Source organism: Ictalurus furcatus, chromosome 19 (genome assembly GCF_023375685.1).
Source record: "Ictalurus furcatus strain D&B chromosome 19, Billie_1.0, whole genome shotgun sequence".
Lineage (NCBI taxonomy): Eukaryota > Metazoa > Chordata > Actinopteri > Siluriformes > Ictaluridae > Ictalurus > Ictalurus furcatus.
Genome location: NC_071273.1, coordinates 18357415 through 18429503, shown reverse-complemented (window position 1 = coordinate 18429503; position 72089 = coordinate 18357415). Strand labels below are relative to the sequence as shown.

At 41.2% G+C, this 72089-nt stretch overlaps 1 protein-coding gene across 2 annotated transcripts; it reads left to right on the top strand.

Moving 5' to 3' along the window:
* The first annotated feature begins 28617 nt into the window (after nucleotides 1–28617).
* On the top strand, nucleotides 28618–58094 carry net1 (neuroepithelial cell transforming 1). 2 transcript variants are annotated; one of them, XM_053649971.1, is made up of 11 exons: nucleotides 28618–28810; nucleotides 36352–36418; nucleotides 44554–44613; nucleotides 54066–54341; nucleotides 54770–54832; nucleotides 54993–55089; nucleotides 55185–55261; nucleotides 55357–55614; nucleotides 55715–55885; nucleotides 56058–56244; nucleotides 56349–58012. In XM_053649971.1, the coding sequence occupies exons 1-11, from the start codon at nucleotides 28665–28667 to the stop codon at nucleotides 56726–56728; spliced, it is 1782 nt and encodes a 593-aa protein (XP_053505946.1). In that variant the 5' UTR covers nucleotides 28618–28664; the 3' UTR covers nucleotides 56729–58012. The 2 variants fall into 2 exon arrangements, with proteins under 2 accessions (XP_053505946.1, XP_053505945.1); XM_053649970.1 differs by lacking the exons at nucleotides 28618–28810; nucleotides 36352–36418; nucleotides 44554–44613 and adding an exon at nucleotides 51186–51768 and having other exon boundaries at nucleotides 56349–58094.
* Nucleotides 58095–72089: the final 13995 nt, after the last annotated feature.

Below are 72089 nucleotides of genomic sequence, written 5' to 3'. Positions count from 1 at the left end.
AATGAGGGACATGAGGGATAATGAGGGACAATGAGGGATGCGTTCACATATAGAATAGCCCTGTTTAATGAAAATTCACTATATGTCCAAAAGTTTGTGGACACCTGACCATGTGCTTGTTGAACATCCCATTTCAGATTTATTCCCCCTTTGCAGTTATAATAACCTCCACTCTTCTGGGAAGGCTTTCCACTAGATTTTGGAGCGTGGCTGTGGGGATTTGTGTTCATTCTGCTACATGAGCATTACTGAGGTCAGGTATTAATGTTGGGGTGCAGTTGGTGTTAAAGTTCATCCCAAAGGTGTTCAGTGGGGTTGAGGTCAGGGCTCTGTGCAGGACACTCGAGTTCTTCTACTCCAACCTTGGGAAACCATGTCTTCATGGAGCTGGCTTTGTGCACGGGGGCGTACTTTTAACCCTTATAGAGCTGCGAGACGATTAAGAGCACATTGAACCCATCACATTTTGGCAAAGCAATTAGTGACACTCATCTCCAAAGTCTGCGGCCTGCTGTATTGTCCAAGTCTAGTTACTTATTGACCACAACGCCAGACGTGATCTTGGATCAGTGAGGGGAGAATAGATGGGTGGAAGCACTCAGTGGTTAAGGGATAAAAAGAACAGTGGAATGGACGAAAAGGAAGGAAGTGGGACTGGTGGCTGACTGGTGGCTGGTGGGCTGTGAATGATGAATGTGATTGAAAAAGAGGGAGGGTTGTGATTTGGAGGTGATAACTGGGTAAAGGGTCATTGGACAGAGAAGAAGAGTGTGTATAACACACACACACACACACACACACACACACACACACACTTTTAAGTTACTGACCATCACATTCCTGTGGGTTAAGTCACATGACCACAGCATGAGTCGTACCACTGCGGTCTCTGAGCTCCCCACTTAGTGGCGCCACTCTCAGATCCCAACTGCCTGTGTGTGTGTGTGTGAGAGTGAGAGGTCTACCACTGGATTCCTGTGCTGTGACTTGGAGAGGCACCTGTCACAGTAGTGATCCTTCCTATATTGGATCCATCTGGTGGTGAAGTGTGTGTGTGTATGTCAGTGTGTGTCTGTGATTAACATATTGTTCGGACCAAACAGCCTCATCATGTTGGAAACGTGTAACAGATCTGACAATTTCAGACATTTTGACCATGGTGAAGATGGTTCTATATTCAATATTTGCAGCATATTTAAATGTTATTAGCATTGGAGGTGCAAAAAAAATTTCAAATAATACACTGAAATACACTATATGGCCAAAAGTGTGTGGACCTGACCATCACCCCCATATGTGCTTTCTGAGCATGCCAGTCCAGATTTATTATAATAACCTCCACTCTTCTGGGAAGGCTTTCCACTAGATTTTGGAGCGTGGCTTTTGGGATTTGTATTCATTCAGATACAAGAGTATTAGTGAGGTCAAGCACTGATACTGGGGTGCAGTCAGTGTTCCAGTTCATCCCAAAGGTGCTCAGTGGGGTTGAGGTCAGGGCTCTGTGCAGGACACTCGAGTTCTTCTACTCCAACCTTGGCAAAGCCATGTCTTCATGGATCTCGCTTTGTGTACTTTGTGTTCTAGACAATTGTGTGCTTCCAACTTTGTGGCAACCGTTTGGAGAAGAACTAGATATGGGTGTGATGGTCAGGTGTCCACATACTTTTGGTATACATTCTGGTGTCTACAAATTTAATTATTTTGAGATTCTACGTCAGACAATTTCAAGCTAGAGGTGAGAATTTGGACAGAGATTTAGCGATAGTCAAAAAAGTTGCATGAATGGAGTTTTTACTCTCATACCGGCTGGAGTGGACAGTTTTTCTGATTATATTGAGACGTTGAGTTAAATTCTGTGGTTTTATCTTTTTCATTATTTTGATATGTAATTCAGAAATAATATTTAAATAATATTTCTGCAATCATTCTCATCAGTTTGAGAGGCTTTTTGTTATTAGGACTTAGGACTCGTGTCATTATTTGCATGTTCAACACTGTATTTTGCATGCTTAAGCAGAAATGCCCCAAATTGCAAAGTGATTAAGGTACCTGTGCCAAACTGAAGTGTTGTTTTGCTCATGAGAAAGACACACACCTTCCTCTATTATGGTAGCAATATGGTTATTGCACGTTTTTTATACAAACTTTTATTGAATCAGAAGTTCTCATTGTGTGTGTGTGGGACAAAAATGTCCTAGCGTGGTCAAAACTAGCCAAGGGATGACATACTCTCTCTTTCATTCTCGTTCTGTCAGTCACCATGTCTCCAGCCAATCCGAGTGTCTGTGAGCTCGTGTATGTGGAAGAGGGCGGATAGCACTTTACTCTGAGTGCCTTTTGACAAGTCCCCCCCCCCATTATATAGCACAGGTGGAGGCCTTTATGCCACAGCTGTATGGTACTCAGTGAACACTGTGTTTTTGTTGTATTTCCATTGTTTGTGTGAGTCAGCTGAGGTTTCACACGGACACATATTATTTGTATGCAATCATTTCCTCTTGTGTGTGTGTGTGTGTGTATAAGAGAGAGATGTGATCTGTGGCCAGTTTGATTTGAATGAAGCAAAGCGCACATGTTTATCTTACGCCTACTGTAGGCGCAAGGCACATTCTCCCTCATACTCGGCTGAATGGAAAAAATAATGTGCCGGGTTTTTTTTTTAATCTGGTGATTTGCTGCTTTCGATTTCGCTCGCTCTCTCTCGTAACTCGTCGGCTTCCACAACGTGTGTGCGTGACCACGGAGCAGCTACGTAAGAGAGCGCGAGGACGGTGAAACAGCACGACCTGCTGTTTGGAACAGCGCACTGCGACCGCTGATGACTCAGACGTGATGGATGAGCCGGTAAGCGTTTACAGAAAGAGAGGCGAAGAGGCGGAGGGAGGACTGGAAAGGCGTGAGGAAGAGCTTGCTTACGTGTTGACTCACTCGGTAGAAATTGGAGCTGTTGGATGTGTCATGTATGACTGTGAAGCTGACACGTTATGAGCGCATGCACTCTCTCTCTCTCTTGCTCTCTCTCTCTCTCCCTCTCTTTCTCGCTCACTCACACACACACCATCACAATAGCAGACTATGCACAGAGTGAGGATGACAATCCTAGAAGCTCAGTCATTCTGGAGCGCATGGGATAACTTTCTCTTTCGCTCTCCCTTCCATGTTCAGCCACTTTCCCTTTCCTTTTCGGTATTTCTCAGAAGGCAGCGAGGCAACGGGATAGAGAGACGCACGGGATAGACGGCATGAAACGTGAGTGAGTGTTCCACCAGTCACTTTGGAGATGTTTTTATACTGAATAGCTGTAATGTGGTGGCTTTGTGGGTGTGTCAGATTTTCAGTCAGAGAGTGCTTGTAGAAGTGAGAGTTGTGTGTGTGTGTGTGTGTGTGTCTGTGTGTGTGTGTGTGTCGCTGCCTCTGAATGATACCGAATATACAAGAAAATAGACAATAACGCTTATGGATTCACTTGTCAAGATTTCTATGGTGTGTGTTGTAATTATGTGCTATATACTAATCTTATACTGATCGCTCACTGTTTCCTCGCTCACTTTTCAACCCACACACTCACACACACACACACACACACACACACACACTCACCCTGACTGCTGCTAGCTTGTATTTTATGATAATGTCCATGCCAGAGCTTCAGTAATTACTGTTAATGTGTGACTGTATGAGGTTAAAGGGGCGGGGCATGATGGCTGTGCTATGCACCTTGCCCTGATCATCAACCAGTTCCTCTCATAAACCCTCACACACACACACACACACACACACACACACACACACACAGTTATCATGTCAGTGTGACCTGCACATGTGTTCGGATTTTCTGTTACAGCCCTGAGACGTGGATTTTCCGGGATGCTGTAAAAAAGGCGCACCCTTGTTGGTTTGCCACAATCAGAGCCAGCTCTAATGAGACTCTTGTCGATGAAGTTGTATCTGGTCCTGGAAGACTTCAGGTTCGGTTTTTCTAGGAACGGTTGTTTCACAGATTGTTTCTGGGAACGTTTACAAGCATCCCAACAACATTTCCTGTATGAGAGTTACATGCTGTCTAAGTGATGTCCTAGTGATGTAGATCTGTACTGTATAGACGATACTGACCACAGAGGCGATGTTGCTAAGACGTGTGTAGCTTCAGAAGTGGTATGCTTTGATGTAACGTGAGTCAGCCAACATCACACGGTCGTACGACGTGAAATAACGTCAAAGCTGGTCTGATCCCGACCCAGGATGAATACTGGTGCTTCTGTTCCTTACTGGAGTGCTCTTTAGAGCTTGTTCAATACATGACTTGAGCACTCTCTGTGTGTTCACGTTCTCTAGCTGGGACACCATTTATCTCGCTAGCACTTCTTCAGAGCGCTAAGAAATTACACTGCTGCCATCTGGCTTGGTGGAGACGAGAAATAAGAATAAAGAGAAAAGGAAGGGAGAAGGAGGGAGGGAGGGAGGGAGAGCGACTCTAATATAGGGAGGGAGGGAGAGTTAGAAGGGGAGTTCCATGTCACCCTAGCCTCTTTGCGTGTGTGTGTGTGTGTGTGTGTGTTCTCAGGATGAGGTCAACCAGGTGCAGGAGTGAGCTCCACTTCCTCTCTTCCCCATTCTCCAGGGCAACACGTCTGGTCACTGCAGTTACTGACCTATCAAGCTGCTGAGTGATGTGTTAGAGGGGTAGGAATGATGGCAGAGGATTTGGAGTAGTGTGTGTGTGTGTGTGTGTGTGTGTGTGTGTGTGTGTGTGTGTGCGAGTGTGCGTGTATGCATGTGCGAGTGTATGCGTGTGTGTGAGTGTGTGTGCGTGTGCGGGTGTGCGCGCGTGTGTGCGGTGAATGGTGACTCAGAAAGTAACAATGGGCGTCTCACAGCTTCAGGGTCGCTGGTTCAATCTTGAACTCAGGTTACTGTCTGTGTGGAGTTTTGATGGATCTTCTCCTGCGTGGGTTTATTCAGGGTTCTCCAGTTTCCTCCCAAAACCATGCAGGTAGGCGGATTGGCTAAGATCAATTGCCCCTAGGAGCGAATGAGTGTGTGAAGGTGTGTTTGTGGAGTCCTGTTTGGGGTGAATTCTCTTGTCTTGCACACAGTTTTCCTGGGACAGGCTCCGGATCCATGTAGACCCTGACCAGGATGAAGTGCTTACTATAGGTGTGTGTGTGTGTGTGTGCTTTTTTTGTGGAAAACGTCTTGAATTAGCGAAATTGCAGTTGCACAAAAATTGTTTCGCATCTCCATCTCTGAATTGGCTACATTACTCTCTCCTCTGCACTAATATCTGGTGTGTGGTGGGCGTTCTGGTGCACAATGGCTGCTGTTGCATCATCCAGCTGGATGCTACACACTAGTGTTGGTTGAGGAAATCTCTCCCCATACTATGTCTAAGAAAGCGCTATATAAATGTAACTAACTAACTAACTGTGTTATCAGTATGTATCGCATAGCCTACTTCACCTTCATCATCTTTGTATGTATTATGTATTGGGAAGGCAAGTCGGTCTGCACACACACTGTATTACATATTTATGCTTTATTTATTATGTGCAGTATAATATAGGTGTGGACTACTATATGCACTTCTGCAAGCTTATACACTCCTGGTGCTTGCTTATAAATGCGAACATTTCTGCAGCCATTAAATATCAGTTTAATATTAAAGCCCATAGACCGCATGTCAGGTATGTGATGTGGCACATCTGTCAGGACATCTGGAACAGTGATATGACAATAAAGAGGTGTGTTTACGCCGTGTTCGTTTCTGCTTCTGCTGCAGGTACTACAGGTAGGTCATGCTGCTCCTCCATGTTGTTCATATCGTCAGAAAGCTTCGAGTACTGAATGACCAAAAAAAAAAAGCAAGAATGTGATAGGTCAGGCGTACTCAGACGTCTGGAGGTCTAGTTTGTGAATCCACTTACAAATGTGGCTTGAGTCAGATTCATACGTGCAGTTTTGAGCTGTTCGGAGTGCGGAAAATGTTTGTTCTGCTCAAATCTGACGAGCCAAGAAATGGAGCGTCCATGCTGTGAGACGTGTGTGTGTGTAAGAAAAAGTGCCAAGGAAAAGGGTTGGACTTCAAATTACTCTCTCTCTCTCTCTCTCTCTCTCTCTCTCTCCATCGGTGCCATGTTTCTTTAATTCTCTTTCATGGGTGTGTGCTTCCTTTTCTTCTATTTTTTTATGACTATGTGTTTGTGAATGCTCATGAGGGCTTAGACACACCCTGTTTTAGAAAGGGATTCTCAAACACTCTCTCTCTCTCTCTCTCGCTCTCGCTCTCTCTCAGTAGAGCCTAATTGGTGGACTCGAAGCAGGTGCTCTGTTGGATCTGACAGAAAAGGATTCTGTGGCGGGACAGCCGACCCGCTGAGCTTCAGGAACACAACGAGAAGTCGATCTGCGTCTGAACTGAGGATTGGAACGCAGCCCTGAGCGGAGCGATTGATTCCTGCCGAGGTCATACTAGGTTTGTGACCGCTTAAACGAATGGTGTACTTAGTTTAGATCCAGATGCTTTGTAGTATTTCTTTGCATGAGTTGGAGCTTGTGAAGTGTTAACCAAGAATTGTGTGTGTGTGTGTGTGTGTGTTTGTGTGTGTGTGTGCGCGTGTGAATCTGTGTGAAACTGAGAGCTGAAAGTACGTCAAACAGAAGGTAACTGAAACTGGCCCATCCCACTACCTGCTCACACTCTGTGTGTGTGTGTGTGTGTGTGTGTGTGTGTGTGTGTGTGTGTGTTGTATAAGACAGAGATGGAGATAGTGATAACAATAGGAATAGTCCTGAAAGAGGGAATTGGATGAAAGATAAGAAAGGGGAATATAAAATCACAGAACAAAGGACAAATTGAGGCCACTCTATCTGATGTACATCCAGCGACTTAACCACACCCCCCTTTCTCCCATGTGCTCATGGGTAAACAGCAGTGTGTGTGTGTGTGTGTCTCTAAAAAAAACATGTTTTTTGTAGCTAGTTGGGCTATTGAGTAACGCTTGCTTGGTTTAATGGAGTGTTCTGACCTCAGGATGTGAGCATGACAACATTACTATGCAGTGGCACAGACAATGAGTTGGAACTCTGCGTCACAGGGTGGTGTGTGTGTGTTTTTCAGAGAGAGAGCGAGAGAGACAGAGGGAGAGACAGAGAGGGAGAGAGATGCTAGAGCCCATACACTGCAGTCTAAGCTCTCAAGAAGGACTAGAACAATATGTTATTTGGAAAATAATCAACGACAGCATGGTGTAATTCAGCCTGACCCGAAGCGAGATCCTGGTACCACCCTAAATCTGATTCATTTCCACTAACACATCACAAAGTTTTTTTTCTTCTTCTAACACCACAGCAATGTGCCAATGCCAGTACAACTTTATTGATCGAAAAGCGTCACATTGTGTGTTTTATAGTTACATTTATAGTTACATTTATAGTTACATGTAACAGTGTGGAATGCATTTAGTTCCTGGAACAGTTTTATCTCAGACTGATTCAAAGCACTGATACTGGAGACTCCTTACAAAAATGCTCAATATAATCAGTTTACATGGCTCATCCTCCATTGAAGTCCCTGTGTAAGTTGCTGATTTGCCTTGAAGATAAACACTACAGTCAGAGATGCCGCTACAGAACATGAATCATCACCTTCCGACAAAGATCAGAATCAAGAGTTGAACAGCGCTGTGGTATAAAATGTTTAACAGCATGATAACAGTCCAGTATCAAGATATTTAATTAACCATAGTATCAAAGAGGATATTGAACAGCCCTGCATTTGCAGGACAAGTAGATTAGCAAACCTGCATGGTGTTTACGTTTAAGTTTGACCAGATATGATTGTGCTTAAAGGTGTGCTGTGTAATTCTTAAAAAGTTTCTAGACTTCGTATATTCAACCATGTTATTTCAACGATACCTCAGAAACAACACTGTCATTCACGATATTGGTATGCAGCAGATCTTGCTAGTTTATTTCGCATTAGACGTAGAGTTTTACAGCCCTGAAATTAGCCCCACCTCCAGTTTTGGTACGTTTTACGACTAAGATTGGCCAGTGACTTTCACAGGAAGAGGTCATTTGATTGATGTTGCAAATAACCAGCCATGTTTACTCACCACTAACTGCTTGAAGCAAAATTACGCAATAATTTTTAAAGGTGTTGCGATTTGTTTTTCTGTCTGAAACTGAACGACGGCTGTACGGAAGGACAAATCTGATTCATTCAACCAGTCATTCGGTCAGTTGAGTGTGTGGCGGAGAGAGCTTTGACCTTTTTTTCCTTAAAAGGAAAACCATCAGCCAAAGTGGGTGGGGTCTGTTAAGGAGAAAGGAAAGGATTGGAATAATTACAGACTTCTTTAAAAAAAACATTATTTTTAAAAAAATGCTACTGTATATGATTATGTATCATAATGTGTAATAGCTATTTCACACACAGTAACACAAGTGTGTATTTATCTGACCTGTATTGCCGCTGATCAAATCCTCATGTTTGCTGTAGTTAGGTCTGAAACGGGTTTGCCTAGTTGGGCGTTCGTATTAGGACTGGCGCAGTAACGCCAAGCTCAATGACGTCAAAGAACATACATCAGGACACCGACACACTCGTCACAGCAGGAACACTACATCCTCGTTGTTGGTGTTATTACTGTTAAACGTCCCTGCAGGGTTGTGGATTTTAGGCCTGTTGGTGTTATAGAGCCAATATGTGTCACTCTTGGGAAAAAAAAAAAAAAACCCTCTGGTTTGTGATTATAAAAATGGCATATGTTAGTCATGCTGCCACGGCTATAGATGGGCTTGTACTCATGCATAGCATGTATATATTGTCTTATATCATGGTGTCTAGTTACCCTGTAACGTTTTCCTAATTTGCACTCTCTAAATGAAAGCTTTAATTCCAGTAGACGATAGATAGAGTCTCTCTTTCTCTGGTGAACGACGTGGGTGGTTTGATTGTGCATGGCTAGAATCATTCATACATGACCTTGTAGGTGTAAATGTAGAAGAACATATGGAGCAGCAGATCTGCTAAAATGAGAAATCAAATATTATTTATGTAATTTCAATCACCGGTAACTTTAATATTAAGTCTTGGAAAACACTTGGAAAACTTGGCCTGGTCTTTCACCCATCTTTACCCATCCAGTTTGGGTGAGTCTGTGCTCACAGTAGACTCAGATTCCTTCTATTCCTGTGATCTTCTGCTGCCGTAGCCCTCAAGGTTGGACGTGTGTGCGTTCTGAGGTGCTTTCCAGCTCACCACTGTGGAAAAGAGTGTTTATTTGACTTACTGTATTAGGTCAGTTCAAACCAGTCGGCCCGTTCTCCTCCGAGCGTTTTTATCAACAAGGCAACAACACGCAGATCTGAAGTTCACCGCATGTGCTTTTTTGTTTTTGTTAGTTCAATTAAATAACACAATAAAATGGCTCTTAATAATTCATTGGGGGGCAGGGTGGCTTAGTGGCTAGTACGTTTGCTTCACACCTCCAGGATTGGAGGCTTGAATCCCACGTCCACCCTGTGTGGGCGGGGCATGCATGCTCACCACATGCTTCAGGGGCTTCATCTGGGTACTCTGGTTTCCTCCCCAGTCCAAAGACATGCACTGTAGGTTGACCGAGCTTCCTGGATGGGCTCAAGGCTCCCCCGCAACCCTGTGTAGGATAAATGGGATGGATGGCATTCATACAGTGGTCTATCTACAGTTGCTCTGAATGCAGTATAGACTAATGGCTACAGATCTACAAGTCTCCTTTATGAGGAGGCTCTGGCTTACACTTTGTGGAAACCATAAAGACAAAGATTTGCTAATTTGTTCAGTGGGATGAGGTTTGGGTTGTACCCAACCATTGTGGCAGAATAGCTGAAGATTTATTTCTGTTCCTCTGGCAGTAATTCACAACGTTGAATTTCAGTGGCCAGAAAAATCCAAAACACATCAGATTTTTACAGATATAGCTTAGATAGTTTAGATAGTTAACTATCTTAGATACTTAGATAGTTTTATAGTTTAGATCAGAGGTTGCCTTTTATCTTAGTCTGCTTTATCCTGGTGGATCCGGAGCCTATCCCAGGAACACTGGGGTGCAAGACAGAAACACGCCCCGGATGTATTTGGAGGCTCCGGATCCACTGCGAACCTGAAATGCAACTCTGTCTTTTCGGAGTCTCAGGTTTCTGACCGGATTTGTATTATTGATTGAAAAGGGGAAAGGATCCATAACGATAGCCGACATGTCTTTATTGATCTGTGCTTTTGATATAAGACCTCAGATAGTTGGGAGCTGGCACAGGATCTCTAGAGAGCTGGGCAGTAGGGTGTAGGGTATTGTGTAACAATTACACGACACATGGGAGTCATCCCTGTAGCACGCAACAGACTCTGTTTCCCAGTAGAAGCCAATCACAATACACTGTGGTGGAGAGCGTGTTTAAAATCCTGAAGTTTTTAGGCTGTTTGGCATCTATTGAAGTACATGAACTGGACGTCATTTTAAATGTGGGGTGTGGTGGGAGTTCTGGTGCACTATGGCTGCCGTTGCATCATCCAGGTGGATATTACACACTAATGATGGTTGAGGAGATCTCCCTGCCCCCCAACCCCCAGTACTATGTGTAGCGCTTTGAGTATCTAGAAAAGCGCTATATAAATGTAACTGTAACAGTAAGTGCAAGCCAGACAGAAATCTTGTTCACAACAGAATGTACTCTTCCTACAAGTTCTCAAATTCAGACTCCACATGTCGTCGCCTGAAGCTTCTCACACCCAGAACATTGTTTTCTTACAATGTTAAAGTATCGAGTCCAAATGACGTCTGGATTTGTACTGCGATAACAGGCCTTTGTTTTCCCCTGATGTTGGTTCAGTCCTGAATCCAGCTAACGGAATTATAAAATAAACATAAATCATTACCTATTAAGCACACAAACGCACACAGGCTTTATCTTGCACTGTTGAAGTCGTACATTTTTCAAATCTGCTGTTCCTTTAACTTATCAGAGTTTATTATTGTCCTGTACAGTCATCCATCCAACACGTCAGGATTCCAGGAAGGAGTACTTACTGTAAGCCTGTTTTTTTTCATGGCTCCTTTCGATTTTTGGGAAGTCATCCTGGTACGGTGCCAGAGGGGCAAGGATTGACGGAGTTCTTCAGTATGATTCGCCCGTGCGGTTAGGAGCCCGTGTCGGCGCCTGCCTATCAAAAGGTTCGCCGGTGTCCGCTACACATACGCAGCTGGGGCTCGGCATTTTTTTGCTCTTTTATTACCGATTAGTCATCGGCAGAGGTCGCGTCTTTGGACACGAGTCGTGATTTGGGGACTACTTGCAGCCTGACTCAGAGGAAGTGAGGTCTGTGTGTTGAAATTGAAAGCAAATGGGGCTAAAGAGAAACATGCAAGGAGAAGAAGAGATCCAGGAGCAAAGAGTCAACCAGTCTGCCAGTCGCGTGGGGATGCAGCCGGCAGCTATGTATGAGTCATATTGAGTCATTTAGAGTTGTAGATCACACACAGAACCACTTCCAGCACTTGCACCTAAGTCAAGCAGTGCCAGAACTAGCTGGTGGAAATGGGCCAGAGGGATAAGTCTTCCCTTTCTTTAAAAAAAAACACATTCATTCATTTAAATATATCCCTATCTTATTTCCTGTTAACAAATGGCTTGACATACACTATATGGCCAAATGTTTGTGGACACCCAAACCATCACACCCACGTTTTTTTGAGCATCTCATTCCAGATGTATTCCACCTTTGTTGTTATAATAACCTCCACTCTTCTGGGAAGGCTTTCCACTAGATTTTGGAGCATGGCTGTGGGGATTTGTGTTCTTTAGACCACTAGAGCGTTAGTGAGGTCAGGTGAGGAGGTCTGGGGTGCATTCGGCGTTACAGTTCATCCCAAAGGTGTTCAGTAGGGTTGAGGTCAGGGCTCTGTGCAGGACACTCGAGATTCTTCCACTCCAACCTTAGCAAACTATGTACCTCACTTTGTGTAACAGGTTTGGGCGCCTTGGGTCCAGTGAAGGAAAATTGTAATGCTACAGCGTATAAAGACATCATAGATCGGGACTGATTTCATTCTAGCCCAGACTGTAGATTCACACAGCCTATCACTGACTTTTGTCAAGTGATTATACAGAGTGAAACACCCCCTAGATTTAGCATTTATTGTGGCTAATTTATTTAAACCCGCGCCACCGTCACGTCCGTAACACGTCATTAGCAGTGATTAAGAATGTGTATGTGAAATACAGAAATAGCGAGGGAATACTTTCTCAATAATTTGTATGTTCATTTGTTTAGGAGTTAGAAGTAAAGTGCGCGTCATCCAATCAAAGTACAAGTTACACATTGGGAAAGACAGAACTGTACATTTTGGCAATACTAGCTAACTTGATTTACTTGAACATTTAAATCTAAACCCTCTCATATTTTTTTAAAAAACAAAAAAAACAAAACAAGACATTTTATACAATCCCACTTGTCTATGTAGAGTCTATGTTGTAACACGTGCTTGTGTTTGTCTGTGCTTGTCAATTTCACACACCGTTTTATTGTAACAGGTCTCTCTTGGAAAATGAGACCACAATCAGGAAGCACGAATGTCATCTTTCTGTCTTTCAGCGAGTGTGTATGTGTTCCTGTGTGTATATGTGATAGCTTTATGCGTATATGACAAGAACCCGTGCTATAAAGCTCAACCCTAATGTTTCCATATTATTAATGGCGAGTTACTGAGGGGTAATAAAAATTTGTTTTAGTGATAAGGAATTAGCAATAACTGTTTAGCATTTCAGAATATGTTAGGTCTTTATCTGATTATCAGATCATTAGGTTTCCAGGATGCATGCGACATCTCGGCAGTCTAATTTGCAAATGTGTAATGATGCAAATTTCATTCTGTGAAAAGGAACTGTATGGAATTCACTTGCAGAGATCAGTTGCAAATATTTTTTGGGTTAGTCAAAGGAACACACACACACACACACACACACACACACCAGAGTAGGATGAATAGTAATAGAAGACAGGCTGCTAAGTAAATGTGGAATGTTTACTATGACTCAACCCGCATCATATCCCCTCTCTCATCCACACATCATACTGAAACCTACGCCCTCGGTGACCCTTCTAGTGTGTGTGTGTGTACATAAATGAGGATCAGAGAGACAGACTTATCCAATGTGAGGTCTGTTTCTTTGTGCTTCTCTCCCAGGTTTTCCAGAGCTTTTCTGATTTTCTGGGTATTTTCCCTTGGCTCCAAAATTATACCTCCTCTCCAATTAGATTGTTATGGCTGTTTATATGTTTTCGACCACAAAACAGTTTCATTGTCTTGCCGCTGTGTCATTCCGAGTAAGAAGAAGTGGGCCAGAGGTCAAACTATTCCTGTAAACCCCATCAAAAGGGCCGGCCAGATGTTTGAAATTCCCTGGAAGATCGGCAGAGGAGTTTGAGAGAAATGCTCTAGAGCATGTCTTAGATTAGAGTGAAATAATTAAACTGGTTTCAAGTATTCAGGAAAGGAAATGCATTGTGGGAAGAGTTAGTATAGTTCTTGTTATGTTTGTGGTAGGGGCTGTGCATTCGCTCGTGTAGCTGCAGTGGTTAACTACTTCCAGAGCTGCCGATGTAGAATATCATTCAAAACCTTCTGACCAATCACATTCAATAACTCAACTGTGCTGTGGTATAGTGGAATATGAGTAGCATTGAAAATAAAAACAGTTTTTCTTAAAATTGAGAAGAAAAAAATAAAAGATGTAAGTTGGTGAGATGAGAATTGCAAACTTTGTAGCAATGTTGATTCTATCTGGGAGGAATGCAGTGTTGCTTTTTGATGTCGGATTGTGCGTTACGGATGGTGACATGGAAGTTTTTGATCACACGATCACGACTTGTTATGTTGCACCTTGAGTGTCTATGGTCGAACTGAAATTCTGTACACGGCTAGTTTTATAGTCGCTGAATATTTAGCGACAGAAAACACTTTTCACTTTACGATCACGTTAAGTTGAGCTAGCTTGCGAACCGAAGCCTGCGGTTTAGTTCAGTTGGTGTATGATTGTGTGGTTTCTATCGCTGTAGGTGTGTTGCAATGCTGTATCAGTTTAATCGCAAATGAGTTTAAATTATTTTCCTCCAGTACTTTTCCTCTCCTTATTTCATGTGAGTCATTGTGTTTTTGATTCTTTTGACTCATCCGGTTCGATAAGCTCTCACGTCACTCTGGTGTGTGTGTGTGTGTGTGTGTGTGTGTGTGTGTGTGTGCGTCACATTGTCACATACCTGGTCTTTATGAAGCACTTGCTTTTCATCAGACTTGTAGTTACGTCTCTTTCACTGGAACCTCAGGGTTTAACGAGTTGTCGCTTTAGGACCACTTACAGGAATAACACCTCACACAGGGATCGCAGCCTCTCGGGTGATTGGGGGGGGGGTGTGTGTGTGTGTGTGTGTGTGTGTGTGTGAAAGAACAACACACTGTGCTGCTGTGCGTCACGCTTTGCTATCTCACCCTCTGCTAAGTGTTAATTAGGTCCTTTTAATAATAACAAACACACACATTCTCATTACCTTTTCTGGTTCAGATGTGAATCATCACTGGTTGTTAAATAAAAGTAGAAATATTTAGCTCTACTGCTATGAGCATATATATATATGAAAAATAAAGTGTCCATAGTGTATGAATGGGTGTGTGAGTGTGTATGTGATTGTGCCCTGCGATGGATTGGCACCTTGTCCAGGGTGTACCCCGCCTTGTGCCCGATGCTCCCTGGGATAGGCTCCAGGTTCCCCGTGACCCTGAAGGAAGGATAAGCGGTATAGAAGATGGATGGATGGATGGATATATATACACACACACACACACACACACACACATATATATATATATATATATATATATACACACACAAACATACATACATATATATCTCTTTTACAATCAGAAAGTCACGATTCAAACCCCTGTATCTGAAATTGATTTCTTTATTAGAGCTAACCGAGCTTGTCAAGGATCTACGCAGAGGGACCAGTTTGTCCGACAGACCTAGATAGGATATATTCTGATGACTCATGCGCTCTCATGGTAATAACTTAAATATAACTTGCGGGTGGATAATTGTGTTCGGCGAAGAAAGAAAAAAAAACTTGGATTTTGAGTTGCTTACCTGATGTGTATGAGTAATGCTTCTTAAACAGTGAAGCACTCATGACTGTTACTCTTCCTTACTCATCTTTAAACTTCAGTTCTCAAATCTGATTGGTCAGAAGGTGTTGATTCATTTCCAGTAACAGCAGCTCTGAGAGTAGTGTTTATATTAATGCACTCGTACTGATACCTTTTTGTTTCTATAGTAACAGCTAATTCACAGGTACGCCTTCTGGTATTTTTTGGGGGGGTTGTTGCTGTTTTCGTGTTATTAACTTCAAGAGCAAGATAAAAAAAAAAAGAGAAAGTGCGAGCTGTCAGAGAGTAAGTCATAACGTGAGCTAACTTGTTTTGTGGGCACTCCATAACATTACATGTAACTATAAATGGATAAAAAAAAAAAAAAGCATGATGTGTCGTTTCTGAATTAATAAGAAATTTTTGTCAAATTTCTTTTTGAAAAACTTCTGGCTGGAAGCAATAACTCCAGTTTATGTCAGGCCACGTCAAACCATCCCATCGTTGATTATTTTCCTATAACAGCACACCCTGTTACGTTTTATTCCTTACTTAGATACCAAATACCATTGTGTATCCATTCACACGGTCCGTATTTGCTTTCATATGTCCTCTCTCTCTCTCTCTCTCTCTCTCTCTCTCTCTCTCTCTGTTTCTACATCTATCCATTTCAGATACCAATCACCCCTCCCTCCCCTCTGTTTACCACCTGACTGCAGCAGCACAGACCCAAAGACCCAAAGTCAGTTGGTTGTGTGGGCATGAAGCATGAAGTGTGGTTCTGTCAGGGCAGTCAGGGAGGAAAACACTAACCCGAGCAAACGGCGGCTTTCCAGGAGCCACGTCATCCCAGTACTCGCTCAGAGGGAGTGAAAACGGAAAGTGTTTACCCATCCTTGCTGGAAACCTGGATGGCCGTGTGGAAAGAGGCACAGAGAGGTTATATAAACGCCAGCTGAACCATCCAAACAGGCTGAAAAGGAGGAAGCAGGAAGCAGCCGATGTCTGGTAGTGGTTTTTGAGCACGAACGTCTCGTTTTTGTTTTTTTGTCACTTCCTGGGAGAGAATGGAAGAGGAAGTGGAGTGACTGGGTGACGGGAATCATACTTCCATGGTGGGCTTTTAATACACGCATAGTCACACGCACATAATCACAAAAACCCATTTGAAATGTGTGTGTGTGTGTGTGTATTTTCACAACCAGGGCCTTCTCTGACTTATCCGAAACACTGCCCTCTTGTGTTTGCAAACAGAACTGCATGCTGCCCTGCAGTAGATCGGTTTTTATATAAAAATTGTGGCACCAAATGATTATTTATAGATTAAAGTTGCATTGTAATTAGAATTATAATTTGGCTTGATATTTGCTCTATAGTTTATAATACGGAAGTTATTTCCTTAATATACCTACAACAGTGCAGTTATGGTTTAAACCAACATGCACTCTATATTATTCATTAAGTGATATGAGGTCAGGGTTGGGGTGAAATTGAGGGTGGCAAAGCTTATTTCAGTGCCACACCTGTGGTTACAAACAATCAGCAGTTTTCATGTGTCTGTTTGACAGTTTAAACCAGGGTGGGAAACACCTACAGCTTATGTTTTCGTCCAGCCCATGGGATGATGAGTCCAAAAAACAAAAACAAAAAAAACCCACCGCCCTATTATCTATTAATTGTCACGTTCTGGTTTTTATTGTTGCCCATATGCAGTTATAATTTATCCACCAGAAGTGTTTTCTTGATATTATTTGGCACTGTTTCACAATCTCAGCAGAGCACGCAGGGAAAATTAAAATCAAAAGAACTGTCCTGTGATCATCCCAGGACTTATAGTGAACATGCTTTCAGTGCACTGTACTGTTTGTCTTTACTCATCTATGCCTGTATACTGTGATGATTTATAATCGCACCCAGAAAAGAATGGGTTCCTTTTTAAGTCTGCTTCAGATCTATTTTTTTTCCCCCTCGTGTTAGGGAGTTTTTTTTTTGCCACCTTCCCCTCTGGTTTGTTCATTAGGTGTCTAACTCTACACCCCAATTTTGGCAAAGCTGCTTGCTGACAATGTCTATTTCTTTGCTTTTTTTTTAAATCAGCTTTGACTGAATGCTTCAAAGTTGTCGGGGATGCAGTTTTTACACCTAATTGGGCTGGTTGTGGAAAGAGCTGCAGGTGGAGAAAGCAAGTCTACTGAAGGCGTTTTGGTGTAAGCTATATTTCAGTGATTGGATAAGGGAAGAGGATTATGGAGTGGATAATGAGTGTAGCATGCGATGATAAATAGGCGTATTGCAGATATCGCAAATTAGAAATGCATGCACACGACAGTGACTTAGTTTCCCACATAACGACAGAGAAAAATGTGTCTCCCTTTTGCAAATGCCTGGCCTAGTTTCAGGTCTTTTTGTAAGGTTTTTGTCATGTAGTTAGGCTGTAAACATGTAACTCCTGGTCAAATTGATGGATCACGTTTAGCTCATTTGTCAAATTATTTGCGATTACGCTCATGTACAATGGAACATTTGTGAGTACAGGTGAGTACATGGAACTGATCGTCTCTTTAAAGTGTTTGGAGAGGCCGTGAATCCGTGACTCATGTCTTCTGACTCCTAGCAGTCGCCCTCTAAAAGGTCCGGACGTCATCCTCCCACGACTGTAACTCATGCAGGGATTTTTTTCGAGCCTATTTACACGCAGATAAACAGAACGCACTGTGCAGGGAGCCTGCTCTTCACCTCGCATCACTGGCCATGCAAAGTTGTTCCGTCATCGTGACAGAAACCAGTTTGGTGGATGGTCACTGTGCTGGCCTCATTTGTTTTAACAGGGGCAGCCACTTCCTTTCAAACCGAACCACCTGCTATCACAGCGTTTTTCTCCTTTTCCTGTTGTATTCTTTTTTTTCAGCCTGGGCACTTCCACACAGCATGCAGGAGCGACTGAGGACAAATCTTCTCCCGGATGCTGGTTTCACATGGTGGTTTAGATGTGCTCTACCCAGTGTCTAGCACCATTTGAAATCAGTGTTCCTGAAGAAGAATGGCAGCTGTGGAGTAGGAACCACATGGGCTACATGAGGAAACGTGCACAGGGATTGATTTATTTGAATACCACTAATCACATCAACACCAGAGTCTTTAGCGACAAAATTTTGTATGTACGTGCAAAGCGACAGCGAGGCATTTGAACAGAGATTTTTTTCAATTCTATGCAAATTAGTTGTGATGCGGATGATTTGAATAATGCCTCGGACCCTTCCAGTGGCACTTGCGGGCCGACGTTTCTTCAGTTCTCTACTGACAGCTTTAGTTACTGCAATTAGTTCCCATTTACTGTTTGACACACAAGAACGGAAGAAAACTTATAACTGTGGTTTCATCTTGGCCTGTCGTACATGACCTCTAATTAAATGCATATAGAGACGTTAGGAAGAAAAAGAAAGCTTGGAATGAAGCTGGCTGTGTGTATATAGCTAGTTCAAAGTATAAACAAGCATCAAACAACCAATTTCACACTGATTAGTACGTTATTAAAGTGCCCCTATTATGCTTTTTCAGATATTACCTTACATGTAATATGTTATAGAGCTGTTTGTGAATGTAAAAAGTCTGCAAACTTTCGAAAATCAAAGTGCACGACAAACGGAGTTATTGTCTCCCAAAAGAAAGAACCGATTCTGAACAGCTGAAACGAGTCGTCAGTGGCTGCGTCCGAAATCGCACACTTAACTAGTATACAGTAGGCGAAAAGCAGTACGCTAGAGGGGTAGTATGCCTGAATTCTCAATAGGCGAGAAATACCCGGATATTGAGTATTGAGATTTTGCAGTATGCAATCAATGCACACTACGCGAGTGATTAGTACGTACTGTTTCAACGACAACGCAGTACGTACTGCATCAAATTCAGTACGTACTGTCATAGTATGCGATTTCGGATGCAGCCAGTAATTCCAGACTTACTTCCCGCACAAACCTAAGTAAGTTTGTAACAAAAAACCCGTCTCTGGTCTTCATTGGCTGCTCGCAAACAACGTGTACTTTGACCCGCCTTTGTTGCTGCCGTAGTATCCGAAGCACGAGCTGTAAAAGCACAGCCCTCTTCTGGAAAAGGGGGCGTGGAGCAGCAGCTCATTTGCATTTAAAGAGACACACACGAAAACAGAGTGTTTTTGCTTCCACACAAAAAGGGGCATTTACAGCATGGTATAATAAATGATTCCTGGGGTATTTTGAGCTGAAACTTCACAGACACATTCTGGGGACACCTGAGACTTATGTTACATCTTGTAAAAAGGGGCATAATAGTTCCTCTTTAAATTGCATCATCGGAACACTGGACACAAGCGACAACAGCGGCAGTTGCTTTACACACACAAGAGACAAACTACAAGCAACATAAGAGATGTGATCTGTGCTAATGTGAATAGGAAATATAAAGAGTGAAAATAATACATTGTTTTTTTGGTTACAGATCCAGCTATCCATTCATCCATTACCATTTATTAAACGACTAACAGTGTTGCTTCAGTGCTCGTCTGTCTTTGTTGGTTTTCCTGAACAGCACTGTGTGGGCTTGTAATGGAAGTGTTCCCTCCCTTGTTCTCTCTCACCCAGCCCTCTCCTGTCCTGTCCACTCTCACCCCACCAAACGATGACTGATTTCCTCTGGTGCTTAGAGTCTGCTCTATCTTCTAGCACCATTTGAAATCGGTTATAATACCTGGGGACAAACTCTTCAGTTTCCCATTCGAAGAAATAGCAGTGTTTGTGTTCCTGCAAGTGCAATCTGATTGCATGTGCAGGTTTAAACCTGCCTAAATCACCTGTCCACCCACCTGTCCACCCATGCTCAAGTAGTGTGCGAATACAAATGTCAGTTTTATTGTGTTATAAATGACTGAATTGTGTTATATTATGTACCGTATCCTAGTCGCTTTAATATGTTTCAGGGTTTCATCTGTGATTTGCGTAACAGAAAAATATTGTGGGCAAATCGCTGTCATATAAGAGATATAAACCATTTCAGAGTATTTTATTGTTCTTATCTGACAGCAGTTCCCTCAGACTATGAATGTTTTTGTTCTTTAAAGAAAGACGTACCATACATTTTCTTTCTTTTTTATTATTATTATTATTATTATTATTATTATTATTATTATTAATATAGTGGACCATGCTCGAAGCAAGTTAGTTCATGTTATAATTTATGCTACTACAGCTATAAACATTCATTCCATCACCAGCTTGAACAAAATGTAGATTGTTATTACAGAGAAACTGCAAAGCACTCTGTTCTGAAGACTTTCTCATGTTGGACAACTTAAAATGGCAGCTTTACCAAAGCATTGATACTGGAGACTCCTTCCAAAATGCTAAGTCAACATCTTTTTTTTTTAATTCTGTTTATGTGGTGCGTCCACCATACAAGTCCTTGTGAATGAGTTACTATAGAAACGCTAACATATTAGAAGTGCACATTAATATAAACCTATGATTTGAGTTAAATCAGCACCATTGTCTAGAAAATTAATCAACATCCTCTGACCAATCAGAATTATGAATTATGAACAGCGCTGTAGTATTAAGCATCAATTAAAAAAAGTTACACATAGGTCCAAAAACTGTCATAAAAATAATATGTATAATAATAATATATGTATTTCCACTTTCACTGACTTTGATTTTTTACCAGCATCAGTTCTGATCATAATGACCAAAGATTCATTCATTTTCAGAATTTTAACCCTTTAAATACTGGTTTGTTTACATAATGCCACAGATGTGTGTGTGTGTGTGTGTGTGTGTGTGTGTGTGTGTGTGTGTATATATATATATATATATATATATATATATATATATATATATATATATATATAAATATAAAGAAAAATAGTAATTATTTCCCATATACTAAATGTTAAGCAGATTTTTTTTCTTTGATATGTCAGTGATTAACAACATTAATTTTGATGCATTCATATTTTTATGCAGTGTCAAATATTTATTTCCACTTTCACTGACTGATTTTTTACCAGCATAAGTTCTAATCATAATTACCAAACATTCATTCATTTTCAGAATTTTAACCCTTTAAACGCCGGTTTCTTTACATAATGCAAAAATCTTCAATGCTCAGGAATCTTCTTTGACTCATATACATGGGGTGGGATTTGTGATTTCCAGTACTATATCATTTCTTTCTTTCAAACTGTTCACACACATACAATTTTCAGGACACACATACAGACCACAACTCTGATATCCATACAAACACACAGTGGTTATATCTGCATCATTTATTCAGTTGGTCTGCAGTGCTGTATAATACAGCAGAATCAGAAAAAAGGAAAAGCATGGATTTTCCCCACAGGCTAAACCTGAGAAAATACTACACATTTCAGACAATCTTTTAAAAATTCAATGTTTTGAATGTTTTGTCAACAAAATAAAAGCCTATTAACACAGAATGCATGATTTTATGCTTAAACGTCATGGGGATTAAATATTGCAGTTTGAATGGGTTTCAATGGGGACATTTTTGTCCTTAAAATCCTGAGTGTAACTATTTTGTGTATCTAGTTTAAAATAGATTTATGAAAGCAAATGAGGGTGAAATATTAAACATCCATTAAAAATACACACTGTTGTTTGCATTAACACAGACAAAATGATAAAAAAAAATTTTAACAAAATTATTAAAAAGACAAAATGTCCATAAGGACACACAAGGGTTAAGCATGTTTGTGTATGCATGTGTTACTAGCTTTGGAAAACTGTTAATTGTGAAGGACATCAGAAAAATTAGACACAAAACTGCCAATGTTTTCAACGTTCTGTATATGACTTCAATAAAGAAGAAGCGAAATGATTTCACCACTTCAACATCAGCTGAACTGGTAAAGACAGTGCTCAAGGCTCAACACATTCTCATGATTTGTAATAAAAGATGTCAGTCAATTTTAAAGCTCTCAAGAATATTTTAAGTATACATTTTCACATGGTTTGCAGTTTTGCTTTTCTGATTTTGGCTTTATGTCCTGCCAAAAAAAGAGACATGCTTTAGTCTATTGCCACGATTCACAGTAAGAGAACAAACAACCACAAGCCAATCTTCAATTCATGCTCCAGTAATTTAATTTCATATTCTGCCCTTTTCATTTTCAGTCTTGCGTGCTTCCTATCCTTGCGTAGATAATTGTTTTGTTTCTGCAGATAGAACAGATAGTGCACTAGTCTTTTACAGACATCTGGTGAAAATTAAATAGGTATTATTACTTGCAACAGATGCTTCATATTTAAGATGCTAGATTAATAGAAACATCAGCTATTCTTACTCAGGGGTTATTGACAGAGCAGTCAGAAATGTCCTGGACAATAAATAAAGATGTTAATCTCAGACCAAATAATGAATTCAAATGTTTAGTATTTATTTACCACACTTAGGTTTTAAATGTTTACCTCCACAGGTCTCAAGAGTGAAGCTGTGACGGTCTCGTCACATTCACCCTGCAGTGCAAAATGCTTTGTAATGTGGGTATTATGGGTAGTCTATTGGCAAATGAGACACTTCCCTACTACAGGGATCTCCATAAATGTGATGATGCCTTTTCACACTTAAAAAGATGGTGTTAATCTGGCATTTATTTCAAATATGGTAACCCTATACTTTACATATATGGATGGACATGACTACTATATGTACCACTATGCTATAACTATACTATAACAATTGAATTTTAAACAAATCAAATATTAGTAAACAAATTTGTCTCATCACAGCAAACCAGTGACTACATTTCCCGTCCTGCAATGCGGCCTACAAACATGGCCGCCATGGACTTCAATTCCCAGAGTACTCATTCATTCTAATCACGCACACCTGCATACAATTTCACACACTCACTCCACAGTATAAAAACACTGTTTTCTATAATGTCTTTGTGAAGTATTAGTGTTACCACTGTACCGAGCGATATTACCCTGTTCCTCGTTTTTTTCCCCCTGGTTCTTGATCGTATTCTCGTTTCTCGTTCCCGATTCCAGCCTTGCCCTGGTTATCCCTGTTTGCCAATTGCCTGACCCTTTGCCTGTTTCTTGACCTCTCTATTGTCTCGTGTTTTGGATTTGTCTGCCTGACTATCTCTCATTAAACTCTTACCTGCATTTGCATCCGTCCTACCTTCATTACGAGGAATACGTGACTGTTTAAATTATGGTGTTGTATTCCACATTAATATGTTGCCATGTGTAGTTCATACTACTAAGGTTACAGCTAAATTAACCTAATAATACAAATAATGTGCAAAACAGGCAAAATGGCATCCAACAGCTCTTCTTTCTTTAACCTAAATACTAAAAGCAAAATACACTATATGGTATGGCCAAATGTTTGTGGACACCTGGCCATGATGCCCATATGTAGGCCTTTCTTAAACTGTTGCCACAAAGTTGGAAGGACACAATTGTCTATAATGTCTGTGTATACTGTAGCATTACAGATTCCCTTCACTAGAACTAAGAGGCCCAAACCTGTTCCAGCATGACAATGCCCCTGTGCACAAAGCCAGCTCCATGAAGACATGGTATCTCAAGGATGGAGTGGAAGAACTCGAGTGTCTGGCATAGAGCCCTGACCTCAACCCCACTGAACACCTTTGGGATGAACTGGAACACTGACTGGTCCCCAGACCTCCTCACTCAACATGAGTGCCTGACCTCAGTAATACTCATGTAGCTGAATGAACACAAATCCCCACAGCCAGGCTCCGAAATATAGCGGAAAGCCTTTTCAGTTCTTATATCAGCAAAGGAGTGACTAAATCTGGAATGGGATGTTCAACAAGCACATATGAATGTGATGGTCAGGTGACCACAGACATTTGGGCATATAGTGTAAATGCACAACTACACTACATTTCCATCTGCCATATTGCTTTGCTTTCAAAAATAAATGTGCTGGTAATCTTCATAATCTTGTATAAGGAAAAAAAATGGTCCTGCACTCTGTAATTGATTACATTTTCACTGTTTCAGTGATGACTGTAAATATTATTATGAACATGCATAAATCCTGATGCAGCTTGGCCAGACATTTGTTAGCAGAATGTAATGTTGTTGTTTTTTTGGGGGGTGGGGGGGGACCCTCAGGTGATCAATTTTGAGTTTTTCAACCCAGGACTGAAGATTGGATTTACCACTGATTATTCAATCCTTCTTTCTTAAATGGATTCTTGAACTTCCTCTCCAGAGTAACAGCTTGTGTTTTGAAACATGCACTGTTGAATCTGTGATGCCCTCTGTTGGCTAAAAATGTTAACACTATAAACATTCACAGATGTACGTTTCAGCAAAGCCAGACAACAGACAGTAGCTTAATAAAGTTGAGGAATGTGTAAAGCACATTAGACACTGAATGCTTATTAACTTCCTTCCTACCTAATTCGGACAAGACAGAAGTACTTGTACTAGGACCATATGCAGCTAGAATAAAACTTTCTGATTACACAGCAACTCTGGATGGTCTTTCTGTTTCATCATGTGCAGCAGCAAAAGACCTTGGTGTGATTATTGACTCCAGTCTTTCATTTGAAGCTTGTGTAGATAATATTACTAAGATAGCCTTCTTTCATCTCAGAAATATTGCTAAGATAAGAAATATAATGTCATTACATGATGTAGAAATTTTAGTTCATGCTTTCATCACCTCTTGGTTGGATTATTGTAATGCAGAATGCAGTTGCTGCTAGTGTCCTTAGTAGAACCAGAAGATATGATCACATCACCCCAATCTTATCCAAACTGCATTGGCTCCCAGTGAAATCCCGCATTGATTATAAAATACTATTATTAACTTATAAAGCACTGATTGGTCTTGCGCCACAGTACCTGAGCAAACTTTTGGTCTTTTATGATCTGCCACGCCTACTTAGATCAAAAGCTGCAGGCTATTTGTTGGTACCTCAAATAGTGAAGGCTACAGCAGGGGGAAGAGCTTTCTCTTATAGAGCCCCACAGGTATGGAACAGCCTTCCAATTAGTGTTCGGGACTCAGACACAGTCTCAGTGTTTAAGTCCAGGCTGAAAACATTTGTTTACTCAAGCTTACCATGAGTAGACTTTCTTTTAAGCAAAGTACACAGTCTTATCCATTGCGGGATAGTAAGCATACCTAATAATCTCTCTCTCTCTCTCTCTCTCTTTACCTCCATCTCCCTCTCTCCCTCTATCGAGGCACACATGATTTTATAGAGATGCCAGTGATCCTGACCCTTTCTGCTCTCCGGACCTGCATGATCTATCCTGATGCCCTACTTCTGGTTGGAGTTATCATCAACTGGAGGCTGCAGCCTGGAGATTGCTGAGGATGGTGCTGCTTGAAGTACCATGGAAATGGTTTTGAACCTCAATTTCACATGAACAGTTGCGATGTGGTTGCTGGGAATACGGTTGCTGGTATGGCTTCAGGACTGCAATTACCACTTTGCACTCAAGTCTCCTTTAGTGAACAGTAGACTAGTTCAACAAACAGACTTCATATAAAAACTATAATGAACGTTCCTTTACTTTCAGACTATCCGTTGTTACCCAGATGAGGACGGGTTCCCTTCTGAGTCTGGTTCCTCTCAAGGTGTCTTCCTCATTTCACCTTAGGGAGTTTTTCCTCGCCACCGTCGCCACCGGCTCGCTCAATAGGGATAAATTCACACACTTAAAATCTGTATTCTGTGTTTATATATTTCTGTAAAGCTGCTTTGAGACAATGTCCGTTGTTCAAAGTGCTATACAAATAAAATTGAATTGAAGCATAATACTATATTAAAGGAAACAGCCAGTATCTGTATTTGTAATCAATATGTGATCATTATTTGTATAAAAGGTTTATTTTATGATTAAAATATGAGTTGAGTTGATCTTTTTGGTTTAAACATTTTAGTGACATTTCTTATTGATAGTTTTAGTGAAATTCTCTCCAGCGGTGTCTCACCACGCCAGGGAGCATTGTGCTGTAGTAGAACAGTTTATTGGAGCCTCACCAGGAGTGCTGACGCAGTGCTCATTTATTCCAGTGGGCACGTTTATATGTCCTGAAATAAATCTTTAGAGAGCAGCTCGTTTGTTAGGAGTTATGCCTTCTGGGAATTCTTCATGCTTTATTAGCCTAAGCTGCTCAGAGTCAGACGTATAATAAAAATGCCTTCTTGTTTTATATTTGTAATATTGTAATGGAGTTGTTTGCTCAGTTGATGTTAATAATATATGGTGTTCTTTAAAACAGGATCTGTATTGTGTGGGTTTGGCTGTAATTTTGGAATAAAGTGAAATGTGTCATGGCGGTTTCTGCCTTCTCATTTTTCTTACTGTTACATATTTGAGTATTTGTTTTTACTGATGAACATTTAGAGACTGAATAAAGTTTTTGCTAGGTGCTAGCGCTTGAGGATGTTCAAGGGAATTAAGTTGCCTGCCAGAGCTGCTTCTTCTGTGAATGTAAGATTTGTAATCTGAAGTGAAAGCACATTATATAGCGATATCTACCTCAAATGCTTGCAACACGAAGAGAACTCCAAAGAAAATGCATTTAATTCATTTATTTATTCATTCATCTACAGTCATGGGAACACCCTGGAGGAGATGCCAATCCATCGCAGAGCACCATGCACACACATCCACACACTCATTCACACATACCGTAGGAGCAATTAATCATAACCAACCCACATACTGGAATGGTTCTGGAGGTGGGAGGAAACTGGAAAATCCAGAGGAAGCCCAAGCTAAGCCGTGTAAAACATGTGAAACTCTGCACAGATATAATGCTGTGGCCAGGGTCGAACTGGGGATACTGGAGCTATGAGTTAGTAATCCTAGCTTTACTTATTAATTTAACATATATTATTTAAAATTAATAATTTACTTTTTTTTCGTAATAATGGTTGTACTTTCAAAAGTGACCTTGTAAGTGCATATTACAATATCACTGAATGAACGAATGTACTTTTCTTCTTCCTATGATCTTCAGGAAATTCATCCATTGAGCATTTTTTTTCTGACTTGACATCTAGTGTTCATGGGATAGACTCTGGATCCACCATAACCTTGATCAGGATGGAGTGGTTACTGAAGATAAATGAATGTAAATTTTTAAGTAAACCATTAGTAAATCAGTATCTTTAGTGTTATGATAACTGCATAAAAGATTAGCAGCTAATCAAATGCCCCATTGGAAAAATAAAATAAAAATAAAAATAAATAAATAAAAAAAACAATAGAAACCATCACAGAATTTGTCATGGTTTTAATGGTTATAATGGGAATTGTATGGATTTTAAATGCTATTATAATGGTCCCTGTGGGTTGCTACTGGTAATTTGTTGCCTTCTATTGGTGGCATGTTATGTCTAGTCGATACCATTAAGGACCAATAATGGTAATTAGTTAGTTAGTTAGTTACTGTTACATTTATATAGATTTACTACATTTATATTGACATTTTCTAGACACTCAAAGCGCTTTACATAGTATGGGGGAGATCCCCTCAACCACCACTAGTGTGTAGCAGCCACCTGGATGATGCAACGGCAGCCATATTGCACCAGAACGCCCACCACACACCAGCTATTAGTGGAGAGGAGAGAGTGATGTAGCCAATTCAGAGATGGGGACTAATAGGGGGCCATGATAGATAAGGGCTAATGGGGTAATTTCGCCAGGACACCGGGGTTATACACCTGACTCTTGTATGATGAGAGCCCTGGGATTTTTAATGACCAGTAATGGTTTTAATGATTAGTTAATGGTTTATAGTGGTATTTGTAGTGGAAACCATTACAATTTATGTGATGGTTTCTATTATTTGTTTGTTTTTTCCCCCAGCATGGACAGTTTGTGTATATCTAATACTATGCTAAAACACTAAAATGAGATAAATGTAAACAGTTAAATGCATATTTTCTTAAACTCAATGTTTTTAAAAAAATGAAATACATTTTTAAGCAGGCAAAATGGCACCCTAGTACATGGAATCCATTAAAAAGTCGTGTCTTTATCTTTATCTCTGTAGGAACAGTTTGTGTTTGTAACCAACAGATGGTACGACTGTGTATATGTGCTTGATGTTTTTCCACAAAAGCAGCGCTTTGGTTTGGCTTTTTATTCAAATACAAAAGCAGCTGGCAAGTTCACTGGAATTTACCAGCAAATAAAACACAGTCGCTTCCCAGAGCAAACACCAGAATGTCAGTTGCAACAATGGCGCTTTGCACTGTACACAGAATAACCGCTTTCATAATAACCCCGCCCATTCAACCCCGTATCCTAGCAACCACGACCTATTCTCTTTCTTATTGGTCACGATTCAAGTTTCCGCCATATTCAAACACTTGCCCTCCATATCAGTCTGTGTTTACACATTTCCCTTCAGTTTATATCGCAGAAATATAGAGTTCTTTTTTGTTGTTGTTGTTTACGTCTTCAGTTTAAAATGGAGGAAACAGATGTGACACGAGAAGCGGTGCCGGAGGAGAGGAATGAGAGACCGAAGAGAAAAGCGAGCTGTAAGAGACAGTCGAGTGTCCTCGCGCCGGATTCTTCCTCCCCCGGGAGCAGCAGCAGCAGCAGCAGCCAACGGTGAGGAGAAAATGGCGGCGAGCTGAAAGGCTAACTCTTCATATCTAACTTCATTTTAACTCCACTTCCTGGCGCGTCGGCTTGCTGTGCATTACAATTCATGCGTAGACATTCTTCGTACTGTCATGGCGCAAAACATATTGTTTGCTTCATAAACGGTTCTCGTTCTGTTCGCATGACTTTTTATTTATTTATTTTATTTTTTTTAAAATATAGATTTATTGCTTTGATGTGTTTTTGAAGCCTGAATCTTGTGGGTTTATCCCAACTTGCCTAAGCTAACGTTTAGTTTAATTTGAGCGTTTTGTGATTTTAGCTTGTGAGCTAACTTCATTTGTTTACCGCACACCTCAAGTACAGAGCCCATGGTGAAAAGCCTGTTCTTTATAAAATAAATAAAAAAGAGAGAGAAAGAAAGAAAAACAATGAGTGAGATATAAGCTGTACCTCTGGCTAATCAGCACAAACATATTAAACTTAAGAGTTTTTTTTTTCTTTTTAAAAAATAAATTTAGTTAACTATAGTGGCAGGTGGCTGACTTGTGTAATTCCTCCTGTCGCCACATGGTGGCGCTACATACACACTCATGAGTTCTTCATCACGGGGAAAAAAAATCACAGTAAAGTTTCTGTTATGAGCCACAGATAAAGTAAATTTACACTGGCACTCATGGTTAAGCTTTCCCATGATCCTCAAAAAAGTATTGCACATTATAACGTTGGCCGTCTTCGGAGAAGAAACTACAGGGCGTCTCCATACCTTTGACTACGTTTACATGGACAGCAGTAATCTAATTATTGACCTGAATAAGACAATGTACTGATTAAGGTGTATACACAAGTTGCTTTTAGAATATTCCTTTCATGTTCAGGTTGTACATGTTATAGAACATAGATCGATTAATGGCACACGTCATTATGTCCCCACGCCACACCGTCCGACGTTCCCTACAGAATTTCACGTATCGACGTACATTTGGTCTTTGTTATGGTACTGTATACAGTTTTGGGTGTTTTTATTTAAAATTTTTACGAACGCTTCAAGTACAGTTAATTATTTGTCATGCTGTACATGCTAATAGACAACTGCTTGAAGCCGTGGGCTGCGTCCCAAACCACGTACATACCGTCTATATAGTGGCTGAAATACATGTATCTCGCCTACTATATAGCAGGTAAGTACGCGGTTTGGGACGCAGCCGTGCTCTCTTGTTTGCCATCAAACGGTTGAGCACTGCCGTGTGTGTACGTGTCCTGTCGCAAAATGTGGTAGAAACTCCCACACGACGTTAATAGTGTGATTAAGGTGTGTACATGTCTGTAATACACGTCGATAATGTGACTAAAACAGGAGTACTCCACACGTTTGAATTCCATTTGTGTTTACGTCGAGTATGACTTTAGTCGGATTAAGGTAATTAAAAATTGCTGTTTACATGCTAGTTTCTTAATCAGAGTATCGTCTTAATCTGGTTAATATTGGATATTGTTGTCCATGTAAATGTACTGATTGTCATTAGAGTATTAATATAAAGACACAGAAAGCTTAACTCTTAATTTCCTGCCATTTTAGAAAAACTATTTATGATTGAATCAAGAACAGAGCATTTGGGAAGATTTCCAAGATAATTGTAAAGCTCATGTATAGATCTTTTTTAGATATAGATATTTTTTTATAAACAATACACTCAGCACAGTTGACTAACTCTTCAGGCTGATTAAATGAATCTAACGCCATGTCAGTTTGAGAGAAGGTATAGTTCAGCGCTATGGGTTTTTTGGGGGGGGGGTTACTATGAAACTATAACTATGAATTGAAGCAAGAGAACATGTTTTTTTTGTCTGGTCTATAGCTGTGGAGTGATATATGATAGCTTATTGGTCAGAGCTTCTTAGAGAACGAAGCTTTTCTCACACCGATAATGTGATCTTAATGACCCTGCTAATATTGTCTCATCTGTGCAGTGCACTCCTTGGAAATGTCTGACGTGATTACTTTGCTACCCCGTCCCTAGCATCCCTACATTAAAAACAAACGCACATGCCCAAGCTGCTCTTGAGTCATGCACACTTATTCATCATTATTCCCACCCTATAAATAACAAATTGAAGTTTGACTCTAATCCATAGTTCGCATTCTTAGGCTATAGGCCCTCAGCGTCGTCCTCTTTACTGCCCGCTCTCGAACACGAGACATTTGTAACGCTCAGGAGGAAGGTTTCCCACGCAGAATAACTCTGAGGTTATTCACATGTACAGAGCGGTAGAAAAGATTACGGCTGTCAGTACACATTACCCCACAGGTATTCTCAGCGAGGTTTAAGCTTGTTTTGACGTAGGCTTATTGTTCTGGCTTTGGGGTAAGAGTGTGTCAGAAATGGCCTGTGGCATTTGTGTGGGTGTGAGGAGGAGTATGTAAGCGCTAGACTGTGTGAAATATTGAATTGCTCTGTTTACGCTCTCCAACCTTCCAGATTAATTCGAGGGCGTGTTTGAGCGTCTGTGGGAGGAAGGGTGGGTAGGTGGGTTTCGGAGGGAGGGTTGTTTACTATTTCATCAAAACATATAGCGAAGGATTTACCTGTTTAGTTCAAATCTCATTTATTTCAGTCATAAATATGGTAGCCAACCCATCAGGGAATGAAAGAAAGTATGACCGTGTTGCTGTGCACAAAACGAGGTCCATGAAGACATGGTTTGCCAACGTTGGACTTGAACTTGAGTGACCTGCACAGAACCCTGACCACAACACCACTGAACACCTTTGGGATGAACTGGAACACCGACTGCACCCCAGACCCCGACTCAACATCAGTGCCCGTCTTCGCTAATACCCTTGTTGCTGAATGAACACAAATCCCCACAGCCACGCTCCAAAATCTAGTGGAAAGCCTTCCCAGAAGAGTGGAGGTTGTTATAACAGCAAAGGTGGAATAAATCTGTTCAACAAACACATTTGGGCGTGATGGTTAGGTGTCAAGATACCACATAGCGTTTAAAGCCAGTTAAATGCATTTAATACAGATACAGTATATGAATTACTGGGAGTGGACGGGTTTGAAGCCGTGGTCAATATCCGTCCATCCAGTTTCTGTACCGCTTATCCTACACAGGGTTGCGGGGAGCCTGGAGCCTGTCCAAGGGGACTCTGGGTACGAGGTAGGACGAACCCTGTTCAATATCATCATCATCTGATAAAGTTGTTAATGTCGCACCTAGGCCGATGTGTGTAGTGCAGCAGGCGGTGGGATTCAGAAGCATGAGCTATAGTATAGCCACACCACCATGATGCTCCTGATTTAGTATTTTGAAACATCAAGCCAACTGTCAGCTGTCAGACGCCGTTGACCCTCAGTAGTATTTTCATCACATGCTGCACTGTCGGCCCTTTGCGGTACTACAAGAGCATACAGAAACAGCAGTGGAGGCTGGCGGGAGAAAGAGCTCTGATTGTTTAGCTGAGCAAATTGGCGATGAGGGAGTTTCTTATTTCTTTAAGTGCGTCTCCATGCGTGTCCTGTCCTTGTCGTGACAAACATATTTGCCAAAAGAGATGTTCATGGTCACTCTAAAGCGACGCCACTGATTGATGACGCATTGCACATGTTTTAACAAATCTACATATACACAATGCTGTGATTTACACACTGAACAAACATCAGTGAAAAGTTTGCATAAAATATTATGACTTCCCGTGTGTGCTTTTTAAAAAAAAAAAAAAGAAAAAAAATTAATTCATGCACATTTAATTGACTTTTCTATAAAAGTTTTATTTGAATTTTCATTATCAGTAAAACTGGTTGGTCGACTAACTGCTGCAGCTGTAGCTCACTAGGTCCATGCCTTTCACACCAGCACCCACCTAATGCAGTCCCGGAAACAACCTAAGCATTTCTTACTCCCGCACACGGACACAGAGAGAGTTTGGGCTTGCCTGTTATTTCCTGTGATCAATTATCAAACGTAATCCAGCATTCATGTGGAAATTCTTCTCGGCCTTAAGGCAATTACTGGTCTTTCTTTCATTTTTCTCTCAGCCATATCACATTCTCTTTCACAGATTTCCCCAACTATTATACTACAGTGATATGATCCCTCACATCACACCTACACTCATACACTAGACATGAGCTCACTTCTTTTCCTAGCAACAATGTTCAGGAGTTTTGTAAGGATGTTGCACAGCTCGCTCAACTACAGGTTTGTACAAGAGGCTGCATTTGACGATCATAGGTAGGTTTTGGTTACAGCATTTGTGAAATAACGCAAAGCGCCTGCTTGTTTCTACTTCTCACATGTCTTGCAGCGTGCTTCAATCCTCACCGTTTCTTTTACTTTCCTCCTTGGGCTTGATTGTTCTACAGGAAAAAAATGCTCCACCTTCATCAAGCTATCATTACAAGCGCACACTCCTAATCAACGTTTACACATTTAGATAGTGCTGGAACTGTGAATTAGCACTGCGACCATTAATAGTGCAAGTGGTCTCCGTGTCAGGCGCTCCACCTGTTGCATACAGAGCATCGGATATCTTTTGTGCACTTTTCTGGCTCCTACCTTCAGAATGTTGAGGGTTGAAACCTGTTTGGCTCACCTCAGTAAAAGTTTCAGAGCAAGATGGACTTAAGTGTCATAGATTATCTTCTTATCGAAGTTATTAAATATAAAGTTTTGTGTAATGCAAGACTAACTGTAGCTGCTTGGGCAGACCCCAGCGAGGCCCGAGCGACCATTTATAGACCACCCTGACTCGGCACACATCTCTGTTAGCTGTGGCCACATTCCCTGTGTGCTACAATAACAAATGGATGAGAGAAGAGGGACAGCAGCTGAAAGGAGGCAAGTCGTGTCCCAGAGGAGAGTTTACCGTAGAGTAAGAAGAATGCCTCAGTGCTCGTGTGCCTTTAAAAAGTTTCATCAGCAAGGGGGTAGATATGACATGTTATCCCTCCATCCTTAAATCTAATCAATTGGCAATGAATACAAAGGGTCAGAGTCTGCATGGTGATTTACACGGTCTACTACTTGTGAACTGCGAGGTGAAGTACCTCTCAATACTTTTATTTCTTCTCCTCTGTATAGGTATAAAATAGGAGGGAAAACTACTTATCAGAAGCTTTGTTGCTTCCTTCCTTTACGAAATCTTCAGTCAGCATTTTATATTTACACTTATGTCATTGGTAGACACTCTTATCTCATTTTTACAACTGAGCAGTCAAGGGTTAACGACCTTACTCAAGCTGGGATTTGAACTCATGACTTTCTGATCAGAAGGCCAGTGTCTTAACCCTCAAGCTATGGCAGGCCTGTAATGCTTTGTGCCAAAATAAGAAACTTGATTTACGGAGCTTTAAAATACCATATTTGAAGGAAAGTAATTGGTGTAACATAAACTTATTAATGAATTTATAATGTCTAATGTTCCAGCTACATGGCTAGTGCTAATACGCAGTGTCCTGGTTAATTATGTCGTAATTAACTGAGGAAGTTAAAATAATCAGCTGTACAACCCTGGTGCAAAGCTTTTATTGCATAAAAGCCAGGGATGTGAAGTAATTACAGTTACAAAGGGCATTTTTTTTGTTTCAGGGTGTCTTTAATGTAGATTTACATAGATAATGTAGATGTACCACAGGAACATCTAAGAACAACGGAGACAGTTCCCGAGCCCTAACTGTTATCTGTAATAAAAAAGTCAATACTTGCACTGTGGTTGAAGTGATCCACTCAGATGGAGTCCGTGGGTGGTAGCACCGGTCAGACTCACTCACACACTGCAGATTAGCTGATGAATGCAAGAATGTTTCAGTATGTTAGGGAGGGGGTTCTCACCTGTGCAGCTGAAAAAGGACTCGTTATCTGTGTCAACATGACCCCGCATGCACAGTTGTTTCCAGGCCCCAAATAAAGAGCTGCGCTGCTTTCGGACAAAGAGAGGGAATTAGGAGGAGAAGACGTGGAGCACTGGATCCTCTGAATGAGTGCAGAAGCTAGGGGATTAAGAGTTGGTGCGATGGCTCATGTTTGACAGCTTCATTCCTCTCCGCCTGCTTTTGCAACCATCAGCTGAAGATGCAGCATCATGGAAAGCAGCGCTACACCAGGCTCGGGGTGTGGTACGTAACGTGTGTTTGATATTAACTTATAGGAATGGAGGAATGCAGATGCATGACTCTGGTGTGAATGGATGACCAGTTCATTAGCTAGTCCACAGGGTAAGTAAAAGCTCCAGTCTGCTAGACAGTTTCTTGTTTTTGTTGCCCAGAAACCTGACTAGGCAGAATAAATGGTTGCTAAGGTAATGTAATAGTGTATGACGAACAAGTTCATGCCTTACGTGACTAAGGGCAATGAACACATATATGGCCTTCAGACCCATGTGTACTTCTTGAGCAACCCATTCCAGATTTATTCCTCTTTTATTGTTAGAATAACCTCCTATTTTCTAGGAGGGCTTTCCACTAGGTTTTGGAGCATAGCTGTGGGGATTCGTGTCACAAGAGCGTTACTGAGGTCAGGTATTAATATTGGGCGAGGAGGCTTGGTGTGCAGTTGGCGTTCAAATTCATCCCAAAGGTGCTCAGTGGGGTTGAGGTCAGGGCTCTGTGCAGGACACTCGAGTTTTTCTACTCCAACCTTGGCAGTTCATGTCTTCATGGAGCTCTCTTTGTGTACAGGATAGTTATCATGCTGGAGCAGGTTTGGGTCTCTTGGTTTCAGTGAAGGGAAATTGCACTGCTACAGCGTACAAAGACGTTCCATACAATTGTGTGCTTCCAAGTTTATGGCTACACTTTAGGGAAGAACCACATATGGCTGTGATGGTCAGGTGTCCTATAAGTATAGTGTAAATGAATTCTGGTGATGGGGATGACCGTGTAGACATGAGGACTATTCGGACTGGATTAGTTTTACGTGGGTAGATCAGATCGCACAAATGAACACAAGCAAGGAAACTCCACAGTATTCGCAGGAGCTTGCAATTTTTCAGAGTAACTGCAGATTTGGTTTAAGACGCATCATGGACGTCATCGCAACATGCATTCAGCCAAAGCCCTCTTCGATTCATGTGCATCGAAGACAAGTACAGCTAAAAGGTCTCATTTACCAACAAACATCGCTGTGAAAGACCGTGCGAAACAATTTCCTGCAACTGCAATTTCGCCAATTCGAAAAAACTTCACACAAAATAGCTGCAGCAAAATCAAACATTTTGGCTGCAGCAATCACAAAAAACTGCTAGATCTGGTAATGTAATTATTCCCAAAGTATCTCTGGGATTTTAGTCCTGGCACAATATATTGTTAGTAATTATTTATGTACTGCATGTGCACCTCAGGATGTCCTGTATTTGTCTCTGTTAAGGTCGGCGCACTTTGGTTCTAAGAAAATTATCAGCGTATGACCTTCGAGTCAGGATTAGTATTCTTTTGCTTGCGCTAACCTGCAGGATTTATGTTTTGAAATCGGTTATACGTAAATAGCGGTTTGTGTTTTTAACAGTTGCTCTTATTTCATGACTCTCATTTTGTTTGCCACAGGCCTGCTTTGAGAAGAGGAAGTTCTTTCGCCTTTCTTACACCCGGCCCTCACTGGGACTTCACTTTGGTGAGTAAACGATCGTCTTTCATAGTACGAGCCCTAGAATGGCTATTGTGAAGAGTAGTTGACATTCCACATGGATATTTCTGCACTGTGTGTGCGAGGTATTTTTAGTGGAGATCAACCTCGAAAGCTAGGAGACATGTTTTTATGGATAAAGTGGTCCACTTGTCACCCAACACCTCGCAGGGCTTTTGGACAAAATGAAGAGACTATAAAGCCTGTCACAGTGTGTGTTTATGGGTTTAGTGCAAAGAGCACTTCTAATCTCTTCTCCTCCTGATGTAAACAGTGTCTCTTGGTGTGTGTGTGTGTGTGTGCACGTATGTGTGCGTGCACAACTGGGGAAGCTGTTGTGGAGTTTCAGAGTGGCTCTTCCTGTTCCGTGTTGACAGTGCTGTTCTGTTCATCCTCACGTGCAGCTCTTCCTTGGGTTTGCTCTTCTAGCATTAGATTATTAGCCGTCCTCTTTTCCTGTTCCAGCTGGTAACAGACTAAACTCTCTAGCCTGTCTGTGTGTATGTGCTGCATTAACATTTCAGACTTTATGCTTTTCATGTTAATATCGTCACTAACGAGGGTTTCTGTTTTGTACCTATTACAGCATTGAACTTTGACTAGAACACTGCAAAAGGCCATTAGAGTGCCCCATACATACAACACAAGGGTTCTTAAACATTATCGCAGGAGTGCTGTTATACTGAATATCAGTTACTCAGTGTTAATTTCTTATTTGTAAAACTGTTGTATAGAAGCAATATCGCACTCGTAATTGTGTGCTTATACTGAATATCGGCACAGCTGTGATTGGGCCTTAGGCGGCCCAGTATTATATCGCGTAACTGACATGTTGGACACAGTATGGCCAAATAATTTGTTTATTTTTAGTACGTTCGCCTCACACCTCCAGGGTTGGGGGTTCGACTCCCGCTGCTGCCCTGTGTGTGCGGAGTTTGCATGTTCTTCCCGTGATACAGGGGTTTCCTCCATGAACTCCGGTTTCATCCCCCAGTCCAAAGACATGCACGGTAGGCTGATTGGCATGTCCAAAGTCACCGTAGTGTATGAATGGATGTGTGATTGTGTCCTGTGATGGATTGGCACCCTGTCCAGGGTGAACCCCGCCTTGTGCCCCATGCTCCCTGGGATAAGCTCCAGGTTCCCCGCAACCATGTAGGATAAGCGGTAAAGAAGATGTATGGAATGGACGCTCTGTCCATTCAGAAATAGAGCCCAAAGAAGCCACACTCACTTTATAGCCCGTCAACTAGCTGGCTGGCTAACTCACAATGATCTGTAAATTCCTATTAATGGTGCATTTGGTAAAATTAGCTTCCCTTCTTCCTTTTCATCTTCATCTGATGAGCTTTTATATAAAAATGTATCTTTTGGCATGTCCACCGATGATGTTTCTAACTCTACTGTAGTACGGCTTTAGTGGGATTTTACGTTGTGAAAACAGACAAGCGGAGTGATGCACAGTGAAACGTCTCAGAGAGGTTATAATAAATACAAGCACTCTTGGAACCCTGCTCGACCAATCAGATTAGTGGACCGGAACTAACTGTTGTATAATAGTAAGAAAGAATATTCTGGCTATTTATTGAAGCCAGAGGACTTTCCACCCACGCGACCCATTTTAATTTTAAATTGTTATAAGATTCAGTTGACATTATTTATAGACATGACCTAACTTTTATAATGATGAGTTTCCAAAATTTGTGATGATAAAAAAAAAAAAAATTGTGTTACAGACCCCCTGGCTCTCCATCACGGACCCCAGTTTGAGAACCATGACTATAAACAGAAACGATTATTATAAACTACAGCTATATAAATGAGGAGATTGGAGAAGAAACGTGTGATTTTAACTCTGCACATGTTTTAGTAATGACCTCATAATAAACATAATATAATTTTATATCGTCATGTTTAACTTTCCGAGTCTGAAGATGTGAAGGGTTCAGGTAGAATCTTCACAGGTGCCACAGTGTAGAATGATAATAAATCCACTGGGATGGGAATTATTAATCTTGAGTAAAGTTCATCAGTTATTTAACATTGTTCAGTTTGGCACCATCATTTTTAATGGTTATTAGTCCATATTAAAAGAACAGTGGAAAGCGTAGAACATGGTGGACTTTTAAGCAACTTGAGATTAGGCTTGCTGCGATAGCCGGTGTTCCCGGTGTTGGGGCCACACACTGATTACATCACTTTCCCACCGCGGCACCGCCCCCCACTGTCATTTTGCCATTTTGCCATTTTATACCAATAAAAATCATTTAGTTCAGTTACATTTAAAAACTGGACGTGTTCCCCCGTCCCCCCCGAATTGCTGCTAATTCAAAAGTGAAACACGCACGGGCATTCATAATCGGGTGGGCAGCCCCCCCATACCTGTATTACCGATGTTGTCACATGTCTATTAGTCACATCCCTACTTGATACCTGTATCAGTGCTTTATTTCCATAGATACTTCAGGTTGAATAGTAAAAAACATGGTATAACTATATATACATTTCATAGTTTATATATCAATGACACCTTAAGGTCATCAGACCCCCCCCACCATGCAACTTGTTTTAGTGAAGATTTGCTTTCTTGTTTTACAATAGCTATGATGACTACTACATTAGGCAAGGTTAATCCCTTCATATGAGCTCAAATGCCTTTGCGTGACTGTGGGCCAGCTGCTGCAGATAAACATCTGATCCTACGATACCTCAAGCCTTCCTTTGTCCAGCGCTGCCTCTCACCGTCATAAGAGAATGTACAAAGCTCCCATTCCTCCTGGATCAGTTAAGTGCCATTTGAAGTAAATGTAAACTGGTGTCTGATTGAGAACAGAGCGTAAGAGGCACGATTAGAAAGGAAACAAAGAGGCCGGGTGAATTCCACCGTTTATGAAGGCCAAGTGAAACTCTAGCCATCATTCCTCCGAGGCGAATCGGAGGGAGAGGAAGAGAAGCGGGTTCTTCATCCTGTGCCAAATGATTGCTTTGATATAAAGGTATTCTCCCCCCCTGAATACGTACACGTATTAGCTCATCAGATGAACACATGGCGCTCATTAAGCTTCCAGTTGGTGATTCATTATCTCACCTTCAAAACCGTATTTTGGTAAAAGTTTCACATAACCCACCTTGTCCTTTTTGAAATATCTCTGCGCCAAGGTGAAGGAGGGAGCGAGTTTGATGTGGGCACACATCCATGGCCTGACTTAAAGCAGAATGGGAAGCCTCAGGGCAAATACAGAATAATGTGTTTTCACTGGTTTCCTTGGCCAGTTTGTTTGAAAGATGGCCTTGGCGTGTCTATAATGTTGAGATTCCCTGGGTTTTCCTGAGCTGTTCCAAACTACACACAAAACCTTACTCTTAAGTATGAGCAAAATGACAAGAGGAGGAGAGGAGATTTGCTGTCATTGAAAACCGAGGAGCTTGTTTGTGTTCGAGACAGAAAAGTTTTTTTTTTTCTTTTCGTATGACGCTGATCAGCCAGGGACAGCTCACTCGTGCTTCCTCCGAAAAGCTAGCCAACACATCTTTTCTGCTCTTGCTGTGTACAGCATGACACTCAGAGGGAAGTGATCGATGGGGAGAGAGGGGATAAAGCCATTACTCCCACCCAAAGAGCATGACCAATTTTACACCCTTGGCTCACAGCAACGGATGGCTGTATCCATCCATCCATCCATTTTCTGTACCACTTATCCTACACAGGGTTGTGGGGAACCTGGAGTCCATCCCAGGGACCCGGGGCACAAGACGGGGGACACCCTGGACGGGGTGAGAAACCAATCGCAGGGCACAATCACACACACACACACACCCATTCACACACGGCAGACAGTTTAGAGATGCCAGACAACTAGAGATCAACCGATATTGATTTAAAAAAACATAATAATAATTTTATAACCGATACCGATTATTTGCATGTTTATGTGCCCGATAACCAATATGCAGAACAGATATTTATTTACTGTATTACTTCTGTTTTTGACACAGTGATGACAACACCACTGAACTTAACAAATCGTTATTTAAAACAATTTTGTCAATTTCACTTCCTCCTTCCATATAAAACAAAACAACTCATATTTATACACCAATACACAGAGGGATCTTAAGAGTGCAAAAAATAAGTGCACTGTTACTAAAGTGTTTTTTTTTTTAAATAAAAGCTTTGATAATGTAAACAAATAAAGCACATAAAAATAATTCTAACAAATCTAAAAAATAAATAAATGAATAAACCAGATGCAGTGCTGCAATGGCGGTTCTGCGTGCAATTCTCACAACGGCCACAAGATGGCACCATTTATCGGTAGAGCCGATATTACAAAATGGATATCCGATTATGGAAAAATGCTTAAATATCGGTAAAACCGATCATCGGTCGTTTGTCTTTGGACTGGGGAAGGAAACCAGAGTACCCAGAGGAAACCCCCAAAACACGCAAACTCAAATTGTGAACATGCATATTAATCTATGTAATTAACATGTGATCTTCAGTGGGGTCCAAGATTTATTTAGTAGTGACATTCTGAGTTGACTTTTCCCCCCAGTTTTAAACATATTTCATTGACATGTTGGTATATTTTGACTCTGGTTTATGGTTTCCTACATTACCCACAATGTACCCTTTGACTTCCGGGTACCACTTCATCTCTACCTAAAGAGAGTGATGCAACAGAGCTTTAGTCCTTTGGTCTCTCAGACTACTATCGCCATCAGTGCTATCACGCTCGACATCTCATAGATCGCTGCTGTAACTCCGCGAAGCTGTGTCCTATAGCTGCATCGCTATAACAGTGTTTGCTGTCTCCACTACTTCTATGCTGTATTTCCCATTAACATGGACAAGAGGACGGTGCTGAAAACGAAGAGCGAGAAAAGAAGCTCCTGTTCCTTTTGTTTTTAGGCGCAAACAGTGAAACCTGAAACAGTTTATCTAAACACATTTACATTTGTGACATTTGGCAGACGCCCTTATCCAGAGCGACCTACAATTATCTCTTCTTCTTCTTTTTTTTAATTATATATATATATATATATATATACTACTGAACAGTTGAGGGTTATGGGCCTTGCTCAAGGGCCCAGCAGTGGCAGCTTGGCAGTGCTGGGATTTAAACTCCTGACATTCCAATCAAAAGTCCAACATCCTAACCACTTCCACATAAACCACCAATAATACCATTATATTTAAGAGTTTTCCTTTAAAGCCACAAGTTTAATATTTATATAATTAGGTTTTGTTTTTTTAAACTTTTTTTTTTTTTTAAATAGTGTTGCCTAACTAAGCTGCGGGATGACACCGACATCTTTCTGTAGAGTGATTCCCTTTTAATGAGCACAGTTTAGGCTAGTCGTCTTATGCAGCCTAAATATTTCTGTTTCTGCAGAGAATTTCCAACTGCTAATGTGCTAGCTTCTTTCCTTACCAAGTTCAGTTGAGTGGAAAATTGAAATTAAATCAAAACAAACAGTGGGCTCCTCTACGTTTGTGAAGGGAGGGGATGCCAGAATACCTTCTGTCAGCAGATGTTCCTGTAAAAATATCTATCAGGCATGTTGTATATTCAGGCCACAGGGCACTCTGCACTGTTTTCCTTTCCATTTTAGTGTGGCGGTCCACAGCACTGATCACCCTCTCTTTTATTTTTCCATAGTCTGCACAGTGTGTAACTGGTTTCTGTTATGGTGAGGTTTCTGATTAAGCTCAGGTTGAAGTTGGAGTTAGGCAGCATATTTAAGGTTAGAGATGCCTTACACAAAGTTAAGTCACTACGTTAAAGTCAGTAATGGGCTAAATGGTTGAAATTCACATATGTTTATGGTATGCAACAGTAAAGACTGTTTCTAGCTTTTTCTTTGGTGTTAAGTAATCTGTTGACTCTCACCCAGATAACATCATGGCCCCTCCCCATTAAAGACCTTCAACACTGGTTTCTGTTGATTTGGACTGCAAATCACCCGTTTCTAACTCCTCTAACCTTTTCTAAGTACAAACTAAGCCTTTTCATCACAGGCCTGATTAATTCTCTCTATTGTCTCTGAATGGAGATTTTTCTAAATGAGCTTGTCATTTATCACAGCTAATTACACGTGCGTTACAGAGCTGTTAACAGTGAATGCCTAATGAAAGATAACCAGATCACTATTTGTCCACCGCACTGGCATTTTTTGCGTGAAAGAAATGTTACTTGCAAACCAATATGCATTGAAAGTTGTAGACTTGGTTGATTGGAATAACCCTATTTTCACACTAGTCAGCAACTACTTACTTGTAGTTTGTCTCTTGTAGTGACTGCTGTTGGTGTGGCTTGTGGGTTTGTACTGATGAGAAATGGCAGTAGACGAAATGAAAACACTTCTGGAGCTGAATAGTTAAACACTTACCTGGGGCACCAAAGATCTCTGCTGCTTCCATCCAAGCTTTTTTTTTTCCCCCCCTTCCCTTTCTATTGTCTCTATTTACATTTAATAAGAGGTATATGACGGGATAAGACGAAACCACAGTTTTTCTTCCATTTTATTGAATCAAACACTAAATGGGAACTAATTCCAGGTAGGAACTGAAGTTGTGTGTGGGGAAATGAAGAAACACCAGAGGTCACACGGCATAGGATTGGTCAGAGCAGTCGTTCAAGCCAATCGTTCACCTTCGTCACTTTACAGTGTCGTAGCGCATTTGCAGAATCAAGAAAATCTCAATTCACTTACCATGAATCAAGAAAATCTCAATTCACTCACCATGTTGGGCATGCACATAGAACTGAATGCTTTTGTTATTTCTTAGTGTGAACATGAGGCAATAGTTTTTTAAACTCACGTTTTAGTCCTCCATGTTAGATGTTCACAATGTTTTTTAGCTGCCAACAACCTCTATAACTGTAAATGAATAGTCATGGACCCTGGATTATGAACATTATCTAGCTATTCCAATATTGTGTACAATATTTTAGCTATTTATTGGAATTTATTTAAATCCTGAAATTGCCACCAACAGAACACATCACGTCCAAGTTTACATTATGTATACATTATGGACTCGTTTTTGAGTTCTTGAGGTTCGGATTAAACTCCTCACTACAAGAGCTCGTGAAAAATCATAAAACCCCTGGCTGTGCTTCATGGCCCCCACTTTGAGGACCACTGTCCTAAGTTATACTGAAATCAATTGGTAAATGGTCTGCACTTATATAGCGCTTTTTTAACTTTAGCGGTTCCAAAGCGCTTTACACTGTGTCTCATTCACGCATTCACACGCACACACTCACACACCAATGGTAGCAGAGCTGCCATGCAAAGCGCTAACTTGCCATCGGGAGCAACTTGGGGTTCAGTGTCTTGCCCAAGGACACTTCGGCATGTGGAGTCACGTGGGCCGGGAATCGAACCTCCGACCCTACGATTAGTGGACAACCCGCTCTACCACCTGAGCCACAACCTCCCATTTTATCAAGAAGTTGAAGCTCCCCTTCAGCTGCAGTCTGCTGGCCGTGGTTTTGCTCAGCTCAGACCCACACATGGCTTGGTGTTAATGCTGCACTCGCAAATGGGACATACAAGCTCGAGATTTGGGCCTTGGACAAATGTAGTGTTATGGGCCTCTCCCTTTGTGTGCTCTCAGAAGTTTGAGGAGGAGGTGTGTCCTTTTTCTGTAAGTTCATTAAGTTGTAAGCGGGTCACCTGTTAAACTGTCATGACTGCCTGTCTTTGTGGAATGACTTCCTGAAGTGAACCAGGAGCATACACACACACAATGCAGGTTACACTTTTCACCTGCTGATTTTCACCACGCACACACGTACACATTTACGTATGCAGATGCTAAAGTCTCCTGGGGGTAATGATGGCCTTCCTGAGTTTGATGGGCCTCCTTGTGGGACATTGTAAACCTCAGTACTGTGTGCTTTGAGCAGCCAGCCAGCCTTCAGGCCATCACGTCTGACACGGCAGGCAGCGAATGAATGCAAGAGAGAGTTCAGCCTTGTTTCTTTTCACAGTCGTGAGAGTGTATATTGGGGGAAACACTTTTTTTGTGTTTATTTGGTAGTGAGAATATTTAGGCTTTCTATACGAAGTCTGTGGTTATTGAATTGTAACAGCCTTTTGTCTCTCCACAGAAACGGAAACGCAGAGAGAAGGATGAAGATGCGGTCAGTCTGTGCAGCTTTGATTTTAAGGTGAGTGTGTGTGTGTGTGTGTGTGTGTGTGTGTGTGTGTGTGAGGCTTGAGACAATTGACGATAGTATCAGGAATTGCCGATTATATTCCACCTATCACTGTGGCTATCAAGTTTGACATTTTAAATGTCTCTCAGAAAATATGGCATCTGCACCTTTTAAGATCGACAAAAATTATAATATGTTTGCTTTTAGTCTTTTTTTTTTTTTTGATAGGATACCAACCCTATCTTTCATCCTTCCATCTTTCTCTGTTGCCTTATAGCTTCTCTTTGTCCATGCTTACCAAACAGATTCAGTTTTGCAAGCATTACTAACCGTGTCTATGGAGAGTTAAGTAAAAAAAACGGACTTAATGTTAGCGAATAGCTGCTTCTGGTTTTTTTTTTTTCTTTCTGTAATGATGTAACGTGTATATGACACGTGCAGTCAGGTTAAAGGTGGAAAAAGATCAGACATGGTTTATCTTGGTTTCTTTTTTTTTTTACATCACAAAAACCTGCAATTTTAACAGGGCTGTGTAGACGGTATTTCTGGCCACATCCCGTTCTTTATTTCCCAGAGTCAGCGTCGCAGCAGTCTACACCCTTCTAAAGCCATGAGCGATACTCTTGCCAATTGGCGATAGTTAGGGGACACTATAGGACAGTGGTATCCTGAACAAGCTCATTAATGCCCTGATGCATCTAACAAACGCAAATCAAGTCTCAACATGAACAAGACGTATATCTGACGAAAGACACAAGAAGTAAATCGCGTAATCTAGTTATCCAGAAACAGCTTGGGGCCCATTATTACTACACAGAGAAATTTAACTGGAACTAAATTAGGTGACTTATCAAACAGCTTCTCAGGCTAAGGAAGAACATAAATGCTGAGTCTGCGCTGGGGAAAAAAAACCTCGCATGTAATAAGATGTTGGAGAGAGAGAACGCTCTCTCTTTCTGTTTTACACTGTAGGTTATCTTAACACTATGACCATTTTAAGAAATGACGCTGTTAGAGCCTGATAAAATCATGTTTATTTGCAGATGCAATGACGAGAAGTTGTTATAAACTAAATTAAATGTCTAGACTTTTTCTCCTACGACATAAATGTTTCATGATTATTCACTGCCATTGTGGTGTGTGTTTTTGTTTTTTGGAAAGCTGAATATGGCGATATAGGAAAATGTGATGCACAGACCTGTTTGGTAGGCAGCTCTCTTTTTTTTTCCACTCTCACCGATCCTTTATTTTCTTTTTTGCAACCTTTGACAGGGATTGATTATGTCTTTATACACCCATAGCAACACTAACTGTCAGGATAATTGTACAGGCAGTGTTCCTGTATCATGCACGCATCAGGAAAACACAACGCAACACAATGAGCAATTATACATCATGGCACAATAGTCTTCACTTTCTCAGTCTGGTTTCATTTCTCGGTGAGAGATCTCTGAGTTTGTCACTGGGCATTTGATATTATTGATGGTTTAAAATTTTTCAATAATGTTTTTTTTTTTTTTTTTTTACTTCTGTTAATAGTAGTCTCCATGTCCTTACCTCCCTCTATGGGTTTTTCCATGGACACTAATGTTAACATGCTAAAACAGTGAAGCAGTCAGAGTTTTTATTTTATTTATTTTTTTCTTTCTGATTTGAAACCTTAAAACCACTCATGCATTTCCATGCACACTCAAACCACACATTTTGACTGACACACATCTGTTCTTTTTACTTTAGCCTCATGGTAAACACAAAAAAACCATGTCTCACACCACAGCAGGTTGTAGACCTTCCCCAACCCCACCTCTTTGTCAAACACGACACACACTCGAATGCGCAAAACCCTCCTGTGTGTTTGAGGGGGAGGAGGAGACCCCACCGCAGGTGTTCACTAAACACCCCCCCCCCCCCAGAAATCATGAACTAAGAAACAGAAGTATTGGAACTGTGAGCCAGTAGAAGTGAGTAAACTGACGTACACTTGTGTATCGAATGACTGACATCACTAATAACTGGCACTCCTGGTTATCAGATTTCCACTATGAATGTCAAAACATACATGGTTTGCGTTGATGAATCAGAAAGCGAATCTTTGCTATTCCCAGAAAACATTGAGCGTACTGGAAAATCGGAGGCATCCGCTTGCTAAATCAGATATGTTCTGTGAAATGCCCTGTGGCTTAGTTTTAAACTATACACTACACTGTGTAATGTATTACAGCTCTGAATAATAGGAACAAGCATGAACATGCGGTGGTAAGGATGTGTAAATTTTAGTGTGTATGTCTGTCAGGACCATTTCGACCATTCTATATGTGTGTGTCTTTACAGTGTGGCGGGGTGTATTAGTTAACCCTTCTGTTTGGTAGCAACCAGTTCTGTTTGTGGGTGTGCTCTCAAGTCCAAGCACTTAAACTACTGAGTAATGGATAGTCCAGTGATTCCTGTTGATGTAATAAAGTGAAAAAGAAAGTTTAAAAAAATTTCCCCAGCATATACTCCAGGTGTAAAGAGATTATACGTGTCCAAGGTTCAGAGATTATGTGTAGGTTTAAGACTGGCTAAAAGGTTGGAGTCTCTAGGAAATGAAGCTACATTTTTTTTTTCTATTTAAAAACAAGTCATCTGCAAAAAAAAAAAGGCGCATATTTTTAAAAAATGGACAAGACAGTTATCCAAAGCAAATCTTTGGTTAAGACTCTGGGTCACTGATCATAAGGTCGGGGTTCAAGCCCCAGCACTGCCAAGCTGCCACTGTTGGGCCCTTAACCCTCTTTGCTCCAGGGGCGCTGTATCATGACTGACTCTGCGCTCTGACCTTAACTTCCTAACAGGCTAGGGTATGCAAAGAAAAGAATTTCACTGTGCTGTAATGTATATGTGATCAAAAACACTCATTAAAATCAGCAGAAATCACCATTTGCATCGCCTCGGCTTACAGCCACCATCTGCGCAAACTCCAACCCATCTTACTTTTATACTCCGGACTTTCATTTTAATTGAACAACTCCCCTTACTTGTCTTAAAATAGATTTGGGTTGACTTGCTGTCTTTTTATTTATAATATATATATGAAACAACGGAAATAAAAATGTATTTTGTGTGTGTATTTCAAATAAATAAGCTAATATATATATATATATATATATCACACACAGTAACTCATCGCAAATGATATGATTCTCAGCTGACGAATTGAGGTTTACATTAGTTAGTTGTCTAAATGTAAATTTACATACACTCAGGAGTAGGATAAGAAAGTTCTTCCGAATTTATGGGATTTTCGTGAATCCCAAATTCTTGTGTGAACATGCACGTACAAAGGATTTACGCCTAAATCCGTTCATATCCAGCTGGATAATTTACGCCCGTTGATTCTTAAAAGGTTCTCTGATGTCCGTACACACTACTTTCATCCACACAGTAAAAAAATGCTCTACATCAGCCAGATCTTGCCTCCCCAGCAGGCTTTGGGATTCTGCAGCTTGCTCTGTAGCACATTGAGGTGCATCAGACCACCATGAAGCGCATTTAAACATGCAGACCAAATAAAAACCTTTTGCTTTGTGAAAGTCAGTGGTTCAAGACTTTTCGTTCTGGTCACCAAAAACGAATAATAATAATTAAAAAAAAAAAACAATAGCCCGGACATGAAATCTGTTTCTCCCGGACATCCAGGTGACTGATTTTTAAAAAATGTTTTTTTATATATATATTTTGTGATGATAAATGAGCGTCTGTGAGACCTCACATACTGGAATTCCTGTTGCTCTAAATGGCATTATTTCTAATGTGCACACTTTTTGTATTAACAATTAGTGCATAGTTTTCCCCCCATCTCATCACAAAACCAGATATTGTTCAAACAATGCACGATGATGGCAGATAATGAAATAAACTCCATCAGTTGCTGTTCTTCTTCAGCTTAAATTGTAATACTTAGGAATAGAGGCGATAATGAACACACCTCGTCCATCCGCTTCTTACTTACAGGGTGTGTTGCTTTCATTTTCATGACTCATGACCGGATCGTGTAGGCAGGACTGCTTATTGGAAATATGAAGAATCTGACCTGATTGCTCGTCAGAAAGCTGCACGGTCTGTGTGTAAACCTTTTTGGAATTGACGTTGAACAGTAGAAACAGGAGAGAAATATTTTGGGTGGGACGTGTAGGTGTAGATTAAAAGACTAAAAAAAAAATTCTCTGCATTTTTACAGCTTTCCATACAATTATACATACTGTACAGACTTGCCCCACTGACTGTATTACACATGGTCTCATCCTGTCTGTTCAAATCAAGAGTTACACACAGTCATCAGTCTGAAACCAGGTGTCCTGTTGCACTATGCGTAGGATCCCCACTCCTCCATGACTAGTCCTGTAACATTACCATGGTTATGAGCTGTTTTTCTGTGTATGTATGTATAGTATGGTCTGCCCTGATGTAATACGTGACTCATTAACACTGAATCAGATGTCTCAGGTTTGCATCCGTTAAGCAACGTTGTCTGAGAAAGAGCCGGTCCTTTTGACACCCTGTTCATTTCAGACGGACAAATGTCCAGTAAACGAAACGTCTCGTTTTATTAGAAGTTGAACTGGCCTCCAGAAGAGGGCGGCAGTCCACTCAGCTCAGAAGGGGCAAAGACCTTAAGCTTTTGAGTCTTTTTCATTTTAGACACTGCAAGGTTTTTACTACGCAGAAGAAATGTATACGAAGTCTACCAGATATGTGGCGTATAACCAATTTGCACCGTACAGTTTCGTAGACGTTTTCATTCCACCGGCTTCGTCAGAGCCGCAGTGATGCATGAAGCTAAAACGACGGTCGCTAGGATTCACATAAGTGCCACATCTGCAAGGGTTCTGGTTAACCATATCAAATTAAAACACAGTATAGCTCGCTTGAGTTCTTTCTGGTTGTTGGACCCAGACCAATCATTTTCTGTGTTTATTCAATCATTTATTAATAAAGTACTGTAACAGTATTGTATGATTTAGCAACAAAAAATTATTCCATGATTGATTTAAGGAAGAGAGACATGATGTATTTTTCCTAACTTTGTTTTACTGTTTTTAATCATTTAGGTGGATTAAGTAGTTACTACCTGAGAATGAAGGATTAACCATTTTAAGTTCAAAATGTTCAGCATTTTTTAAAGGATTACAAAGACTGAAGCACCGGATAGCTTTGTCCGGTCCTGCCGAGCTACACTGTGGTGACTCGATCATGCGTGTGGCACAGTAGTTCTGCAAAGTCGAGATGTTTGTGTTTCACACCTATTTCTCCAGCTGTCTGGGTGTTACCTCGCAGGAGGCAGAGACCAGGTCACACTGTCTGCTGTCCAAATCGTCTGTCACACGCCACGTCAAAACAGTACCATCATGTTATTATCGCCATTCTGCGCCAGCCTGGAGGCTATACGGATCTGATCTGTTATTGACTCGGTCTGCATGCGTGCACTCGCCCTAGGTTGGAGAAGCCACTTGGTCATGTACTTGATGAAAAACGTTGCCACAAACGAGAGCAAATCGATGCATTCTTCGCCAAGATCCTGCTCTCAGTTTAAATCCCCAACCCCTCAAGCAGCTTCCCATGCCAACACAAGATTTCACACTTCACTATTGACACAGCGGGGTGAGCGGACACTAAACTGCCATTTCTCCATTTGCTCAGGGCTCATTCACAGGCCTTATTTACCCCATTTTACACCAAGCCCTCACACTAACAATGCACAGGTCCATTTGCGCAGCTGAAGCTCTTAGTCCTCACTGAATGGGAAAGAAAGAAGTAGTAAATAAATACTCTAAAGGCTTAGGCTATCTGTGCAGCACACCTCAGGGGTCAATTATGTCCTCTACACAGATTTAGATGGCCTGGACCTGGATCTAAATCACTTCTGCTTTTTTTTTTTTTTTTGGTGTGGCTTAGTTTAGATTCTCACTTCTGTTCTGCGAAACTTATTGTTACCTTTAGACCCAATTCCCGTTCCTTTAATCAATAGAGAGAGAGAGAGAGAGAGAGAGAGAGAGACCATTGAGCTGTGTTTGGTGTAGCCCTACCTCTATGCACATTGGTTGGTATTTCTATTGATCATCTCTCCCTTCCCCCGTACCTGATAACGACTCCCTGCTTCATTACAGACACACAGCTCTACCACTTCTCAGACTGCTGCTTCAATCCACTCTTACCCTCACAGGTCTCACTCTCACTACATTACATGTCACCTTAATCAAGTCTCAGTGAAACCTGTTGACGATTAAGTGTGAAAACAGTTTCTTTTCTTTTTAAGGGTTGCACATGATCATGTATTTAAGGGTTTGGTGATGTTAATCTAGAGCAATCAACAATGTGAATGGTTTGTTCTTATCTAAATGGGAGATTTAATTAAAAATGAGTTCTCCTCGTAAAATGCTATACCATAACGATGCTGAAACACTTGCTTGTATACGACTTTTATATCAATAAACTCATTTATGTGCTTCCGACTTCGATGACAAATTGAATGTTAATTACTTGGGAAGGGGTTGCATAAACATCAATTTTATCATAGTGGAATGTTCATAGCGGGATTATCAGGTGTAATTTTCATGGCAAATGTGAACATGTACATTCCGGTAAAATGCCTTTAGGAAGCATTGGAGTGTGTGACTCGATGAATATTGTAGGGAAATGTTTGAGGACATTTGGCAATCCTGTGTGAGTTTTGAATGTGAAAAGTACAACACAGTAGACTCGAGGGCCTGACTGTTTCAGGTTGCTTTGCTTATTCCCACCCCTTATTGTTTAAAATGGGCGAGGTTTACTCTTTGGTCCCTCCCTCACACCAGCTCTGAGTATTTGAGATTTCACTCCCTCCCACGTCCACCAGAACAAAGTTAGAGATTGTCCGAGCACACCGAGTGTGCGTTTAGAAGTTAGGCACCGCCACTGAGGCGGACAATGAAGTATTAGGGGGGACAAAGGATTTTTTTAAATTTTTTTTTTTTATAACGTTTTAACTCATTTGTGGATTACATTTCTGGATAACTCTTGGGAATAGCAGACCCTTACCAGTGGATTTTATTAAAAGAAATGGTGGCTTACGATGAACCTGGTGTGGTGCCGATCAAACGGACTCTACAGAAAATAGACTATCAGAACCAAGTGTGCAAGGAACTTGAGGTGAGCCTTGAGAGGTTAAAAATGACATCATACAGTTTCAGTGCTTATGCGCTTTTTTCTTTTCCTGCATGTAATTTGTGCCTATAATGTTATCAGTAGAATGAGAACTTTGCCCTGGCAAACGCTACAGGTGTGTTTCTGTAAGGTGTGTGCGTACTCACAAGGAGTACAAAGGTTGTCCTTGGTCGCAGGATTAGATGGTTGTTTTGATTGGTGTTGCTTAAAATGTCAGCCATGATGAGCTGGATGTGCCTGAACAGGCAGTTATAATGAACTACTGCAGACCTGAAGAGCAGGTAAAGCAGACCCTGGTGAGGCCTCCAGAGCTGCATGACTGCACACACACTGGGAATAAGAGCATTCCAGCAGTCCATGGCATAGGTGTGCCTGTCCCAAGGCAAACATCACGGGGAAGCAGGATTAGATAAGCGCAACCTCTTTGGGCTCTTCTTCCCCTTTATGGTTTGATTAGGAACTGAAGAACGAGAAGTGTTTGACTTGTCAGGAAAGCTAAACGGGAAGTTGAAAAGAATTGTGAATGAGGCATTTCAGAACTTGTCTGAAATGAAACAGATCTTCCTGGCAGTTTTTTTCACAAGTCACCCCCACTTCTTGTTTAATCAGCAGTTTTAACAGTTTGGTCTGTATTTAAAGCCAATTGTCTATCAGCAGGGGAGCCAGAGGATTCCCCCAGTGTCCTCCCCCTACCACCATCACAATCTGAACCCTCAGTACTATAATCTAGTTTGAGGACTTTTTGAGTCCAGCGCCTGCTAAAACTCCCTCTCGTAAGAGTTCTGTCCCAGTCAGCAAAGCCAGAAATAGCATCCCCTATCCATCTGTCTGCTTGCTTGTTGTGTATTGCAAATAAGTCTACAATGGTGTCACTGGCACAGGAGTCCTTGCCGTGGTTTGTGCTAACTTCAGCCAGCGGGTTGGGATTCAATTCGAATTCACCCAGCCATCTCAAAATAAAAGTAAATAACATAAGGATTTGCAGATTTGTTGGCGAACCCCTTGTGGTCCATCAGCTTTTTTCTTGGAGACAACCAGTATACAACTCTTGTATGTGGTCTCCCACATTTAGTGGCCACAACAGAGGCAGGTTACTTAGTCTCAGGCCGATTACAGTAGTCCTCTGGTGGTCCTGGTTAGCAAAGTATAAATCTGCTTTGCAGCTGTTTGAAGCAGTCCGAGCCTGAATGGTGGATCTGTTCATCAGCCTGGCTGTGCCAAACTGAACACAGTCTCATTCTCTCCCTCTCTGGGGAGAAAGCCAGGCATCCATATTTAATAGCACCTTTCAAACAGTACACATAGTCATTTGTCTGTATCATGCTTTAAAGATATAAGCACAGAGCTTTTTTCAGCCCCTGAAGCCCTCGAGTGTTTCAGGACTGTGATTATAGTATAAAGTAATGGTGCTGGGTCTGCCAGTGTGAAATCACCTTGTCAGGTTTGTTTTGCTTTGAAATTTTTTTCCCCCTTTGCTCTGGTTTGTAAGGTTTGTGGCTCGAGTCCCAGTTGTTATGGCTTTGGGGCTGTAGCGCTGTTTGTACAGGGGTTCAGGTGTGCTTCTCCCTCTCACGCAAGAGGCCTGGGGGGCCTGTCTCAACACGAGGCGTCAGCCTCACTGGAGGGTTATGAGGGAGTAGAGAAGGAACGATAGAAGGTCAGTGTGGGGGTGGGGCAGAGAAGTTAAGTGCGTAATGTTTATCAGACCTGGGGCTTTTCCCCTGCTCTCACTAACAACTCGCCCCTGACACACATACACAGTAACGGTTCATAATCCCATCTGAAAGTGAGTTGAGCAAGACAACTAAGTGAATTAAATAGACAAACAAGGCAGTTAGAGCATGTGTGAGACCACTTTGTTGAACTGTGTGTCTTTAAGTCCGAATGGGACAGCTGAGACAGGGGTCTTGTACATTCCTCACATGCCTACAGACCCCCTGAACTCCATGGCTGCAGGCAAAAAGAGGTCTTTGTGCTTCTTTCATGCTGAGGGGACTTCCCCATGATGTGTCCAACAGCTGTTGCCTCTAGAGACTCCAATTTCTGCAGCCCAGGATACGCCAGCCAGTCTGACCCAAAATCCACCCCTCAATAATCTCTCCTTTTGCTCTCCCCCTTCCCTCCTAGCTTGTGGATTTTTGGGGAAAATGTCCCATGACTAGTCATGCCTTCTTTTCATGAGCGTATCTGACTTCTGGCCACATCAGAGCCTCAATTGTTTTTGTTTCAAAAGTAAGTCAACCGTTTATGTAATTTTTCCCCCCCCCTTCTATCTTGCACAGGAACCCAGTACTAAGCGCGTGCGGCCGCTGGGCCGAGTCACCTCGCTGGCGAACTTCATCTCCCCTGTGAAGAATGGGGCCGTCCGGCGCTTCGGTCAAACCCTGCAGGCTTCATTGCGGGGCGACGGGCGCTCCCCGGGCGTGCCCCAGCTGAAGGCAGGCAGTAAGGCTGCGGCACCCACACCACCCAAGCGCCGTAACAGCACCCTCTGGTCCGAAACCCTTGATGTGCACCAAAAAGGAACCTTCTCCACGAAGGAGATAAAGAGACAAGAGGTGAGTACAGCAAGAGAAGGAGAAAACAGATGGCAGCATACAACTCAGACTAGTAAATCCACCCTGTCTCCCAGTGAGACAGTACTGAATCAGACTGTGCTGACTTATTAAACCCTAAGGGCCTTTGGCTTGGATAATTTCCCGATCCTCCCCACTTACTTTCTTCACATGTGGGTTTTTTTGTTTTTTTGGAGATGGAGCATCTCGACTGGATTTTCACATCTGTGCATCACACCACCAAGCTAATCGAGTCTAGGTGTTGTGGTGCACAGACTTGGGCCTCTCCGAGAGTTTCAGTCTTTCCAGTCAGCCATCAAAGCAAACTACCATAGCACATTCTGTATCTGAAAAATAAAAACATTTAGTTTAGCCAGACTAAAGTACCACGTGTCTAAAGTAACACCTTGTTTTGATTTGCAATTACGCAGGCCATATTTGAGCTGTCTCGAGGAGAGCATGACCTGATCGAGGACCTCCAGCTCGCCCGCAAGGTTGGTACTCATTGTGGATTCGCACTTGAGAGTGCAAACACGATGTGTAACATGTTTGAGTTTAGCTATACTTTTACTCAGTCTGAATTATGTTAGCATGGACTGTTATAAATTGATTAAGAGCCTTTTTTAAAAAAAAAATTATTATTATTATTTCCAGGCATACCATGACCCAATGTTGAAACTATCAATCATGTCTGAAGAGGAGCTGACTGCCATCTTTGGAGATCTGGATGCTTACATCCCACTTCATGAAGGTGAACACAACAATCCATTTCTCTCATCTGGCTTTGGCTTTGTGTTTGTGTTTGATATTCAGGGAACCTAACACCTTCTTTAATCCTTCTGTCAGATCTGTTGGTACAGCTGGCTATAGCGACAGGCCCGGATGGGACAGTCGGAGAGATCGGCCAGATTGTAGTCGACTGGGTAAGAATTGTGATTTCTCTTTTCTTTCTTTCACCGTGTTCATAAAAGCCTCTTAGTGCGACTTTGAATTAATGACCCTTTATTACCTCTTATAGCTGCCAAGACTGAACGCATACCGGGCATACTGTAGCAACCAGCTGGCAGCCAAAGCCCTTCTGGACCAGAAAAAGCAGGACCCAAAAGTGCAGGACTTCCTGCAGCGCTGCCTTGAGTCACCCTTCAGCAGGAAGCTGGACCTGTGGAGCTTTCTCGACATCCCCCGTTCACGGCTGTTCAAATACCCGCTCCTGCTGAGAGAGATCCTCCGACACACGCCGCCTGAACACCCAGACACTGCCAACCTCGAAAATGCTGTGAGTATATACTCAGAGGTTCAGCTGATCACATAAAGAGAGAATTCTCTGAAATTCGGGAATGAGCTTTGAATGATGGTGTGTGTTTGCACTTTTGCAGGTCAGCATTATTCAGGGTGTGCTAAGTGACATCAACATGAAGAAAGGCGAGTCGGAGTGCCAGTACTACATCGATAAACTGGAGTTCCTGGACGACAGGCAGAAAGATCCACGCATAGAGCAGTGCAAGAGCCTTCTGTGCCACGGCGAGCTGCGCAACAAGAATGGCACGGTGAGTTTCGCACATTCACACTCTTTGCAAGAAAAGCTTATTGCTCAGTAATCAAATCTAATCTGTCAAATGACCCTTGGATCTATGATTCATTCTTTTCGTGATATCTGTGTCCGAGAGACGAGCCAATACGTCCAACAGTCATTAACCAAACCGGTGCGTTCCTCTACAGAAACTGCACGTGTTCCTGTTCACGGAAGTGCTGGTGCTGACGCGGCCAGTGATGCGGAACGAACGCCAGTGTTTCCAGGTGTACCGTCAGCCCATTCCAGTTCAGGACCTGGTGCTGGAGGACCTGCAGGACGGAGACGTGCGCATGGGCGGCTCGTTCAGAGGGGCTTTCAGCAATTCTGACAAAGGTGAGCTTTGCCTCCGTTCTCTTATCAGAGCTGTTTTAGGCGTACCAGCTTGCTCGACGGATATAAACTTGTTCATTTTAACACTATTCTCTGTCCTCTTACAGCCAAGAACATCTTTCGTGTGCGTTTCCAGGACCCTATGCAGGGTCAGTCTCACACACTTCAAGTCAACGACATCTTTCACAAGCAGCAGTGGCTTAACTGCCTGCGCAGTGCCATGTCCGTCATCCAGAGCGACGCCTCCACCGACACCTGCTCCCATCGCCGCTCCTCCACAGCCTCCACAACCGTCCACATGGAGGAGACGGACGAGAACCAGCCTCAAAGCCACGAGCCTCCCAGCCCCACACCTTCCACCACCTCAACATCATCGTCCTCATCCTCAACATCCTCATCATCCTCGTCATCTAGCTCGCCAAGGAAATCTAAAAAGGACAAGCGCATACTCTGCTCTCTGGGCAAGAGGAAGGAAACCATGGTGTAGAGAGCTCTCAGGCTCTACATGGACTAGAAGCTCATCCCAGAGTGGACTTGTATTTATGTGTGTGTTGGAACCCTCTGGTTCCACAGCAGTGTTTTGTGTTTCTGTCCTCAATGGCAGCTATATCCCCTTTAATACACGCTAAGCCGACCCATGGGGAGCGAATCCGGACCAGGGAGATGCGGTGTTCTCGAGGGTTAACTGCATGTGTCTCAAGAAGTGTTTTACACACGTGCATCCGCTTTCACTCAGTGACCAGTGTGTGAGAGTGAGCATGAGATCACAGCCCTGTTTACCGTTAGTTTGGCATTATTGTATTATTAATTTGGTTTGTAATTAAATGGTACCTTTTTTATTTTATATATATATATTCTCAATCAGAAATTTACTGTAGCTCTTTTTTGTTTGTTTTTATTTTCATTGAAACAGCACTGTAGCGTTCAGCTGAAAAATGGAGTGTACGCAAAAGCAGCAATAAGGGAAAAGAACAGCCACGAAGAAAAGAAACGATCAAAATAAACTACTGGAAGAGCTGAATTTCAGTACATTCCTCTTAAATGAATATCAATATATATGATACTTTGCTGTATGGATTGTACATGATTTGGAAAAAAAAAACAAAAAACATTAATATAAGTCCATTTGTTCTTCTTGAAAACCAAAAGAAATCACAGTGCAATTGTGATTTACACTGTCAAGATCAGGATATGTGGTTTTTTTTTTTTTTAATTTTATTTTACTCACGTAAAATTGAAACTGAGCCATGTTGGCTTTTTTCTTTTTTAAGAAAGCTAACTCCCGACAGGAAACGGATCAATTTTCAATGTAGCATCTTGCATGGAGCTTTACTTGTACAATGGCATGTAAATGCTTGTGTATAAAAAGAAGAGAGTTCACTGAAATCGCTGGCAAGGAATGTTGTATGAGGGTTTAAGATATGTTGTTTTATAAGAATTCTGAGGAAGAAGAGTCAGACTTGAATTCTAGATACTGCGCTTAATCACAGTTTTCGCTTGTGTTTCATCGTAGTGTCCTGAACAAAGCACGAATGTTGGATGCATTGGTGAAAAGCCAGTGTGGGTTGTTTACCAGGAAAGATGAAAAGCATGTGGAAAGAAAGGCAAAAGCGAATGTTGGGTTGAAAAATAAGTCACAGGAAGAAGTTTGTGTAAAATACAACGATGTGTTGATGTCTGATGTCTGAAGTGAGCTTGTAAATCTGTTTGCTGTATAAAGAGAACATAATTAAAGGGACAATAAAGATCTGTGTAAGATATGCATCTGAAATATGAGTCCTGTCTTTTTTTGCCTTTTGTTGTAAACAGCAAACTGAGCTACTGGCCCCTTACACCCTCAATCCACAAACGTCCCAAATGCCTGTTCCTTAAAACCATCCATCTTTAGAACCAAGTGGGTTTCCATGGAGTCTAACCATGGTGTGTGATTCAATTTTTGTTACAGCGGTGGAAATCGCAACCCATTATTATTATTTGGCCATTAGTCTGTTTGACTGGTCAGTTTAATCCAAATCCAATAAATCAAAAACATGTCAACCTACAAATCTAATTAAACTGTTTTCTGAGGACCCTGGTCTTCCTGAGCTAGGGTTACTATCTGAGTGGAGTTTCAGTGCATGTTCTCCCTAAGTCCATGTGAGTTTTCCCCAGGTTCTCTAGTCTCAACCCCTTCTTCACCATGAACTCGACCAGCATGCAGTACTTTACTAGGGGTGTAAAGCAATGCCACAGTATCTGTTTATTGTTCCACATATTACTACCTGTATTACAGATTTAAACCTGCATGAACTGAAAAGTTTTTTTTGTTTGTTTTGAATAAATCCTAGTACTATAATCCCAGAAACACTGGAAAACTGAAAAAAGGTAGAAATGCCAAGCGTGTGAGCATGGTGTGTGAATTTTGGCTCCAACAGTTCCTCAACCTCAGCTACATCACTTCAATCGTGTTGTGTGGGACTGTTTTTTTTTTTGTTTTGTTTTGTTTTTGTTTTTAAATGATGCTCACATAGTTATTATTTGTATTTGTGCCTTCTCTCACTATTCTCTCAATATCTAACGAATTTAGTTGGTTCTATTTCCCAAAATACAAACAAAATATCCTAGTCTAAATCACTGTGACCCTGACCAGGCAGTTACTAAGGATCTAAGGATCTAGCCACTCATTCACACTATCAGGAAAGTAAAAAGCTCCTGCTCACATACCTTTTCCAGCTTCCCACAGAATACAAGCCCCAAAGCACATCTCTAGTTTCAACCAGTTGCTTTGTGAACCTTTATGGCGAGCTTTCTAAAAAAAGAATAGCGTCTCCTATTCATATCAGTATTTGAGTCCATGTAGAACATATGATCTGTTTACTTTGAATAATGTATTCATATTCAAGGAAAAACTCCCTGAGATGATATGAGGAAGAAACCTTGAGAGGAACCAGACTCAAAAAGGGGACCCGTCCTCATCTGGGTGACAACGGATAGTGTGATTATAAATAAATCTCTTCCATAACCGTGTGCTATACGATAAAACAAAGACTGCAACTGTGTAATCAGGAGATTCAGCACAGTCTCAACGTGAAGTCTATTCCGCTGAAATCATGAGTCTGTTTGTGCAAATGTAATCCAAAACTGTCACCGCAAACCGCCGTCTCAAGACATCGCACCAAAACTGGCCGCATCAGTGGTAGTCCAGTGCCATCTCCAAGGCTTCCAAGTGTCCCCAGACTGTCCATATGGGGCCGTCCTCAGCAACAGTGACTGGCCTCCCAAGCGACGAGAACTCCAGAAGCAGGGCACTAGGACGGTCCAGGCCGGCCCAGAGAGCAGAACGGGTCAGGCCCACTGCTACCCCAGGAGCAACACGTGTAGAGCTTGTGAGTGTGATAATCAGCCTGTCATTTTTAATGTGATCCAAAATGTATTTTGAATTGAAATTCTCAGTTGACTTTTTAGCATAATGTGCTCAAACGGATCACGTTCCAAAACGTTCATTCTAATATCACTATCAACGCCACGTCGAACGCTTATTTCTAGTGAATTCTGAATACAAAGAAACATGTTGGCATGGTGCCACACACCAATTCCTCTACCCATTCTCCTTCTCCATTTCCAGTATCCTGCAGAATGTCGGCTGGCAGCAGTATAAAGAAAGAAAGTGTCTATTAAACAAATTCATTCATTTATCTCTCCCTTCCAGGATGTTGCTCCCTGGCGCTATTTAAATCGGTGCTAATCTCCTTCTGTCTGTCCTCTTGTAACAGATGGCAAGCTTCGTGACTCACGGCCGTGACTCGCTCAGGTCCACCGTCTCGGTGCGGCCTCTGACTAGCACTCGCCCGTTTCATGGCTTGCAAGGTGATCCATCAGCGTGGCTTCGCGTGAGCATTTACGACCAACCTGAAGAATGTGATCTGTTCTAGCTCGGCCTAGCCATAACCGGATGAGCTCATAACCTGGAGCGGTGCTCAGAAGCCTTTGCTGTAAACACTTTCACATCCGTGAGGTCAGCAGCTCGACTGCCTTGGCTCTAATTGGTCCTTGCATGGTTGGCAGCGGTGGGTTTTCAGGGGCCCAAGGATTTTATATGGAAATTGCCTCATGTCTGTCGTGAGCAATAATAAGAGAATTCTTTGACTGTTCGATCATGTTTTCGCCCACGAGCCCGCCTGCCTGTTGGCTATTTACATTAATGAAGCTCTAATGTATGCTGGAATAAATAACAGCTCAACCGCTGGACGCTTCTCAACAACGACGGCCTCGTAAATGAACACACTCACCATTGTGGTTTACTGCACAAAAAGAAACACTTATTATCTGTTGTTGAAGTCAAACAGAACTGCCAGTGAATGTCATTTTACAACAGAGGACTGAGGACGTTTCAGTTACTTCATTGCATTTCCACTGACACGATTACCCTTATAAATCTAATTCATCTAATTCAAGAGCTGTTAGGTTTTTTCTTTCGTGACACTCTGAACACTGAGAATGTTGAGCTATAAGGGGATGTACAAGAGAGCCAGGCATACGATTTAGGAGCAGTAAATCACTTACAAAACTGTAAATCAAGACAAGCCTAAGCGTTTGCGTCACACCTGTAGTGTCTTTACGCTTCTTGGCGACAAGCCATCAAGGGTTCAATTCTTAAGAACGGAATAAAGCAGTCAGATGCGTCATGAATAAGTACAACCTAACTTGCACAACATTGTTTGTCTCCATTGTGTAGTTTTCAAGAAACCCTAGTTATGCAACTTTAGAACCGATAAACAAGCGAGCACACAAAATACTACACATATTTGGTAAATCCCAGTATAAAAGTGGGATACAATGATAGAGTCAAACAAAAATTATTCCGTGACTAGTGTGTGTATGACTGCCAATAACATGTTCCAGCACGTTCTGTATATCACCCTAAACAATGCTTTAGTATGTCATTCTGGGATATGCAGAACCCTAGAACCCTGGTGCTATGTAGAACCCTAGAAGGATTTGATTTTAGATAAGGTTCCAAGTACAAATCCTGTACCTACTGCTTCCGCCAAGATTCTGCAGTATGGAAGCAATGCACCTTGCACTATCCCATAAGGCAATGGGACTGTTGTAGAAGAGCTAAATGGCAGAAAGCAGCATGTGGGCTCTTTTTAAGCTGAAGGTCACATGACAATGCCAACATAGCGGATGTAGTATGTCCGGATTGAATTAATTCTACACATATATACTGATCAGTACATACTGTATCACCGGCCAAGCAGTAGGTACTGAATCAAACGCAGTAGGTATTGTCACAGTACGTGATTTCAGACGCAATCTTCGCCACTAGTGAAGAAAAAGGGTGACACCAGATAGTGCGACTGTAAACAATTCCATTCTATAACTGTATACTATATAGTCAAATAAAAACAAAAAAAATCCTTCACTCCCCAGTTGGTAGGAGAGAGCTAGAGGTTGGGAATTGGTAAATTATCAAAAAAAGTAGGGGTAATGGGGTAAAAAAAAAAAAAAAAAGATGAATGAATAACTATCCTTTGTGATCATAAGTTTAAATTTAATTCTTTAATAACTTTAGACATCTTTCTCTGGCTATTGCTAAATAAAAGGGTTAAGTCTACAAGCCTAAATGGTTCTTTGGCATGTCGCTCTGGGAAAAACCCTTAAATGTTCTATGTAGAACCCTACAACCAGGTTTTGTGTTGCATGTTGAAACTCCACAGGAAGCAAAGAACCATTATGTACTCAAATAACCTTTGAGACTGCAGATCCAGTTGTAACGTGCACTTCCATTTTCCAGAAGTTACAGCGCGCTGCACCATTAAATATGAACTGACGTAAAACCGGCATTTCTAGTAAACCACATCCTCAGTACATAGGAGTTTGCTTTACCCTGATCAGATCTTAGATAAGAACTGCTTTGATCACAGTGGTTTTTTTTTTACAGTTTTACAAAAGGTTGAGGTGCAGGAGCGCCGCTAGGGTTTCCGGGCCCTCTGGCTAATTTGTACTCCGGGCCCCGTGTAAAAACAATCATTATCAATAAGCATAACAATTACTGCATTATTATTATGTTCAATAAGAGACTATAAAGAACTAAATTTGAACAGTTTATTAAATTAACTGAAACTATGCATTTATAACTATATACAAATAACTATATATCCAGTACAAGTAATTAACACCATTGTAGTCTCTCTCTCTCTCACTCTCTCTCATACACAGACACTATAGAAACTCTGTCTGGATGACTTTATAAGCTTAAAAATTTTTAAATTTCTTATTCCCCATGTACCAAGATGAACTTTACTATTATTATTATTATTATTATTATTATTATTATTCATTGAGTGAATATTAAGTTTCACACACGAGCAGCTCCAGAAAGAAATGTGGAAATTAGCTAAAACAGTGACAGGATCATTGAATCAGTGAGTTGAACTCGAGAGTCAAATCGGTTCTATTTGTGAATGACTCATCAGACTGGTTTTATCAGCGGGATTCTCCAATTCGTCGAAATGAACCGACTCAAACAAACGATTCACTCACAAATCGGACATCATTACAACACTTGTCTCATAAACTCACTCGGACAGTTAAAGCAGATTTATATGATTACATTAAATTTCGTTCGATTCCTCACAGAAAGCTGTTGCAAGGCTTCAGAAATCTTGAATATATACAACACTGGACTAGTTTTATTGTCGCTTGGTGCTTTTCCGTCCTTTTTGAAGCACCATTACTATTTTTCGATTGCGTGGAAAAACATACACTCTTGGAAATATTGTGTATATCGTGGGGAGTAACTGATAGAATTTCTATTTGATGTTCATTATAACAGCTTCATACGGGCTAGCTTCAGAATCATACCACAAAACAGGGAACATAAATCTCCTTATTTTTTTAAAACTGGGTGACTAGCTGTCTTCCCCGTCTTGCTCTCTCCTCTTTTTCATGTTTTTCTTTCCCTTTTGGTATCCTGATTTTGACTGCACAATCTCTAGCCATCTGTCTGATGCATGTAATGACTCACAACTGTGAAGTGAAGCGTTTCTGAATAATCCGTGAAACCTCTTAAGAGGACACTCACATGCACTAGGCACAGTCTGAGGACATTCATTATAGCATGCTTCTTAATAGATTATTATGCGAAGAGGCCATTTAAATACCAAAATCATACAGGAAAGTATGGGGTTCTGCCGGGCCCCCTGTCTGACCAGGGCCCTTAGAGTCATCCTAATACCCCCCCGCTGGGTTAGTGGCTGGGTCATTTTCATCGACAGTTGAATCAATGCACCCCTCCTAGGAGGTAGAGGTTTTCACATGGACATACTGTTAGATTTATTTGGAGAAATAAGGTTCGTATCAATATATTTATCCATAAAACCATTACTGTTCGCTAGAAAAAGCAAATATGTGTGATAACAGTCCAGTTTACATGACATTAAATGCACCGCTATCTTCGTTAGCTTTGGATTACTTGTTTGTAATGCCCACTGGATCGTAAGTTGGTTACTCAGTTTGTTTTGGATGTTTTAAGCATCTCCTTTGATCAAAATCTGACATTTTCGTTTTAAATATATGACTTATTTGACTCATTAACTTCAAAGTCTATATATAAACACCACTTATGAAATAAAATTAACCCAGCATTTTTGGTAAAAATTAAAACATCCTTTGGGTTGAAAAACAACCCATTTGCTGCGTTAAAATCAACAATCCAACTTTATGGATTAGTTTACCCCAAAATGTGCTCTGTCCTATATTTACCCAGCCCTTCGGCTAAAAATAACCCAATTTGGGTTGTTTTTAACCCAGTATTTTTTTTTTAGAGTGTAGCATAAACAGCTGTTTTCCCCTCCTTTCCCGAGAACAGCCTGTCCACTTCCCTAACTCTGAGGAGACATAGCCAATAAATGAATCAGCAGGGAAGTGGTGTGAATTTCTCTTTTATTCTCTAACTCACATATATAAACTGATAGGATAGTTATATTGCTCATGTCTTTCAACAATTAGCTTGCATTGGGTCAAATGTCGACCCAAAACACAAAGAGTAAACTGGAGGAGATTCTAAAACATGGAGGTAAGAGGTACTGGTCAAGGTGGAACTAGACCTGGAAGTAAAGCTTGTTAGTCAGAATTCTACCCTCAAGTAACCATTTTTCAGTGTTTGTATTCATGCCAGTTCTCTGTACTCTATAGTGAAACACCTTAAAAATTGACAGTGAGGAAAAAATGGGAAAAATAGGGAAATCCAACATTTCACATGTCCTGCTTTGTATGTTATTTATCTGCTATCACTCTTTGGCAAGTACATTTCTATGAAGAAATATGGCATAAACTGTATCAGATTGCAAAACCCTTGCAACACTGAAAAGACATAATTTTTTTTTATGTCATGTTTTGGATGTTATGCAACAATTTGTTCTCAGCATTTACTTGGCTCTCACACACACACTATGAATTTCCTTGCAACATCCTATCTGTCCTGTCTCCCATCTCCTCCTATTGCCTGTAATTTAGATTAACTGGAAGCTGTTTATCTGTGTCACTCCTACACCTAATTATGCCCAAGCGAAGAACATTATGGTCAAATCTTTTACACTTACATCTTATAAAAAGCCACTACTATTTATAGAGCACAGCTATTATGTGATTCACATGTAATTGGGCGGAACTGAACCGAGTCATTTTGTACTAATTACAAGTAAATATTTACATATTATACAATTAACTCCTGAATAATTGCACTCTTCATGAAAACAACCAAAAATGATCATATAAGAAGAACAATATGCTCAGCTTAAACATATGGAGACATTATATATTTTCCACTGGTTTCACAAATACAATTGGTTTCCAACTCTACAATTACTGGGAGTTCCCCCAACTGTGCTGAACCACGTCTTGTAAAGCCTAACAAAGTTAGAGACAATTATAGAGAATCTTAGACACGCCTCTATTGACAACATTTCAAGATAGATAGATAGATAGATAGATAGAGTGCCAACAGATGAATAGATAGATAGATAAATAGACAGACAGACAGACTTTTTCAACACAGAGTTTAAACTGAGTTCAAATCCGGAGACTGAGATAACCATTTTAAAGCTCTGATTATCTTCCCCTGAAACCATTTTCTTTGTTGATGTGGATGTTTGTTTGGGGTCATTATCATGTTGAAAGCTCGGTCTACAGCCAAAACATGACCTCGTGCCAAAGGCAACCAGGATTCGGGCTAAAATATCCAGGTACTCAGAAGAATGCTATCGATCTTCACATGAACCCCTAGACTACCAGCCTTAAAAATGCTCCAGGTCATTAAGTGGCCAGATTTTTATGAGGGTTTTTCTTTGCTTACTTTTACAATCATTAGTAGTGGCTCAGGAGCTTATCCCAGGAACACTGGGCACAAGGCAAGAAAATTTACCCTGGATGGGACACGGGTCCATCACAGGGAAACATGCACACACACATTTAAGCATTTAATTAAATGTAATTTAATTTCATTAAGCGCAGCCAATCCACCTATCTGAATGTTTTGGGTAGCAGGAGGAAACTGGAGAACCTGGAGGAAACCTATGCAAATGCAGGAACTACAGTGCCCTCCACTAATATTGGCACCCTTGGCAAATAAGAGCAAAGAAGTCTGTACAAAATTGTCTTCATTTTTTAACCTTTTGATCTTTTGTTAAAAAAAAAAAATCATAAAAATACTCTGCTCTCATGGATATCAAACAATTGCAAACACAACACAGGTTTATCAAAACAAACCTTTGTTAAATATGTGGGTGTGCAACAATTGGGATAAATCGTGTGATGTGATAAAGCGAAGCAAATCGCAGACTGAGCAAACGGCACATTTTAATGCACAAGTAACTGATGCACCACTTTATCGGTAAAAGGCCAACTGGATGGAAACAGGCGGGAAACAGCAAATAACGCAAACTTTTTTACCCACTTTCAATTTGTCGATAAGAGAAATGCACAAAAAGTGGATGGAAACTTGGCAAATGATAAGAACTCAACATCCATTCTTTTCTCTCTTCAAGAATACTCTTCTTTGGTTTTTAAACTAGTTTTCAAAATGGCTTTCTGTGCTGTAGTGCCACCAATCTTGCCCTTTTGTGTACCAGCAGCGGCTCTAGGCACGTGATCTAAAGCTCAAATCTAACTGGACGGCCCGTTTCACGTCCAGTGTGAACAGCTCCAAAGGGATCTATTGTTTCGATTCAAGAGCGTCATCGAGTCAAACATTTTGTCGCTTAATCGCACTCAGTCTGAAAGGACCCTGTCTGTAAAAGTGACTTGTACCCTTTATGTTTAATCTCCCAATATGAACTGAGTCAGAAGCCTCAGTTATGTTCCCACACCTTCAGCCTGTTGTTGGTAACAGTAGTAAAAATACATGTCTATAAATGGATCCTAATTGATTGCTGCTAAAATATATGTCTTGCTTCATTGCCATCATGTTCATAAATTCCTGCTAGGCATATCCAGTCCATCAGACAAACCATATATCAAATCAGACCTCATTGAACCCTCCAGCCTGGTCTGTGTGATGGACCGATCATACTCCAAAAGCTCCCTCTAATACATTTGGCTCCCTTCTCTGTATAATAACATGCTCTATTTTTCTGGCCCTGCAAATCAACAAACCAAGCGTGCAGTTCTGCATGTCTTATAGCTTCATCTAGTCAATTCTTAATAACCAAAAGCAGAGCTTTCATTTCCTGTGTATAAGCCAGTTGGGTTTGAGAGGCTGAGATGCTCTGAGTGAGTGGGGTTTGGTGTTTGGTGATGAGGAGAGTTTGGCTCGAATCTCAGCTCTGCTCCTGTTTAACATCTGTAGAGAGTTGTTCTTATATACCACACACAGCGTGCAGCGCCTGGAGCAGTCGGCCTTATACACACTGTACATGTATCTGCATGTCTCTTTCATTTGCTGTATCCACTGATTATTAATTAGGCAAGGAATAAAACAATATGCATTGTGCTGATATAGGAAAATAATCAACATTGGTGTGGTAACACTATCTCCACTTTGCATAAGGCCACATCACACTACCCCATCGGTGATTATTTTCCTATAACTGCAAATCACAAGTGTTTTATTCCTTAAATAATAAATGCCAAATGGTGCTCAATTTATTTATTTATTTATTTATTTTTTAAACACTGCCACTGGTAAAATTGTTAAATGTATTGGGAACATGCCTTCCTCAGTACAATCACCACCATATTTGTTCACAAACAAATAAATCTAACTCAAGATCTCAGAGATCTTGGTTTATCTCTATGAAGGTCTTAAGATAATCTCCACAATGAATGGCATCCTTAATGCAAATGAGCAAAAAAAAAAAGTCATTACTTTGTATATAGTGTTGTATCTATTTAAGCACATAAATATCATGCATTGCATTTGTTTATGCACATCTTCATGAAGGGTGCAAATAATTCAGGAGTTTCTTATCATTGGATAAGAAACATGAACCCTTTTGTCCTTTAGAGGACACCACACAGCTTTGAATTACAACAATATGCCATAAATCTCACACGTATCCAAAAATAACTAGACCAGAAAAAATAACTATTAAAAGTGCCAAACTAATATATTTGTTCCATTCTCTTCTCTCCAGTAACAGTGGTCATGTGGTTTTGTTGTAGTACATCTAGTGCTTCAAGTGTTTGTGAGGATTTGGAGGCCCAAATGCCTTCCCCAGGTGGCTGGTGATCCATAAGACATTTGGATTAAGCGGAGACAGAGAGTGTATGGAGTTTGACAGAGAGAGAAAGAGACAGAGAGAGAGAGATCAGCAGGGGTGATTAAATGTAACTATAATGGGCTCCTGAGTGGTACAACAGAAAGCATTTGCCCCATTGTCTCGAGATGACGAGTTTGAATCCCGACGATGGCATTGTCACCCGTGCCAGCAGCGCAAAAGATCAAAACGGACCGTGCTCTCTGGATAAGTGGGAGGGACGGATGGCATTCTCTCTTCTCTGTCAATCACAACAATGCTAGGAAATCATGGGCGTCTGTGAACTCATGCATGTGAAAGAGGCTGGATAGCGCTTTCCTCCGAATATGTTTCATGGCTTCACGTGTCTTCATGAAGCCCAAACCCTCTCTGGTTGGTAGCTGTTGTATGATAAGGGAGAGCTGGCTGGTGGGTGGGAGTTGGCCAAGACCAAATTAGGAAGAAAATGAGGGAATAAACCAAAAAGAACCAATAAATAATAAAATACTTCAGATTTTCTGTGGGAGGAAAATAATGCGTGTTCTTGGGCCAAATTGAATGATTTTTTTGGTTGATTACTATCATACAACAGCATACCATGACTTGTTTTATTCCTTAAATAATTAATAATCAGTGTCATTGTCAATAAATGAGAGCGAGAGAGAGCGAGAGAGAGAGCGAGAGAGAGGGGCAGGTACATGTACAGTATGTACTAGGCCAGATGTATGAGTATCTGAATGTATTGTATAAGAGCTTTCCCCTCCCATCTTCACATCCTTCTAAAGAGGTATGATAGAGAGTGTCCTGACCAGCGCTCTCACCGTGTGGTACGGGAACTGAACCGCCTCCGATTGCAAGACCCTACAGTGGATTGTGAGAACAGCTGAAAAGATAATCTTAATAATAATAAAGAAAGTCTTTCTACCCACCATAGACATTTCATTCAACAACCGTTGCATCCGTAAAGCCACCAGTATTGTAGACACCCCCTCTCATGGACTCTTCACCCTCCTGCCATCTGGCAGAAGGTACAGGAGCATCTGTGCCACCACCAGCAGACTGGAGGTCAGGACACTCAACACCCTGCTGCCTCCCAACGCTCACTTGGGCTAGTCAAACACCTAACCCAGTAAGACACTGCATTTTACACAGCTGCATCAGTCACTTTATATCATGGAACTCGGTTTTGCTGCCAATATTGCTGCTATACTTGTGCTGCTACATTACACACTAGGTTACAGTTTACATCCCATATTGTGTGTATTTATTGTCCCGCTCTGTGTATTTATTGTCCTGTGTATTATTTGTCTTGCTCTGTGTATTTATTGTCCTGCACTCGTCTCACACTGTTGTATATTGTACTTTATGTAGTCTTGCGTACTGTTCTGTGTTGCACCATGTTCCTGAAGAAACAACAAATTTCTTTTCAATGTATACAAGCTATATAGAGGAATGACAATAAAAACCCACTTAACTTGACTTCTTTGGGAAAGAGATGTGAAAGAGAAACTGAGTAGAGACTCGAGCCAAACTCTCATCATCACCAAACCCCACTCACTCAGAGTCTCAGCATCATGGGTTCTTAAACCACAACAATTTACCAATGATGACATGTTTACATTAATTAAAGAACGACACGTTAGTTTTTACTAGTTTATATTTCCAGTTTATTGCTATGGAATGACTGAGAATTCAATTCTCACTGGCGTTATAGCAGATATGAGTACTGTTTTTCCTCATCAGCTTCTCTTTATTCACTCATTTGAAATTAGTAAGCCAAAAAGAAGCACGGTTTGTCATAATCCCCTCCCCCCCCAAAAAAAAAAACAGAAAGCACCTCCTCTGTACCGAAGACTTTCCCAAGATGGAAAACTTCCTGGCAAAGTGCGGACACTGGAGACTCCTTCCATAAACGTTAAATTAACATGTCAGTACAGAACGCTTCACCATCTCAATCATTATATGTTTTTCTTTGTTAAAAAATAAACAATACACTGTTTTAAATCCATGTCTTATTAGAACTTTATTTATGTAGAGCATTCGCTATACGCGTCTCTCTGAATAAGCTGATACTATAGGAACAAAAACGTTAGAACAAGCGTGTTAATATAAACGTGATTAACTTGCAGTCAGCACTACTGTCAGAGCTGCTGCTGTGGAAGATGAACCAACTCCTTCTGAACAATCCGATTGAGAATTCCACAGCACTGTATGTTTAAACCGTTCTAGATATTGAGAGTATAAATTGAATTAGGACGTATGTAACATAGATATTCCAGTTGTGTGATGTGAGAGAGTGTGTGTCAGAGAAATGATCTGGTCTATGTCTCGGAGTTCTGAAGTGCTGCCAATGTGTATAACACACAATGTTCCACAGAAGAAAAACAGCTTGATTAAGCACTAGTATTCACTCGAGGGTGTTCTCTGTCAGTGTTCTGTGTCGTCGCTCTGTGAAGCTTAACAGCGATTTGCTGTAAATTTGTTGTTTGTGGTCTGATCCAGATGGAGCTGGATAGTGCTGATAAGATGCGGACTTGACTCGTGTTATTGTCTGCAGAGTCAAATTCAATCTGTGTGTTTAAAGTAACCCTGAGACATTGTTATGGAGCCAGTTCTAGGAACCGAGATAGACAAAATGAAAGCAGAGCGTGTTTATATCTGTGTTTATGTGTTTGTGTGTTCATATTTTGGATTCCTAAATTAAACAGGACTTAATTTGCGGAGAGATGCAAGGGGAACTCCCTAACCCCCATGCTTTGGATTCATCTTGTTAAGCAACATCACAATTATTGATATCTGACTTCTATTCCCTATTCTATTCTATTCTATTAAACTTTTTTTCTTAAATGGAAAACTACTTGAATTGGAGAAATCGCAGTGGCACAGAACTGTTTTGCACAGTCTTTCACAGTGATGTTTGTTGGTAAACGAGACCTTTTGTACTCGTGTTCAACGCACATGAATCGAAGCAGGCTTAGGATGAATGTGCATTGTGACAATGTTACATGATGCACCTTGGCCCAAATCTGCAGAGAATCTGCGGTAATTTTGAAAACTTGCAAGCTCCTCCAAATATTGCAATACTCCTCCGAGTTTGCTTGATTTTGCGTTAATTTCTGCGATCGCAAAATTGAGAGATCCTGGAGGGACTGCCTATAATGTTAAAAAGTGCTACTTCTTGTTCTTTAAAAGAAATGACACATTGTAATCTTTTGAAAATCGCCATGATGTAAGTGGAAAAAACACGACAGACCAAGCCGATACATGAAAATAACCTTTGTGTCAGATTGTATCATCGCATATTTTCATATAATTATATCATTTCATTTTCATTAACTCTTTACTTTACACATTATTGGGAGTACAAACCAACAATAAACAATGAATGTGTTGTTATAGGAAAATACACAGACTGGGGATGTAACAGTAACTCAGCTTCGCATCAGGTCACATTACACCAACTCTTCGTTGATTATTTTCCTATAACACACACATGAACTGAGTAACTTTATATAGGTTTGTCCTGTGCAGCTATATTTTGATCCTCCTCAACACTGAGCCCACCGTCCCTCTTAAGACTCCTAGACATCCGTCTGATGTGTCTGACTGCATTAAAGTGTGTGTGTTTGAGGAGAAACCAGGTTCAGAACCGAGTTTCATAAACAAGACAAAGACGAGCCTCTGATGTACAGCTGCAAGCATTTATATGACAATCTTTATATACACAGCTCTGTCCTAATGCATTTCTGGCTCATACTTCACACACACCCACACACTCAAGACACACACACAGAGGGTTATGTGATCCGACACAGGCCATAAGGTCCACGCCAACATCCGAGTAGACTCTATCACAATCCACACTGTTTAGCAGACCACCCAGTCCTATTCCTGGATCAACCTCCCTTTTGGGGATTACTTCAAAAATTCTGCTGTCTAAAACACTTTAATTGTCTTAGGTTCATCTTTGGAGGGACACTGAGGGCTAAACTGAAGATGGAGCAATGGTACACTTGTGATCGCCATTGTGTATAAAGAAGGGAAGGGGGAAAGTCAATGTCTGGGTGGAGTAGCAGTGTGACCATTGATTGGATGAGGTCCAAAATATACACATGCAGCCCTAGTGGTTAT

Excerpts from the sequence above, each read along its gene's own strand:
- net1 (XM_053649971.1), top strand. The coding sequence starts at position 28,665 with ATGGAGGAAACAGATGTGACACGAGAAGCGGTGCCGGAGGAGAGGAAT. Across the intron at positions 44,614-54,065 it reads TGTGCAGCTTTGATTTTAAG|GAACCCAGTACTAAGCGCGT; the intron begins GTGAGTGTGTGT and ends TATCTTGCACAG. Across the intron at positions 54,342-54,769 it reads AGGAGATAAAGAGACAAGAG|GCCATATTTGAGCTGTCTCG; the intron begins GTGAGTACAGCA and ends GCAATTACGCAG.